At 40.6% G+C, this 72,089-nt stretch overlaps 1 protein-coding gene across 6 annotated transcripts; it reads left to right on the top strand.

Annotated features, from left to right (window-relative positions):
• Positions 1 to 24,274: 24,274 nt before the first annotated feature.
• On the top strand, positions 24,275 to 67,949 carry DOK5 (docking protein 5). 6 transcript variants are annotated; one of them, XM_074842981.1, is made up of 9 exons: positions 24,275 to 24,451; positions 44,981 to 45,088; positions 55,631 to 55,745; positions 55,846 to 55,965; positions 56,717 to 56,906; positions 58,246 to 58,381; positions 64,777 to 64,839; positions 65,051 to 65,171; positions 67,280 to 67,949. In XM_074842981.1, exons 1-9 carry the CDS (start codon positions 24,386 to 24,388, stop codon positions 67,345 to 67,347), a joined length of 987 nt encoding a protein of 328 aa, XP_074699082.1. In that variant the 5' UTR covers positions 24,275 to 24,385; the 3' UTR covers positions 67,348 to 67,949. The 6 variants fall into 6 exon arrangements, with proteins under 6 accessions (XP_074699082.1, XP_074699083.1, XP_074699080.1 ...); XM_074842982.1 differs by having other exon boundaries at positions 55,825 to 55,965; positions 67,332 to 67,949; XM_074842979.1 differs by having other exon boundaries at positions 55,825 to 55,965.
• Positions 67,950 to 72,089: the final 4,140 nt, after the last annotated feature.

Below are 72,089 nucleotides of genomic sequence, written 5' to 3'. Positions count from 1 at the left end.
AGTATTATCCATTGTCCCCCACCTACCTGCCTTTCCCATTTAATTCTGGATGCTTTTAAATAGATACTAAATAGTTAATTTTTCCAGAGCATTTGAAAACCCAATTCATTATTCTCAACACCTCAGGTTTTTCAAGCTAAAGATGGGATAAAACTGATTATTATTTGCTAAGCCAGTAATTGGAAAACTGATTTTCTGTTAGCAGCCCTAGTTTACTCTGTTCAAGAAGAAGAAAACATTGACCTTTCTACCTGTCACCATGAAGTGAGTCACGGGCTGACAAATGTTTGAAGCTGATGTGCACTATTTGCAAGATAAATCAGTATTGCAAATCACCCTGGTTTATTTTTGTCTTTGTACTTCAGACGGGCCTAGAAAAGTGCCTCAGGCTTCTCCTGTCTCATCCAATTACTCACTAGGCCTAGGCACGTTCTCTCAAAATAACTTACTAGACCATTTTTTGCTCTTGAGGCGTTCTGAGATCCCATGGCCATGACCCATGTGTTCTCCCAAGCACATGGGCTGAAGGTGCTAGCTGGGCACTGTGGAAATCTGCTGAGAGACAGCAGGAAAATCCCCCCCGGTCAGTGGTGGGGTGGGCACAGGTCCCATCTGTTGTCCCTGTAGCTCCCACTCAACCTTTGCTGCAGGTCGAAGTGGCAGCGGGTGAGGAAGCTGAAGGATGTCGTGGCTGCCTATGGCTGCCATTGTGGTCATCTCTTACTGGAGAACAGAAGCCCATTTTAAGAAGGGACAATCAAATTGCCTGGTTATTTCTGTCAGAATACAGCTGGATGAAAATTTGGGCAAAAATAGCAGAGAGAAAAATTCATGGTGCCAGCACATGCCTAGAGCAAGCCACAACATCCAAATGACAAAGTCATACTGTGCTGTATCTCTAACTGCTCTGAGCAGAGCATCCTGGTACATTTGGAGTTAGAACCTGGCTCTGAACATGTGAACTTACAACACATGAATGTTTTGGTGAACTCACTTTCCCTTTCCCCGCTCCCAAAATCTGTGGTGTAAGTGTGACTGGACAATGTGCTGAGGCTTAAAAACTATTCTAGCCAAGGGGAAAGGTTCTTTGCTTAATTTCTTCTAATTCAGCTTAATTGCAAAGTATTGGGTATGATATTAAGTTTGGCTTGAGACTGGTGGTATGGTAATGGTTTTAATTTTATCTCTCAGCTTGAAGACTGACTTGTAAACATTAGCTGACAGGCATATCTTTCATCTCACTGACAGTAAACCTATCTGTCAAAAATACCAATTAATATTCAGAGAAGGAAAAAAGTAATGCAATTCAAATTAGGTTAAATCACTTGAGTTAAGATTTAGAAGTTCTCCCTTTGAATATCTTAGATGTTTCTTTAAGGTATTATTCTGCATGTATGATGTCCAACTGCAGTGAAATGGTGACTGTTTGATCACCACCTTTGTGCCTCTAGACAGAAGTGGCCAATTCAGGTTTTTTGTTTTCAGTGTCCTGTTCATGCTCCTGTCTTGCCAGTCAACAGCTGTGCCTTAGGCTACAAAACTACTTGTTTCTTGGTGTATGTCATTCACTACTGCATTCGTTATTTGTGCATTTCCCTCAGTGAAAAGAAATATTTTCTTTCCACGCATTCCATTAGCTGTAGATACTTGAGAGTTTCTTATTTACATTTTAGAAGCCATGAAGTCCAACACCTAGCAGGTCAGCAAGCACTGTCTACTCACTTTGAAGAGTGTTTTCAGTGTTCACATGCTAGCTGGCCTTCACAAATGAATCTGTACAACCCCAAAAAGGCACATCTGAATAAAGACATTACAATACCATTTGAACGTGCAATCGTGACATGCACAACAAACCCAACACAGTTTCCCTATACAGATATAGTAAACATATTTGTATTGATCTTTCAGCTGTCATTTACATTCATGTCTTCACTTGATAGTTTTGGAAATCAATATTCAGGTCTCAATTTGACAGTTTTAGAAATCAGTAGGCAAAAGTCTTTGCCTTGAGTTCAGTTTCCCTTTGAGCCAGACATTGCTCACATTTATGTAGGAGATACTGCTGCGTGGTTTTGATGACCGTATGAGTCTGACCTGGCACACTTGTAGCTGGAAGTAGCTAGACTAGAAAAGAAGAAAACTCCTTGTCCTCCCACTTCTCAGTGCACTGAGAAAAGCAAAACTGTCCATGGTTTTTCTCAGCCCTAATTCAAGTTTTCTGATAAGTTGTTGCTTTGTAATAGTTCATCATGACTACAACTATATCTTTATCAGTGTCAAATGTGAAAGGCTGTTAGAAAAAGCCGGTATTATCCAGCTAATGATACGAGCCATGTGGCATTGAGTAAGAAATGACAAATGGATGCCCTTAAGTTTGAATGTCTGCTATCTGCACAAATGGGGCTTGCTTGAATGAAATCCCTGTAATGAAAGAAAATGAAATGAGCTGTTTACTCTTAAGTGGATTTTCTTGCTATAGGAAAAACTGCTGGGATGTGTTCATGTAGTCTAGGAAATAGTATTAAAACTTTTTGCTTGAGAGGTGGTGGTGTTAGGCTTAATTTAAAGAAAATCTTAACTCTTGTTTCTATAAAGTATAGACATAGTCATCCTGAGTCTTATATTAATATAGTGATAGAGGAGGGCAACATGCAAACCACCTTTACCTGTTTGACCTGCTTCAAAGTTCAGTGAGATCAAAGGAAGATGTCTCAGTGACTTCAGGCGAGGTTAAGCACTTAAAAACAAAGGCAGCCCTTGTGCAAGGTTTTAAATATTTCTAGCAGAAATTTCTAGGTAGGAATGTCAGAAGCTTAGCTTCATCTTTACCTTTTTTCTTATTCTTTTGTTTCCTATGATCACCAAAGCTCTGCAATCTCTTACACCCAGGTCAGATTCTGCATTGCATCTGCAAATATCACATCTGCTACTAAAAGATGCCAGCACTTCTAACCCACAGACAGACTGTCACAAAACTTTTCTGTGCCCTAGTATTGTGACATTCTCATTTGAGTATGATGTTCTAGCTTCTTTGCTGTTTGTCTGGGATCTAGTTAAGTTCCCTGGTTTTCATTTTGTGTTGTATTTTTCTGGGCAAGTTTTCCAGACTGTAGGTCTCACACGTCTTAATGAGCAATCTATTGCCACTTTGTTGAGATGAATTTTGTAACCTGTTAATGTCATTGGGCAAGGTACCAGTCAGCTCAGCCTGGAGTTTTTTTAGTACAAGACACATACAGTTCTTCCTCCCTGCGACATTTTATCTTAGTGCACCATCAGTCCAAGCATCGGTCCTTTCAGATGCAGAGATCATGTAAAAGTCTCTTGCTCTGTGGATCTTTATAATGATGACTCTGTGGATGCACTTTTTCTTACCTTCTTATTTGCATTTGATGCTGTAGCCCTGTTTTGGTGCTCTTAAGTGAACCTAAAGTTGTTACATAATAATTCTTTCTGCAAGTTCAGGGAAAAAAAATTATACCTGGTGAAGTAATGACAGAAGTAACAGATTGTCCTTCTTTAGAACTAAACAAATGTGATTATTTTCTTCATAACTGTATCTACTGTTGATGTAAGATGATTTTTTTTTTGAAAAGTGGAAAAAATACAAGCCCATTCTATACCAAGTTTTAAAACGTATCTGTCATCCATTGAATAAAAAAACGGAACAATAAACACCCGTATTTCTACGTTATACAGCTTCAGTAAGTTCATATAATGTATTACATAGAGCTTCTCTATGAATTGATCTCTGAAGTTGTACACTAGTACATAGGTAAGCTGGAAGATAAAGCAAAATCATGCTTCATTGAAAGAAATTTAATTTGCATGCAGATTTATTGAAAGATGGATTCAAGAGGGAAAAAAAAATCTAGATATGAGACAAAAAGAATTTATACCTGGTGTTAATAATGTACAGTGTCCCCTAATGTTAGAGCAGAGAACAGGTGCACTTCCTCTCTATACGGATGAACTATTTTAATAATAATAATGATTTCATACAAGTGAAAACTGTAATTGATCTAATTTACATTAGCAAGTAAATTATTCATTAGTGAACTCCATAGAATAAAATTAGACTAGCCAGCGAAAAGACTTATTATTTATCTCTGTGTGTTTCTGCCCTCAGTGTGTGATATTTGCTGTACAGCTGGCAAATTCTTAAATGATATATAATTTCAGCAAAGAACATCTATGCAGATGAAACACATGAAAACAACTATCCAAAATGTCATTAAATGTTGGTAGACACTTTTAAAATATACTTCATAGTTTAAAAAGAGATATAGCCAAAGTTTTTTGCTTTTAGTTTTCTTATACTTTATTTTTATTTCATGCTTTTTCTAATTCCTATACAGAAACTTGAATTTAATCCCTCTTTAAACCTATTACCCCTCATATGCCTTTCACTTAACAAACATTTAATTTTGCTCTTTTTCCAATGGAATGGCAGTGAGACTGGATTCATATTTAGGTATTAGTCATTTGTCCTCTCAGAAGAAGCCATGTTTGCCACACCATTTTTCTAACTTGTTCTCAGGAAGGGACATAGAGGCAGTCTGGGTACATGTATGAATAACACTCCATTTCTTATATTCCTTTATTTATTTCACTAATGATTCTGTCCCATGGGAAGATCGTCTGTTCAAATCAGTGTCAACTGAATGTCATTAGCAGCCCTTCAGTGATAGTTTGCATCCATTTGGATCAGCCCTTCTGCTCACCAGGGAAGGTGTATGGACTCCCAGGGCTGTATTTGTCCCCTGTGATCCTTTGGCAGAGATTTGGGGCAGTGAAAACCAGCAGGGTACCCCTGGGTCATAGCTCCTAAGGGATATTATCAAAAGAGACATTTTTAAAAATGATGTTTTCTCCAGAGACCTTCATACTGCATCCAACTTGCTGACATGTTAGAAAACAAACAATAACACAGTGCTTTTCTACTGAGTTTTTCTTCAGAAATCTCAAAGGGTTTTGCATAACATTCGTATGCACTAAAAGCCTACCGAGATAATTTCTTCTATCGCTAAGTACAGCTAACTGAGGAGTGGGCTGCAACAACTCTTTCATAGTGACAAGATTACCGAATGGCTTTGGGAAGAGAATGCAGAAGAATATCATATCCAACTGAAATTGTGAGGGTACTTACCCTGAATGTAATTATGTGTGATACAGTTTGCCCAGAGCACCAAGAGTAACTACAGATGCCTCCTAAAACCCATCATCACTACAAGAAGTGATGCTGTGAGGCTGCAGCTGCAGTGGGGTATGTTTTATGGAGGATTCAGTTCAATGACCAAACAAAAGCTTAACACACTGTCTGCGAGGAAAGCTATCAAAACAGGGATTAGAGAGACTAAGTGGGCCTTGTGCACAAGTCCGTGAATGTCAGAAGTGTTCTAAATTAATCGCATTAAATTTTTATAAATGGGCATTTTTTCCAGGAAAGCTAATGAAATTAAATAGATTTAGGTGGTGTCTCATGGGATTCAAGAGTGTCAGACTGTACTAATGAGAAAACATCTTGGTTTACACTTCTGATTTTTACAGAAGTGTGTCAGTAAACTTGATCAAGTTTTAACTGGAAAATCCCACTGGCTAAGCTTTCAACTTAAGTCTTAATGTGTCTTGGGAAGGGCATCCATAAACTAACAGGAAGGATATGTGGGTGTTGCTTTTTAGGTGATATTAACTAAAACTCTACAACGAGAGATAAAAAATCCAGCAGATAACACGTGGGGATGTGTGATGAAACAGAAAAGAGCTACTTGCAGTCAATGCTGAAAATAACCATCAAATTCAGTACAGTCATTTCAGCTACAGTTATAAATAATAGGATGGAATTTCCTTCCTCTTTATTCCAGAAATGACTTGTAGAGTGCGAAGTGAACTATTACGATTTTTCTAAATGCTGTTGTGCTTCCTTTCATTGAGGAAATCTTGGAAAGAAGAGTGGCTGCACATATGTTAAAGCCACACACTTTAGGGAGATTTACTGCGTGTGCAGTGTAAAGTACTTGTGAGCACCAGGCAGCCTGCTTGGAGTTACTGGAGCCTCCAAATCTCTATTGGGTAGAAAAAGGTTCTTGACAGAAGAGGAGGATCCAAGCAAACCTTTGTGTCAAATATCCCCAAAGACCGTTTGGCCTTCAGCTCTTTGAGCAAGTTCCCAGCCACCTCTGTCACCCATGGTTTCTTCAGAAGTTTGGAGCTGAACTTCTGCTTCAGTATGCTCTGCCAAGCGCCTTCAGTTTTGCTTGCTCAGAGTGTCCCTGGCCAGTTCAGCCAATAGCATTTTCTGATCAAAACCTTGAACTACTTCTGTGGTTTGGGATTTTTTTTTTTGCATTCAGGACAATTTACTACAGGTAGACTGAGCGACTGGGCTCAGTTTACTCTTAGCCTCTTCTCCAGTTGTTCCAAGCAGCGTAGAATGAAACATAAATTCAAATATAAAATTATTTCCATTCCGTTGCTACTTTGGTAAATTGTCTGTCATTTAAATTCAGAATTTGCAGTGGGCCAAATACCGTTGCAGTATTGCAGTGCAACTGCACCAAACAGTGCAACTGTTCCTACAATAACTTTTCTGGTCTTGTAAAGCAACCAAGAGTAGAGTTTGATCCAGTTTCCCTGTTGTTAATCACCATAATGGTAAACAAAACCTAATGTTATGAATGCATTAAAAGTAAATGAAAAACAGCATTGCAAAGTAAAGTGGTGGGTAGATGCATTTGCACATTATATACTAAATAACCCAAGTGGTTAACGCCTTGGCTGGCTAATTGCTTTGCTTTCTATTTTAGACCAGACAAAGTCATATTTGAATATAAATTGGGGTGCCATGTTTGTCATGTACCATTTTTTACGACTAATTAACTTTCTTTTGCATTTAAACCACTAAAGCAAATTGAACTTCAGACTCACAAGCACCATTCTCTCCATTTGGGAACACAGTTAAAATTCCAGCAAGGGATCGCGGACGATCTGAAATTCATCACTGGCTGTTACACCAATACTTCAGATCACTAGAAGAACGAAGTGCTACTGCAAAGATTATTTGTTGTGCAATCAGTTTCAGAGCTCTCTGAGATTTGCAGAGAAACCTAATGAAATATGGACATGTTTACGAATGATTGTTCATGAGAGATCATTTCAAGCACTCTAGCTAAATCTTTCTATTTGGTACATTAATTTCTCTTTTACAATAACAGTGGGGGTTGTAAAATAATAGTTTTGTTATTGAAGATTCATGTTCAGATTGGAGGGATTTTTTACTTTTTTTTTTTCCCCTGTAAATATCCATGAAGGTAAGTTGAATTACTGCAGATGGTTTAGCCTGGGGGAAAGTATGTATTTTTAACAAATTGTAATTGCAAAACACATTTCCATGACAGAGAGCTCTTGCACCGTTCATCTCTTGAACATACTTTCTTATTTAATATTTTGATAATTATCTTTTGCAGCTATAAATGCATAACGTTGAAAATACTTTCAAATATGATAATAGCAAATGCTCTCCCACACGTGATGCCTGAGTTTTGTCACTAGTGAGTTTTATTAACTGAATGGAGAATTTTTGCACAAGGAGGGTCTCCCTCTCCAGCAGCAGTGGTGTCTGTGGGTCAGCAGAGTCATCTGGGGGTCAGCAGCTGGTCTGGCACAGGTTCCTTTTATTATTGAGCAAATCAGTCTCTCTGCTCCAAGTCACTATCTGATAAATAATAAGGAAAGCTGAGGTGCCTTGTGTGTGCTCTGTGTTTGCACTTATTTAAAACCCAGAATATAGGCCAGTGTAGCGTTTTCTGAACTGGCCTGCCAGTTTTATTTTTTCTGGCTCTCCTTGGGAAATGGGGGACCTGGTGGGAAAAGCAAACTTCTTTTGTTCTGGCTAGTTCAGTCGTAGCTAAATTCCAAGATAATTCCTGCTAGATATTTCCAGAGAATCTGGATCCTCATGCAGGACTCACCAACCTGTCTTGGTGTGCAGATGTTATGGTGACTGCATGCCAACTTACTGAAATGTTTTCTTTCTCGGACTGGGTTTCTAAGACAACAGCTCCACTCGATTCTTCAAAGCAAATTCATTATTTGAATGAACATAACAAGTCCTTCTGCCACTCCTTGCATTTCTCCAGTCATTTTTAGCTCTCACATTGCCTCAGGGTAGTTGCAGGGTGCTGACTTGTTAATTATACAGTCTTTCTATTCTCTGAAACTCCTAAGAATATGATGGCAGATGCTGCTGTACTAGTTCTCATTTAGAACTGGTATAGGATGCTGGTGTAGGACAACTGCATGATGATCATCTTTGGCCCAAAAGGCAAGTGCTGGGTTTCTGGTACATATTCATGTACAAATTCATCAAAAGAATGTAGCAGCATATTGTGGTTTCAAACCATTGTGATTCAATTCATTGCAGCATGCCGATCCTTGTAACATGCACTGGACTGAGAATCAAACAATGGGATGAGAAGAAATAGATTTGTCTTGAGAAATATTTATTTGTGTCCTAAAAAAATATACATTAATGGTCCTTGAGTAATCTAGGAATGTAGATCAGATGCAGCATTACAGAAATTGAGCATTACTACAATGTTGTCAGTGGTCTGTGCGATGTATCAGAGGTGTGGCATGGATTGATTTAAAATTAGTACTTCAACACTTCTAAGACTGAGTAGTGAAATAATTTTGTTGTCTTTATTCCTTAATTTGAGGCACTTTTCCAAAAAAGTGCTGAACATTAACTTCCTAGAGATTTGACTATTGCTATAAATTTTGCATTGAGGGTGCTCCAGTATAATGAAGATGGTTGGTGGTAGAAAACCTGAAGACAGGGAGAGAGGTTAGATGAAGAAAACGTCCTAATCACATAAATCATTACTCCAGGGGAAAATGTAATGAGCATTTTTTAAAACATGAGCTGTCTTCACTGTGACATCCATTTAACATCGTACCATCATGCCACACCAATAATTTGTTAACTTTAATGAAATCCTCCTCCCCCTTCACATCAGCCATGCTTTTGATTAGTCTGAAGGTATCACAACAATGCTCAGTATTGATTTCCCTATAAGGATGGCTTCTTGGTCCCCATGGATAAATGTGGGAGCAAGTGACACTTGTGACCGTGTGGATTTCAAATTAATGGGCTACTCTAGTATGACTAAAAGAAATGATAGGTACCTTGAGGTATTAATCATTTTGTGACCGTCCGTCCTAATTGCACCATTTTTAAACCTCCATAGAAAATTCAGCTTTCAGGGTTAAATCATCTTATTGCATATCATCCATCCTCAGTGATGTCCATGTTTTCAGTACAAAATGTTGAATAAAATTGGTGCAGAAGAGCAGATGCTATGCTGAGGCATTTCCAGGGTTTGTATCACCTTTGACTTCTCAGCAGACATAAACAAGCTCCCATACAGAACGTGGTGATAGAAATGTCTTTGCAGTCACAGGTGAAAATCTGGAGCAAAACTAAAGAAACATTTTTATTCAGTAATGGCTTAATTTGAAAGAATGATTGCAAGAGAGGGATCCATCTGAGAGGCCATATTTATCCACTTGATGCATATGTGTGTTTACTTACATTTACATAGGAAAAAAAGTCTGACACGTTCAGCTTTTACTTCCCCATAGGGGAAATGCAAATAACCATTTAGCTAAATAAAATATGGCCATCTTTGTGATTGCTAACATCTTTTCCTCCTGCTCTCTCATTTATAATGCGCTCTTCAATACCAGGGATGTTGATCGCTGGAATCTTGTTAATTCCCCTGTGGGAAATGGGGCTTTTACTGACTTCCAGCCTTATCAGCAAGGAGACAAATGAAGCACTTTGTCTTATTGTTTTCTCTTTTATTCAACGAATTACAGGTTTGATGCAAATCCCATTAAACTCTCAGTGTGTGTTGGATCATTTTCCTATTGCAAAGCTGCTCTACTTTTTCCTTCTGTTAGCTGTTAGGAAGAGGTGAGAGCCTCCACCAGCTGCTGTCTGGGCTTGGTGTCACGCTCCTAATGCTCCTTGCCTGCTAGCCAACGACATTTGCAGAACTGTGATAATGCCAACATAGTGAAATTGTACTAAAAAAGTGACTTAACACTTTGCCTGCATTTCAGTTCCTGTAAATTGGGAAAAAACAACAAACAAAACCCACAAACCCCAAGCACCCCACAATCCAAAACTCCAGCAATGTACCTACATGGCAGAGGTATTATGGGGCTTCACAGAATGGTGCAAAGGATATGATAACTGCTGTGCAGAGACGTATGTACACATGTACACAGGCAGGCATTTCTCAGTACAAATGGTGCTTTTAACTGTCTTGTACTCTTTATCTGGCAATGATTCATGCAAGATGTTTCTTGTAATCAAACATGCTCTGAAGCATAAAATAGACATGTTTCCCTCATGAGACATTACCATCGGGACCTCACAGCGTGCTGGAGGAAGGAAGGGCACATTCTTTTTCCCCTGTGCAAACTCTGAATCACCAATAAGCTTGTTTGCACTGTGGCTATGTGGTGGCAGATCCCATATGTTACCTTTCTTTCTGGCTCTTGCTTTCAAACTAGGTGCTGCACTGAAACCAGAAGAGGCTTTTTTAGACCACAAAAGCGCAACATCATTTTTGCTGGAATTTGTACCAGTTTTAACATGGTGAGGCAGGACAAGAACCCAGATTCCACAGCTTAATGATAAAAAAAATAATGCTATTAGGGTGACTCTGTTTAAAGGAAAGATGGTGGGCTTTATCTATCAAGAAATGAAGTGGAGACAGAGACAGTTCAGCTCCTGAAAAACCTGTTAAGTTTTCTCTGGAATACTGGAGATGGTGGTGGGTCTTCTCACAGCTCTTCTAACCCCACACACACTTAGGAGGAGCTGGCAGTGTAGCTGTGGGACTGTGAGAATGCTGCTACCAGCCATAACCTCCTCAGCAGCTCAGATATTGCCTACAGGGGCAAAAGGGGCCTTCCTGGAATCAGGGTAAGAAGAATGGTTGGCATTCAAAACCAGCAAGTCCCTACACTGGCAGAGCAGGTGGGGGAAGTCTGGACACACGTCATGGATGGGGAGAGCAGTTGTGTGTCCCCATGCTCCCCACCACAAACTGGGTGACAGTGGTGGATGTGAATGGCAGAGCTGGGGGAGGGCGCTTGTGCTCGCTGCTACAGGGTGTCGATGGGAAACCAATAAAGCAAAGTGGCCTTACGTGATAGCTGCCGATTTGCTCCTGCCACAGACTGAGTCAGTCTCATTAGCATGCCACTTCATTAAGTTTTTTTTTTTTAATTGCTTCATTGGGTTAAGCTTCAGTAAGCATCTAAGAATATTTTTCCATTCAGCAATAGAGAAAGAAGATGTACAATATGTGAGGTTGTTTATGGGTTGTCACTGGCATAGAGATGGGAACATTTTTACTTTCGCACAGCAGATTCTGGTATTTTTCTTCCTATTTATAATTAAAAGAGCAAACATCGGTCGCAGGCGTGACAATGAATGAGAGTTACAGCGGATGAATGTGAAGCACAAATATGATTTTTTTACTTTTTTTAAATTCTTAATTTTACCAAAGGCCATGAAGAGTGATCAGATCCATAATGCCAGGGGATCTAACTGTTCCATTGAAACTGCAGTGGCTGTGGCTACATCTTCAAAAAATACTACTTTTGTCTAATATTTTTTAAAAAAATTAATTTCTGACTGATTTGAAAACTCTTGTAATTGAGAGACTTAGGAGATGTAAGCAGTAGTGTAATATTTTCTCTAATCTGCCTGTCATATACATTCTCATGTGCTTTGAGTTAATTTGTCACATATTTTGTAATTACCATTAACCATATGAAATCTCTAAATGAAATGCACTGCCGACATGGTCATTTGCAGTTATTCAGTTTCAATTAAGCAGATCTTTTTAATAAACCTGAAACACCCCTTTGATCTTATTAGTAGTTTCAGGAGCTGCCTTCTAGCTTCATCATACTAGATTTTGGGTTCTAGTTCATTAGTTTTGAGCAACCTTTCTGCCCAAATATCCTTAGAAATATTGCAAAGTTCACATGGGTCAATTTAATTTATATTTTTTGTATGTGTTAGATGACATTCTCAAACTATTACTTTTTCCCTCTCCTTTCCTATATTTATGAGTAAAAGTATTTCCCAACTCAATTCATTCTTTACACCAAGTTACAAGGAACTATTTAGTTTCCATATGTGCATGCACACACAAGGTATAGTATGACATTCTTGCATGGAAGTTGGTTGTGTTGGACGAAGAGCTTTTTATGTGTAGTGTGGCTGTTCACATGTAGATACCTTTGGGAAATGCAAGGCAGCAGGTTTTCCTGGCTTTATGGATTTCTTTTATCTGTACACAAGACTGTTGCAATGGCTTTTCACCATCCTAAGCAGGTAAAAATTACTGTCCTTGTAGCTGAGGTCTCAGACAGTATTGCCCCTGTCCTGCCCCTCTGTTCATATGACAGAGCAGGCAGAGAAGGGGATGGATGTCTGGACTGCTAGTCCCAGTGAGAGCTCTCAAAGCACCATTTCCTTCTTTCTGTCCTGGACCATGTCTCATTTCTGTTCATTGTCAAGTTAAGCTTGTTGCATTGACTGTTTGTGCTGGTGTCTGGTCTGTGAAGGCAAGTCTGGGTAGGGGGTACCTCCCAGGGCCTGCACTGGAGAGGAGCTGGATATTTGAGTCACATCAGCCTCAGGAATGGCTCTGTGTGCTCCTGGTTCTTTCAAAATGCTTTATTTCTGATAAACTTTCTCAGAGACAAATTATATTTTGTTTAATATTGATTTTTTTAATGCAGATGCAGTTTCCATGCAACTGTATGGTTTGTGCTTCCTTAAAGGTTGGACTGTATTTTACACCAGCTCAGTTATTAAAGGCTAAAAAAGTGCACACAGAGTTTAGTGCTGTGCCTTCCAATTATGAAGTACAATTGTTTATAGTTTGGAACATTTGGGAAATCTTTCACTGGCAGATAAGGTAACATCGAAGTCTTAATAGTTTATTTTACTAATAGTTTATAAATTTTTTTACTAATCATTTATATATTTTGGAGTCTTTCTAATCTTCTTACATGATTGCTTATCTTCTCCACTGCAACTTGTTGAATGAAAGGATAATCTTCCTTTTGGGTTAGTTTAGGAATTTTAGACCAGAAAGTCCACAGTGTTTTATATATGAGAGTATTTTATTGTTACTCATGGTGCTTCTGCTGAAGTTCAATGTTACTAAGTACACACTAGACCAGTTTTTCATTCTGCTTAGCTGGTAGCATTAACTGAGAGTCCTTTAAAAGAGTCAGTAAGTGAAATTAACATAAATATATATAATAAATTCTCTGCCTTTCTTATAGAAATCAATGTATGAGCAAAAAATGTCCAGAAATTACAGTGAGCCAGTTGCATAATGTTTTCTGGGATTACTGAGATTGTCTGGGCTGAGATATCCATTAAGAAATGTGCAGAACTGTGTGAAAACCTAAATCAAAACTCCAATTATACATATTCTGACTACAGTAACTAAAAGATGGTTCAAACCAAGCTGTTATTCAGGGTCATGTTATTACTCTGAAATTAAAATGTCTAGAAATGTAATTAAAAAAAACTGAAACCAAACCAAAAAACCAAACAACCCCCCCCAAACCTAGTAGTGATATTAAACAAGGGGCTGGGGCTTTAAAAACCTTAAAAATTTCACATTTGCAGTCCTGTCTTCAGAGGTGGCAACAATACCTGAACATATCTAAAATGGATTTGCAGATTCCACTAGGTATATATTTTATTCTACCAGTGTTTTCAAGGAACTGCTAACAATGCACTGTAGTCAAGTTCCTTAATTTAAGATGGATACATACAGAAAAAAAGCTCATGGGGAAAAGCCACTAAAGAATTCTATTCAACAAAATCACCAATTGCTTATACTTTTAAAGCTAGAAATCTCACAACTGGACCTTTAAAACTCATAATTGTAGGTATGTGTTTTGCTCATGAAAATAACCAATTGGCAAGTACATTCATAAAGACAATATGTGCAATTAGATTCGCAATTATACATTTTGTTTATTGGCAAACATTCCTTCTCCAGTTTGAAACAAAGAAGAAAATGTGATGAGTAGCTTTCAGATGACACTAAATATTACACATAAATGCTTTTTAGCAAATCTACCCCAAGCAAGTCTAATAGAAACCACTGATTTTCATAAAGGGAAATAACATTTGGTTAAAGTTTAATGTTAAGGAAATGAACTGTCACAAAGTATAAGGCTTGAACAGACTGAGAAGGGATGACAGCAACGCCTGTTTCAGACCCAAATGCTGCTAAAATGCCATGGTAACACTCATGCATTATTTATTTCCATGACTAAATATAAGCACTACTTTTGCTATCCCGAACTGAACCACAGCTGGGAATTAGTTTTCTTTCAATAAAGCTCATCAGTCTTACCAATCTATCAGTCTTACCAGGCAGGCTTTTCAATTAACAAAGTGGTTGTTCGATCCACTCACACCAGCACAGCCGCGCCAGGCCGCGTGATGTGGGATACAAACCGCCCCCAGGAGCTCGCACCAGCCACACACTGATCCACAGCTTACATGGGATAAATCGCCCATATTTTCATCAAGTGACAAAGGCACTATTGGCCTATGTGTAGTTGCAGGACGTTCAGAAAAGAGGGACCAAGCTGCCAGGAAAATATATTAGTTGGTGACGCATATCCAGATCTAAGGGATTGCTCGACAGGAAAGCTGGCAGAAAATATGTTGATGGCCACATGAATTGCCGTGTAATTATTGGTGCCCCCACCTTCTGTATTAAAATTTTAGACCTTATGTGAACTCCTGCAGTAAAAGATTAATTGTGGACAATTATTTGACATCTGCAGTTTGCAGAAGGTGTTGGGATTGGAGACCGCGAGGAATGCTCCCAAGGCAAAAGATAAAGACCGACGGGTCTGCTAGTGCAAACTGGCATCATTCAGCTGAAGGGAATGAAATTCTGCTAGTTTAGATTTACTGAGACTCCAACTAAAAGCTCATAATAAAGTTACAATGAGCAGACACCAGTTTCTCCAGAAAAAAACCCTCAAAACTGATGTTATTGATAGAGAGTGAAACAGAGGCCTCAGAATTACTCATCTGTCATTCAAGGAATGAGGCCCTGGAACAGCCATTGCCAGAGTACATCACAAACGTTATTACATGAGTAAGACCATTAATTTATAACGTCACTATGGAACTGCTTTAGATTAGGTTCACAGTTAAGGCTCTTGATGAGTCAGGGCTGTAGCATTTTAGTGCTCATGGTCAAAAATTACTGAGAAGAGATTTGCAGGAGAGAAATGAACCCTTCCCCACATCTAACCCAAGTGAAGGCCAAACTCCCCAGAGGGAGGCAGGGAAAAGGTGAGGGGACGGCGGCACCTACTTTAAGGACAATTAAGCTTCCTGGTAGGCATGTGCCTTCACTACTGCCAGGAGCCCCAGAGATGTACACATCTCTGGAGCAGGTTTGCTTCTTGCCCTGTTGATTGCACCTTATGGCCCTGCCTAAAACCTCCCAAGTCCAGAGTGGAATGGGAAAATTTTGAATGCTCCTCATGTACGTTGCAAAAGCCTCCTTCAAAATGCAATAAACAGGCTCTCAGAGGAACCTGACAGACGTAGGCATCCAAACCCCACTGAAAATTCATTAAGAGTTGGGCTTCCTTAAGCTCTTCTGAAAAGCCCAATGCACACAACTGATTTCTGAAGCATGAAAGTGGTGCCCAGAAGTTCTGCAGTAGGGCCAAGAGAAGGGCATACTGCCAGTTTTTCACTCCTGCTTCAAGCACTGGCAATCAAAAAGGGACAGGTAATATTGTTACAGCGAGATTAGTTACAATTTTAAAAATACTTTCCCCCCATTCTTTTGGCCATAGTTTGTTTTGAAAGAGAAGGCTCTTTGAGCTTGAGTGTATAAATTCATGAAGACTCACCCCAAGTGACCACAATTTGAATTTCAGTACTTCAAGACTTCAGTTTGTTCATAAATTGTACATGGAGTCCTTCTATCCAATTTCCTGTTGTTTGCTAAAATGCATGGGAAAAGATCAATGCAAAGCTGAGTAGATAATTATCAGGATGGCTGGTCACTGGCTGAGGCACAAAATAGCAGGGATCTGCATGCACCCAAACGACCCGTGCTGTATAGCAATTCACATTAGTTAATCTTTCAAAGAAAAAATCTGTATAACCTATTTAAAGGAAAATTGTGGTTTGGATTTGTACATATGTCAAAGAATGATCAAAACTAAAAAAGTAGCATGAAGTGCACAGACGACATACTCATATTCAGATACTTACTGTGCAAAGGAACTGGGCTGGATGCGCCTTGGGCTGCTGTTCCTCACCATCTCGCCACCAAAGGTTTCTGTTCTGGCACATGAGAGCTGGAGGGGTCGTGACACTGCGTGGTAGTGTGTTTTGAAGGGTCATCTGAGTTAGCTTAAGTAACACATAAGAGTCCCATATATAAAGATATTATAAAGTTTTAATACAACGATGGAAGTTTCAGCAAAAGGTTTGTTAGGGGCTATAGAGTACACGGGTTGTGCATTGTGTTAGTAATTCTTCAGCACTACGTTTTATAACTTATACCTTTTTAGCTTAGTGCTTTTTACCACCCAAATTCACATATTATTAATATTCATTTAACATTTTAAATGTGTTGTAAACTACGTATTGAAAGAATGTTAACATAAAGTGAGATAGATGTGTCTGGCCACAAATAATGACAAAGTTAAATTTGAATTAATCTAACATTTAAATATCAGTAAGGAAACAAAGGCACTGCTGACAAGACTTGTTAATGTTGGGCAGTGCATGTTTCTCAAGTTGTCTGTTGGTTTTGTTTATGAATGAGTGCTCTTTGTATATTTATGCTTGTGCTTTTCTCCCCCTCTCTGTTCCTGCTAATCAGTGTGTGTATCCACCATTTAGGACAACTGATGAGTCCCCAGAGCCAGCTGAGCCTTGGCAAGCAAAGTCACCTGTGTTAATGAATACTCATTTGAAATAATTTACATGAGAGATGCAATTTACAATATTTTCTGTGTAAATTGCATGAAAATCAAGGATAATTGGGCATTAAGTCATTCTTCTCAGTTCCTCAGGGAAGTAGCTGCATGAGAAAGGTCTGTAAATTCCACCCAATACAGCCAGATGTTCAGTTGTTAGAAAACTTGTCAAACTTTGGGCAATAGTAAACAAACATTTTTACTGATACATTCTGCGGTCAAAAAACCTGACTCTTTTGGCATTGCTTTTGAGGGACCTGACATGAAATTGAACTGGGCAAACTTTTCCTGCTTTAGACAATCTAGGCCTCTGCAGGAATCTGTATCTCAAAATATTGAACAACAGCAATATTTACAGCCCTTGGGAGGTGTAAACACGTGGAATGAATTCTCATGCTATTTCTGACCATGACTCTGGGAAATCTGAGAAATCATTTAGCCTTTGAGAGTCCTTTCCCATTGGTATACCAGACTTGCTGATTAGCAAGGGACTAGGAAGCACTGTGGCTGAACCCAAACAAGTCCCCTTAAATCTTCAGTAAGACTTCATTGTCAATGCAAATACAATTAATAAATGGTGTCTCACAAAGAAAGGTCACAAGTGACTCAATTTAAGGTACCTGCAGTTTCTGGGCAGTTAGCAGAAGTTTACAAAATTTATATTCTACAGAGCTTTTTGCTACATGTTGTTATGGCGTCATGCAACTAGTTCTGATCACTTCTTGAGCAGAGTGCTTACCACTCTGAAAGTGTTCCAAATATTTTTAGTTCAATGCTGAAATACAAATTCCAGATTTGTTTGCATGCCATAAAGAGAATGACTTGCTGTCCTGGTGTCTGCCTTATTTGAGTTAGTCTTTGTTTTATAATGGCTGTTTTGAATTTCCACCTTCAAAGTTAGCAAAGAACATCTGTAAATTTGGGCTGCCTTTTCAAAAAAGTGACATGCAGGTTTTCACACAGGAACCAAATGTTTCCAATTGCACGTGCAGGGGGGTGATTGATGCAGTCTTTTGTTTCAGCTCTAGTTAAGGAGAGTCAAAAAGTACATCTTTTCAGTTAGCTATCTTTTCTGAGAGTTTGGAGTGAACATACTATGATTCAGTCATCATTCTTTCCTAGTAATTTGTCTTGCTTCTAAAGGAAAATAACTTGCTTTAGCCTTTTAGTTGCATTACAAAGCACAACTCTTTGTGCACCACCTCCATGCAAAGGGATTGATATGTTGGGAGAGTGACATGGAGAGCAAAATCCACCCTTCGTGCCTTCCCTGTTCAATAGCTCCAGGGTGCAGGGAGTTGTGAGAGCTTCTGCTTTTCCTCTGCAAGTCATGCTGCTATGGGGAATGGTGTTCATTTTCATATTCATTCGTTTTATTCAGCTGCCCAGTTCTGGTAAATGCTCATGCAAATTTAACCTTGCAACTGCACAATGAAATGTTAAAATCCAGGCCCCAAATCTACTGATTATATAAGGCAGCACATAATACCAAACTCTGCATTGTAAACTGACACTATTTGATATCTTTTCCAAATGCCATTTGAAATACTATAATTAAAATACATACTTTTTTCTAACTCATTTAACAGCAACAAAAAGATCAAAAAACTTTCAGGCGTAAATTTTCAGTAGACATGCAGCAATAAATGCTTAAATATGCACTGAGTCAAGATAAGAATTTGCCTTGTAGACACATTGTTAACACAGACATCAAATTAGCCTGACAGTGCCTCAGTAATGAGTATTTAGGGCAAAACAGCAGAAAATAAATTTCACTGGAATCAATCAGTATTGGAATATTTATAAATATATGCATTGAAGTCTAATCTAGAAACAACTTCTTATGTTTTAAATTGTGATGTAATGTAAAGAAGCTTCTATCTGAATTTTCAAGTGAAACCCTTAATATTTGGGTTTCAACTGAAACTTAGCTGATGCTTTTTTGCAGCATAATAATAGTAAAATATTTATTTAAACACATTGTAATAGCAACCAGCATCCTGTTACAGCAGTGATGAGGCATAGTGCAGCCTGAATGCTAGTAGTAACCCCAAACCCTCTTCCTAGACAACGTTACCAGAGACAAAGTTTCTGTTCTTACAGAATGTCCTTCTTAAAAAATTCAGATACAATTAAATATAGGCCCTGGCTTAAATATTTCCCTGGGTATCATTAATATTTTCCCAGTCAAGTTCCTTTGTGAGCATACAATAGGCAAAACATCCATTTATGGTATGAGTCCTACAACTTTGTCTGCTAAATCTCACAGCTCGATGTTGACAATTCGAGTCTCCAGATACCCTTTAGCAGGCTTGTCTTCACTGCCTTGGAGAATGCTGCCTTATCCTGGAAGATACTGATTTTATCATCAGTGGTGGTAGGTCCTGGTTTGAAGGATATCTTGGAGGAATTATTCAGTGTGCTGGAGGGTTTAGCTGGGCCAGACCCAGTGACAACCACGTATGTCGTGCAGTGAAATCCACCTATGCAAGCAGCACAGTGAAGTCCAAGCATGCAGACAAATGTGAATGAGTCTCTCATATGCACACGGCGTAATCCAAATTCAACTGTTGCTGCGGTCTGAGTCTTTGGCACTGCTGCATTGCCTACTCACGGCTTGATAAAGACTACAGTCACATATTTTGGGACCTACTCTGGGATTAATGTTCTTGTGCTCTCTCAGACGGGAAATATCAAACAGGCTGTCAGGGAGGCTGCAATTGCACAGGCTATATCACTTCAGCTCTGCCATAGCCAAAGATCAGAGCGAGCTGCCGGTCTCAGAGCTGCACTTTGATACACTGCAGACTCTGATAAATTACCTATAGGAAAAGGGAGGATGGATGGTGACCTTGTGACCCACCACTCAGTCCTGCTTAATCCCTCCAGCCATGTTCTGCGGATGCAGAAAGGTCCCTTGATGTATGTCTTCAGGAGAGCGAGGATAAAAAAGTTGCTTAAATGCTTGTAACTGTCACAGAAACACAAAGCAAGCAAAACGAATGTTGAGTTTTTCAATAGCTAATGTTACCCTGGATTCACTTTGCTTGCAGATTCAGTCAGCATATATTTATTTCTATCTTAACATCCACTGTGTTGACAGTAATTTTGTTAGGGACAAAATATTACAATCAGAACCAGAGTTTCCAGTAAAAGGATGCATTTCATTTGCTCCTTCTCCCCCCTCCACTATCTTCTCTGCCTCTCACCACCTTTGTCTACATGGAGCAAAAGTATTTGAATGAATTGTGCAGTGGCAAGGTAATTTCAGTGCCTGATATTGCAATATTACTCTGCAAAACGACATGTTAGCCTGGTTAATAGATTATTTATTTTCATTAAATATTGATTACCAGTGGCTTATGCTGGCAGGCACTTTCCTGTTTACTGTGCAAGTAGCTATATGCCTACATTCTGTTATGGTAGGGGTTTTTTTTTAAGTTAACTGTTCAGTCTCATGAATTTTCATGTTTTGGCACTGACTGCCATCTGCATAGTAATTCTGCCAATAAGTTATGTGTGCATTTCACTAATGCAGCTTTATACCTAATGTATTCAAAAATCCCTGGAGCAAATGAGGATGTTTTAATCAAGGGTCCTGCCCCCACTTCACCAGGAAAGCTACCTCAAAAGGCCAGCCCAAATTTTATGAAGGTTTTCTAAATTCTGTGACCCAGCACACTACTCCTCTGCCTGAAGCTTGGCAGTGATAGCCATTGCACAGGCAGTCTTCCTGGCATATTAGAAACAAAGACACAGAAGAAGATTTAACAGCAGAGAAAAGTATCTGAGAAATCTTAATTTCTGCAGAATTCATTCGTTCAAAATCAGTTAGCACAATGATACATAAATGGTGAAGGAAGAGAATTTCTGAGTGGTTTTGTACTGTGGATCCAGTGTATGGTTTTGCATTAGCACCAGTGGTAGAACAAGTCACAATTATAAGGCAAAACTAGACAAATCTCTGCATTGTGAAAGAAGTAAGTTCAGAATAAACTACTTCTTTTTCCAAAATTAAATATGGCTGGCCTAATGATCCAAGGCAGCACTACAAGTCTGGCTTTGCAAAAAGGAGAATAAGGGATTTCAAGGTTTGTAACAGCATAGGAAAAAACACCGCTTTTTTTAGGAATGACACTCTTTTATTTGCTCATTATCTGTTGCATTTCCTTGCAGCTAGAGCTAGTCCAAATTCAGAATTTCTATTGCAAAAATCAGAATGAAATGTCAAAAATTTATCTCACACCAAAAGAAAATTAGGCGTAGGAATGCCAAAAAGCTTTTCATGGAGATACTGTGTTTGAAATATTGCATTCCAGTAACCTCAAAGTACTTGGTAAGGTCAGAACACTTCGTTGTGACATTAACATTTCCAAGCTACTCTGAAAAATCAAAACAGTAGTGGAAAAATGTTGGTATCTTGAACTTATGGAGACAAAATGTTATGGGAGCTTTTCATAAAAAAATATTGATGCATGTTATACATTTCCAGAAAATCATTTCAGGGTGATCAAATGAGAAACTTTTTTGTCAGGAAATGCTTGACTAGTACCAGCTCCATCTGTTCAAGGAAATAACTTCCACAGAAAATATTGCTTCCTTAAAATGGCCTCCACAGTGTTCTTATTCTTTAACTTGGTAAGTCTCAGAGATGTTTGTCAAATTTCACCTGTAATTTGTGATGAAATAATATCATGGACACAGCGGATGACATGCTGCAAATACAAGGTGAATGTAACTTCTCTTTAAAATGTCAGTATGGCATTTTAAAAAAACCTGATACCTTCATTTTCAGTTAAAATGCATAACAGTGATTTCTGTTTCCAGAGCCCTAAAAGCAAATGAGCTCATTGTAGGGCAATACAATGATAGTTATTATGAGATTAGAATATAACAATAATCCACTTAAATTATTAACAGCAGGCTAGTACTTCAAAGTGACCCTTGACTCTTATCTTCATAAGAAATAATAGCAATAACATTGTCATTAAAAGGAAAAGAATTTGAGTTTCAATGAAAGCTTATTAAAAAGGTTTCGTACAGTTTTGAATATAGATAAACATGTGCAGCATTTCCTTATAGGAGTGCAAATGGTCAATAGACCCCTAGGGAAAGGAAAGAAGGACTCCTGTCAAAACAACGAGAGCACACATTTGCATCAGTATTGAGCACCTGGTAAACAAGTTTTTTTCTAGTGATAGTATTGGGCTGAAAACCTGAACAATGAGATTTTCTGGCACATTCTTGGAACATATTGCACACATGGGAATTAAAATGCATTTTCTCTTTGAACCATAGCAAGTGTAAGGGATTTATGTTGTTCAAAGTCAAAATGTAAGTGGACGCTAATATCCTAATTCATCAAAGAATAAGCACAGGCTTAAATCCACCTTTACTTAGCAAAGCTCTTAGGAATGTGTTTACCTGCAAGAATATGCTGGTGGGTAATGAAATCAGCAGTATGTGTTTACAGATACTGGAAGGGATTAGAAGAAACGTCTAAACTTGTTGAAAAGACATCTAAAGTGGCTCTGTAATTTGTTTCCTGCTACAAATGTCTTTGAAACCAAAATAAGCGCGCTCTGGTTTTTTTCTGGGTTTAGAATATACTTGATGCTTCCAGCATTAGTATTTTTATGGTGCTTGAGATTGTGAAATATGTTTCTGTGCTGAATGCACACTTCTATACAAGATGAAGCAGGCTGGGTGTCTTAACTTTTCTAGATTTCGACCAGCAATGAAATCTAACAAATGGTACTATGGAACTGGTATTAACAGTGTTGTCGGGCCTCTACAATATATTTAACAAAAACACCTTACTTGGCAATTTTGCAGAGGAACCAATGCTTTGTAATATGCACCTTCTGTGTTGATTTAGGGTCATATTATCCCAGTGGATGGACTTGTCTCAGAATATTTGTCTTATTTCTGGGGTATTCTGGTGCATGAGTGTGGAAGATTTTGTTGTTTCTAGCTGAAGCTGTTCTATTTTATGTATTCTGTAAAATAGCTCATTGAAAAGGAGAGGGAAGTGTAAAATAATAAAGTAGAATCTGAGGCAAGGGCTGCAGACTTGTCTCCTTCATCCTAAGTGAATTAGCCCTTCAGCTAGAGAGTCTTACACTCTATCTCTGTAATCCACTCCATCAATTAATATTTTGTAAAGCCTTGCAAAGCATAATCACCTCTTCAAGCACGAACTGAAAGCACCACGCTGTTACCACAGCAGAGAAACCAGCATCATTTCTGGCTGCTCCTAAAATGATGGAGCTACATATTTAAACCAGAAAGGGGTCAGTTTTTGTCATAGGTGAGCTTCTGCAGTCATTGAATAACTAAATAAAGATGGGCATCACTTCCACATCGCCCTGCGCTCGGCACAGCTGCCAGGCGCTCTCCCTTTCATGCTCCTTGGTGATTCGCTGTTCTGCCTTCCTCCTTGCTACCCCGTTTGTAATTTCCATGGCGTGATAATTCTCAAAGTCAAAGTCATCTATCTGGCTGACCTCCTCAGACTGCCTGTATTTCTAATGCTATTAAAAGATGTTATGAAGAGATGAACAGTCCCCCTTTCCAGGACACGGTATTTATAGCGTCCCACTCACAGGTAACCCGTGTAGAGCAAGCGGAGTGGCTGGAGCCCCTCTCCTGGGCTCGCTGGCGTGCTTGGCACCGCTTGCACGCTCTTGGAAAGGGAGAACTCAGGGGATGCAGAAGGCAACCCCGGGGCCCAGCGCCAGGCAAAGTCTTTCCTTGCTGCAACCGTACATTGCCTAGAAAATGCAGCATATGCTCGTGTGACATTTCCACGACACGAAGTGCACCGGAGGACAACAGCTCAGGTTACCAGCCTTTAGAAGGAGGTGCTGGAGCTGCGCCACTTGGCAGGCGTTCAGGCATCTGAAAGACTTTCTGGGAAACCCACTTTCCTGGGGAAAACCACAGGTCTGAGCCACGTCGCCTCAGCACGAGGGCGCAGAGCTGATTATTTATTCCCTGCCGACCCACCTGCGGCTGGGGCAGGCGGGGCGCAGCGCGGGGTGCGCAGCCGTGCCTGGGGGGGGGCTGGGGGCACCTCGCAGCGTTTGACGCCTCACAACTGACTTTGGGGAGCGAGGGCCGCAACCGCCCGGGGGGTGCGAGGGGGCGGGCGCTGCCGCAGCCCTTCCCCCGGCCCGGCCCGCCGCGGGGCCCGGGCGCTGCGCGGGGCGGTGCGGAGCGGGGCGCGGCTGCCGAGGCTGCTGCGCGCCATGCGGGCGGGCTGAGCGGCGCCGGCCGCCGCCAACTTTGCCGGGGAAGGATGGCCTCCAATTTCAACGACATCGTGAAGCAGGGCTACGTGCGCATCCGGAGCAGGCGGCTGGGGGTGAGTGCTGGGCCCCTCCCGGGCTCCCCGAGGGGCACCTGCCTCTGGGCTTTTTATGGTTTTATTTATTTTTTTTTTTTCCTTCCACTCCTTTGTCTTCCTCTTTTTGCAAACTGAGCTCAGTGGGTGTCTCCGCTGGGGAGACACGAAACAAAAAAATTGGGAGGAGGGGGAGAAGAAGAATAAAGGCACCCAAATGCGCATATATCTATTCATTACATATATACATATATATATAGAAACCTCTTTTCTCTCTCCGGGGGGGAGATGGGGATGCTGCCTGCCCGGAAGGCTGCGCTGCCTCCCCCTCCGGCTCTGCCCTTCCTGCTGAGCTCCGGGAGCGCCCGGGGCCGGGCAGCCGCCGCCAACTTTGGGCCGGAGCTACCGCGGAAGGGAGCGCGGGGGGCGCTGGCTACCGGCGAGGAGGACGGGGGCTGGGGGTGCCTGTGCCCCCGGGACTGAGGGTCGGGGGGTGCGGGGGAGCTCCGGGCAGCGGGGAGGGCTGAGAGCGGTCGGCAGCTGCTGAAGACCTGGGGTTCCTGGGAGGGGGCTGCTTCAAATCAGGGCTTTAAGGTCTTGTGTGGGACAGGTGAAGACCTTGTGATATCTTTAGGGCTTTTAAGTTCATGGAGTTGCACAAAATGACAATCCAAGAAGCCCCCTTTAGCTCCTTACTTAATTTTAAACTTATTTTAAGGCTGTTCTTTTACTACCATGGCGTGTGCCTAGTTTCGGTTGTAGGTACTAGATAGGCAGTGGTGGCAGGCCAGTTCCCCACTGTACCTGGTTTGGCATATTCTCCCTTAAATCATGGTCTGTTCCTGCGGTTCAGGGGTTGCTGGTGCTGCTCCCCTGAGCAAGCTACAGAGCCGCTCCAGGGATGGGACCCGTGTGCTCCACAGCTCCTGCCTCCCTTGGGCAGCCAGCGTGGCTTAAGGGGGATGCAAACTGGAGGGAGGCTTCGGGTATATAAAATGTTTTAATTGATACATCTGCCTCTCAGGACAGGAAAGGAACTCATTTCTGGTGTTTACTGAAAACTGATGGGTTGGCAATTCTGAATTGTTCATAGCGTGAGTTTTGCATCAAGATTTATTATGGGGGTGTATGTGCAGTCATCTGAAAGCTTTTGCTGTCTCATTACAATTACAGTTTCATTCTCTTGCTGTATCCATGTTCAATGGCTTCTCTACAGTTTTGGTGACTCGCATCTCCCTGAGTTGTTTGGAACCTGGAAAGCATTTTAAACTATTCCAGCAGGCTATTTTTCTTGTACCTGGACTTGCAGGCATAGTTCATTCTTGAAGAACCGCATGATTCTGTGACAGATGGAGATAACGTCATTATGAGAGAACTTGTAGTAAATTTGGCAGAATTAGTGTATCATAATTATCCTTTCATTACTGGATGTGTATTAGTATTCAGTTTGCTCCAGCATAAATGAAGAGTAGGATTAAACTTTGACACATCTTTTCATACTGTAACAGTGAAACCCAATGGGCACGTTAATAAAGGCGCATCTAACTCTGAGATAGATGTAAATTCTGTTAATGCCTCTGCCTTGCCTTTATTAAGGCTTTCCAAAACACTTTGAGGGTGGTGGTGGGGAGGAAGTGTTCAGTGCCCTCTCAGTAGAAGTGCCTTTGACAGCTTCATGCAGAAACAGAGGGAGAAATGGAGAACGACACTGAGTCCATGGAAATGGAACAAATGTTATTTGATCTCATTCTTTCTAATTCCAAAGATTTGTATCCTTATCAACAGCTGAAAGTGTGAAAGGGGTGATGGACAGTGCTTTTCTGAATAAGTCCAAGCAAAGTCCCAGAGGGTTCCCATGGCGATAGATTTGTTAAAATGAAGAGCCCCAAGTTTGTTGCCCTAAGCTGCCCTTGGCTCTGGGCGTGCTGTCCCGACGGCTTTCCCGTGCTGCGGAGGACGTTAGGAGGGAAGGTAGTAGCTGCTGTGATCTGGCTGTCACTGGTCTAGGTCTGGTGGCGGAGGCCTGTGCTATGAGGGAGAGGCGACCTATTCAAATCTTGATGCTCCATTCGTTTGGAAATAAGTAGTTTCATCAGCAGTAATGCTTTTCTCTCCTTCTAGTTTTCAGTTTAGAGTATTGGCCCACGACTTAAAAACAGACGGTTGAAACATGGCTGCAGATTTCTTCCCGTAACTGGCATTTTCTATAAGCTGCTTAAAAGCCCAGTGCCCGGATTCACAACACCCAAGTAGAAATGGATAATTATGATTAACCCGGGTTCTTTAAATGCAGGACAAGCTTGTGTGGCTTGCGATAGCAGGGCAACTGTCAGCACCCACTTCTCAGCATGCAGCCCTTGCTGAAACATGTCCTTTCTCCTTTGTGCATTTTCCTCCTTGCTGCAGGTGTGTAAGTGCACGGCTGGTACTGAAGCTGGCTGAGCACCTGGGGCTGCTGCCTGGCTTTAACAAGAGCTTGAATCCAGTCTTACTCGGTGGCTAATATGAGCTTGGCTTCTTCAGAGGGGAAGGAATGATGCAAACAGGTAGCTGTGTTGGAGAGGGCTGTTGGACACCCAGGAGCTGGAGGTGGGAAGGGAAAAAAATACTTTAGACCTTAAAATAACTAACTTTCAAAGAACTTTCTCATACTGTGAAAACATTAGGAAGGACAAGCCTACTCCAGCCCCATGTAGGACTCCTGTTTAATTGAGAAGGATTTCAGTACTCTGTGTGTGCTGAGATGTTAGTGGGAGTTATTAAAATACATTCCAATATTATGGTGGCACAGCTGTAATCAGTGCATTGTCTTTTTAGACTGAATTCAGCTCCTGGGTTTTTCTCTGTACTGCTATGGTAATTCCATCACCAAGGGAACTAGGAGCAGAGCTTGTATCTACAAATTATCTCAAGGAATTACTTTTCTGAATAACTGGGGTGCAGGTGCTACATTTGGAAAGAAAGGGGTGCAGAGAAGCACCTTGCTCAAAACCAACCTCTTTTTTTTAAAAAAAGACAATTCTGGTAGGCCCTAGTTTGTAATTTCAAGATTGAATTTAGGCTAATTAGTTTTGTACCTGGACTGTTTTTGCGCACTTTAAGTATGTAAATTTAATTTAATATTATTTAATAGAATAGTTTCCATAGCAACATTTGTATCACATGTGTCTTCCGCAGAGCCAAATATATTCAGAAGAAAGCGTACTCTTCCCGATTCTTTCCATCCTTATAGGGAGAAAAATAATTCCCTCAGCCAATGGTCTCCCTCTGTTATGTCATTAGCAGTGACACGGAGGAGGTTGTGTGTAGAAAACTGCTGACAGTGTAAAAGCACAACCTCCCAGAGTGCCTTAAAACAAAAAAAATCAGCTTTGCTCTGTGAGCAATGCTTCCATCAGTGACCACTAGTGACCACTGGACCTGTGTTTTGGGAAAGAAGATACTCTGTTGCACTGAGTGCTTTCACTTGCAGTCACCTTTCATCTGTTTGTTTTATATCTATGTATGAAACTGGGGAGTTGTTTTATGGCCTCTGTACCTAAAAAGGGGACTTTGTGCTTATGATTTTCAAGTGATGTCTTGTTCTGTGATGCAGTTGTGGCCTTTCTGAGTGGGAATGTATTAGGGAGATGTTTCCTCTCCTTAATGAAAAGGCTGGTTCTTGAGTTTTTATTTTAAGGATGGGTGGATGTGCACTGCTTGTGAACATGCTTGAGCTTTCATTTTAGGTTGGACTGGTTCAACTGAGTGTTCAAATAACAAAAATCAAAACAGGAACAAATCTTTGAAATAGAGTAGAGGGCCTCTGTTATGCTGTGGTGAGCCTGAAGAGCTTTAAAAGGAAAGGGACACTTGATAGTCTTCTTTAAGGTGCAGCCAGCCCACCTCTCCTTGTGGAGTGGGACGCTCCCAGCAGTATGTGTTGGTTGCAGACTAACACTTTTATTGAACTCCCTGCTGTGATGGCTTAGCTTACCCTTCCTGTGTTCACACCTAACCTCAGGTTTGCTGGAAGCCACGTTTCAATTTGAGCAAGGATTATGGAGCACAGAAGCTGCTCTAAGGATACCCTCTACTGCCATTGTCTAGGTGGAGGCACAAGTAAGTGCTGGAGGCTCAAGGTGAAGGCAGGTGATGTTCCTGTACCCCCAGGGGTACAGGCAGCTGTGTTGGGAGTGTTCCTGTACACCCAGGGGTACAGGCAGCAGTCTTGGGAGCGCTGATGGTGTGGCACCGGGAGGGTGCTGGCTGCCCTCCTGCGCGCAGGGCTTTGGGGGTGATGCTGTTGCCCTCGGAATACCCTCAGAATACCCTGTAGAGTTTGCAGGCATCTGGTCTGTCCCTGCCTCTTGATGTATGGGAGACTGCTGGAGCAAGATGCCATGGGGTTAGCTGTCAGCCCCTAGTTTCTGGTATGCCAGTAACACGTTTGGAGTGTCTTGTTGCATTAAGTGATGAAGTACTGTTAGTGTCAGAGGGAAACAATCTCTTCGATGAACAGCAACTGCCTTGAGCTGTCTGCAGCTAAAAGCGAAATAGTGCTGATCAAACAGAAGTGCCTCAAAGGACCAGCTGAGATGTGCTGGTGGTGAGCAGAGATGTCTCTGTTAAGGAGTTGTACATATTCATAGCTATGCAAAGCCTCGTAGAGTCTGGTTTGGCTCTGCGCAATACTTGATTGACTAGAAAATACTGGCTTCCAAAAACATTCTCTCTGGCTTGGTTGGAAACGAGGTGTCTTCTTGCTGATAAGAGGGTTTGGCTGGGGTGGCTCACATGTTACTGCTTCCCAGGAGGGGTCGAATACTTTTCTGAGCATACTTTGAGATGATACAAATACGACTGTACTCTTTCTCCCAAGCTTTGTCTACTGTGAACACAGAATCACAGAATCATCTGGGTTGGAAAAGACCTTGAAGATCATCTAGTCCAACCATTAAAAACTTCTGGCTTGTGTGCAGGTATTTCCATTGTATCCCCATTTCTCAGATAGGATTGCTTTTAAACTCATTAATTGATATCACAGGTCTATCAAAATGTGAGCTTCCTTCTGTGTACTGTGATGCTTGACCTGCTGTGGTACAAGGTGGATCAAAGCTCTGCCTACGCAATGTGAGGAGACTGTGTTACTGAACAATCTTCCAGGAAAAATCCAACAGCAAGGATGGACAGCATCTTTTAAATTTTTAAGGCTTAAAAATAGATGTGGAGCCATCTACAGTAGTTTGTGCTCTCATGTGCTCTTCCCTCTTCTCGCCAGCTTTCCAGTACTGAAGCAGTCTTTATCTAGCTTGCTAATAAAACTCTTAAAGTGCCTTTATTCTGAAGACTTTTATTATGAGGTCTATGCCATAGTCCAATATAAATAAATATGGAATTAATTATGGCTAAAAAATTGAATGTACAGTTGTTCGCATAGTTTTGTCTTTCATTATGAAGCAAAAAAAAGTGTTAAAAAAAAAGGATTCTGGAAAACACTAAAGATCAGATATATCTAAAAGCAGAATCGGAAGTGCTGAAATAATTTGTATATGAAAATTAAGGTGACCTGTATTCTAGAAGAGGATGAAGTTTTTTCTTTTATAAAAGGCAGGGTTATTAAAATCAGAAAAGTGTGGGACAGCATATGCTGCTGAATTAATATACACAGATCACTGCTTCTGCATGACAGAAGTACTTAAAACAAATAGTCCTGGCAGTTTGTTGTTTGTTAGAAAAGCCTTACAAAGTATTTATTTTTCTAGAGCGTATACTATTGCTAACTAGATACAGTGGATGTTTACAACCCAGAAAAACAATCTGAACACTAAAAACAATGTGCAGAACTCTCAAAATTGGACATTATTAACAGGCAGCCTGATTTATTTTATTATTGCCATGATTTTATGAAGGTATTTCCTGCATGTGGAGGTCTGGGACTCTGCTCCACAAGTTTGTATTACTATCAAATTATTACAGGCTATTAAAAACACTCATTTGGGAGGATCCATTGACTTTAATGGAGCTGTGCTAACAGCTAAGTGTCTGTTCCTAAAAATGCAGGTCTCTTCAGAGAGTTCTATATCTGTTTGCCAGATAATAAACCTCACGGAGAGGAGGAGAGGGGTAAAGTGGAATTTTTTTACCTAGCAATCTGTTTCTTGTACCTCTGTCTGGCAAAGGAAATGCTGCTAACAGATTTTTGCAGAATCCTGTCTCATGAGGTATCTTCCACTTTGCACTTATGAGGCGAGGCACAGAACCGTTCTTGCAGTCGTATCTGTTTAACAACACTTCTAATTAAATCCGCAGTCTGCACAGCCTGCTCTTGGGGTTGTCTGTAACCCCATCTGTTGGAGGCACCTCCTTGTTATGCAAGGAATGATCAGCCTCATCTGTCTATTAGAGTGGGTCCTCCACGGAAATTTGGGCTGCATCCAAGGAAAAGATTTGAGCACCCAACGTGAGGGCTAGTGGGGTTTTAGCAGCTGAAGCCCAAAAGTGCAATTCTTATACCACTTGTGTCTGCCCATGGGAGTTTCCTAAGGACACAGAGATCAGCAGTTGTCCTCCAGGGTTTCAGACATGGCCAAGCACTGGGTTGTCCAGCATCTGGCATGTCCCTGCCGTCCTGCCTGGGGGGTTTCTGTTCTTATCTTCTGATGGGGCCAGATCTTCTGGGATCAAATATGTAGAATGGAGTTTTACATTATGGCTTTCACCACCTGTCTTAAAGATGGAGAAACATCTGCCCATACGTCTAGTAACCAGGTTATTCAAAGAGCTACAGATGAACTAAGCTTAGCCCAGACCTCTTCCTTCCAACTCCAACTGCTCCTTTTGCAGGGCATTTTCCTGGCTGTGCTGGGGGCAGTGTGGGTTGGGATTCAACCTTTTCTCCTCTGTGTCCTTGCCCTCACTGATGAGGCAGTATAATTTGGTTTTTTTTTTTGCAGATTCCCAAATCAACTTGGGCATGATTGAGTAATTTCTCATTACAAGGGTGGCCTTATGCAAGTGCTGAATGTTACTGGAACATAGGGCCTGACTTCTTGGAGTGGAGGGAAGGAGAAAAATCAGAAGTTGTACTTCTGAAAGCCGCTGCATTGATGCCATCAATCTCACTGGCATACAGTAGAAGAGGTTTGTGTGGGTGCTGCTGTTCTGAACACTGTTTAACACTGATTTGAACCAGGTTAACCAAATTTGGTGAAGTCCTGATCACAGTGAAGTTGGGGAAGTAAAAATTAGTAGGTAACAGTAACTGGGTCTCTTCTGAAAGATGTGACTGCTGAAACTACAACAGTAGACTTGTTGTTCCCTCTTTAGTATTAACCTTGTTGAGGACAGAAATTAGATCTGTGCGTGTCAATTTGCTTTGCTTGATGGGTCTGACTAGCCCAGAAACTCTTAAACACATCAGTGTGAAAGAATGTGGTGTAAGTGGTGTCCTCCAGCGCAGAACTAGGGCTCTCCTGGCCAACCTTTTAGTAGGAATTTGTAATAGTTTAGTCTTCAGTTTGTGGGAGAGGAGGGAGCTGACTTCTTCACAGCTTTGTAACTGGTTGCATGTTTCTAGGAAATGCTTGCTTAAGTGGAGTAATGTGAACAGTACTCAAATATTTCTGGATTTAAAAACTCAATGAAAAAATCATTCTTAGGTTTCTGGAGTGCCTGCTTCTTACTTTGATTAATGCTTTACCATAATATTAAACATTCACCTAAAATTAGGAGGATGTTAATCTCTTGTGTATTTGAGTATTGCCTGAGAATTTACATGTTGGACAGTGGCCATCTGCTAGGTTTAAGTGGGAAAATACAACAGTTTTGTTCTATAGCCTGTTCCTCAGTATGGCATTAACACTGCATACACTTGTTTTAAGACTGGATGGGAAAACTTCTGATTCATGCTTAGAAGTTTGGAAAAACTTTGTATAAAGTTTTGGACTTGTCTACTTCAGCTTTTTTTTTTTTTTTTTTAAACCTTGGGAAATTTTTGATTGTCAAAAGCTGAAAAGAAATGAACCTTTCAGGGTTTTCTGTTCTTGATTTTAATTAAACTGACTCCTGTAGAAACTTCATTGAGAAGATTGGTGTTGAACATTTCAAATGACATGTACTTTTACAAGTTTTGCATAGCACTGTTTCTGTGAAACCCTGTGGGAGGAGAGGTAAAATGGGGGAGAGACAATCTGCAGGACTAGAACCATATGGTTAAAGAGATTGGTGCTTGAATAAGCGTGCCAGAAAGTTAATATGGGGATTTTAGAGTATGAGCTGTGAAAACTGGAAACAAGAATGATGTAATGGTGGGGGGGAGGGAGAGGAGAAGGAAAAGTTGTCTGCTTATATCTAAATTTGAAGCAGCTTTATTAATAAAACTCTTGTGTTCACCTATACAGCTCCTTTCAGTCTGGAAGCATTGAGACAGAAAAACTGAACAGATTTCTTATGTACCAACTTCAACCTGCAAGATAATAAGTCCATTGGATATTCATATTTTTAGAAAACTGTTAGATAACATGTTGGAACATATTCACAGATATTAAGATTTCTTACTGCTTGGAACTTGTCAGTGGCAGCAGGGATAGGATCCAGGACATTGCTTAGAAAGTTTGAGCTTCTATCCTGGAGCTGATAAGGGGAGGAATACCAGCACATGTTGTTCAAGACCTAACACGGCTCCATCTGGCTGCTGGCGTTGGGTCTATCGGCCCAGGAGCAAGTCCCCTTTGGATTTCCTCTGGCACAAAGTTAATGGGATTTGAGGCCAAGTCAGCAGGTGTCTTGATGGGGTTACCTCTGGAATTGAAGCAAAGATCCTCGAAGCAAAGGAGTTGGAGGGAAGTGAGCAGTGCTTGTCACTCTGGAGCTGCTCACTTCTAGTGGTCTATGTGTTAGAGCACCAGGGTGCTTAGCACTTTATTCAAGAGTTAAAAGGAGGTTTTGCAACTCACATGGTGGAATTACATTTTGTTTCTTCTCTTAAGGTATCTTAATTTTTGTCTTCTGAAAACAGGATGGAGGAGCAAAGGTCTGATATCTTTCCTTTGTTCCCCCAGTTTTCATCACACTGGTTTTCCTATCTGAGTTTCGTTTTGTGGCAGCATCTCAGTTTGTTTTGGGTATCACTCATAGCCCAAACTATGATTCTAAACTGAGCTGGGAAATCTGGAGGTTTGTGTATCTTAAAAATAAGCAAACCACACCTTTAGGATTGTGTGCAGAGAAACAAAAGAGAGCCTAATTTGGTTCCAAAAAACCCCACCAAAATCCCCCAAAACAAACCTAAGAACTGTTTCAGTTTTTATTCAAGAGATAGAAGATGGGAGATTATGCAGATTGTGATTTGGAGTATGAAATTCCTGTTTTGATGGTGGCCCTTTTTATGAGCAGGAACAGCTTTTCTTGTGCTTTCCAGCATATGTTTTCTGGTAAATTACCTTCCACGTTCTTTGGAAGATGGGCTTAGTTTGTGAAGCAAAACAATGAGATTCCAAATTTGCCTTTTTTCATAAACTGAGTTAACTAGTAAACAAGTGGTTCTTACCCATTTGATATCTTGTTCTGAAAATTGAGTTTTCATTTTAACAAGTAGAATGCAAACCTGACCAGAACACCCTTTTTCTTCTGCTTTTATCTCAGACACTTCCCTCATCTTCTGCCAGTTGTGGTCCCAGTTCTGCATTTTCACTATTAGCTCTTCCACTGTTAGACAAAGGTCTGTGTGGTTTCTGGAGGCGCCTTCACTAGCTGCTCTGCATATGAAAGGGTATGCCAGAAATGATTGTAAAGGCAGTGAAAGGAAAAGAAAACCCAATTATGAACAGGTGAAATTTAGTCTTTTGTGATTTTGATGCCTTTTCATCATCAGTTCGTTACACAGTGTGAAGGTAATTCTCCTGCTGGTGTATATGGGCATTGCCCTGCAGTTAGATCAGTGATAAATTAACATTTTTCAGTGTTTGTGGAAACACTTGAAAGAAAATAACAGATGTAAAGTCTGCACCTGAGACTGACATCTTAATTTGATGTTTGTGTAGTTTTAGGTATACCATGGAAGTTGATGGACTGTTCCTATTATCTTCTTGTCTGACTTCATCAAGTGCTGTCGGAAATACCAGTGAAAGTTCAAGCTATTGGAATGAATAGTGGCTTGTTTTTTTCTCCTTTGCTGAAAATAACGTAACTTGTTTCAATTCAGAATATCAATACAGTAAAACCAGTGGTATTTCTCCCCAGTAACGTTAATGTAGGAGATTAAATTGTCCCTTTACTAAGTAATGTTTATCTGGGGAACTATCAATGCCCTATGGTCAGCAAAGGAAAAATTCCTCTTAATGCTCTCACTAACGTCTCCGTACCGGTGAGGATGGATGTAAGCTGATTGTACTGAATTAACTGCATACTATTGAGTGGCATTCTCTTGGCACAGTGCTTATGGTAAAATACAAGTGGCTATTCTCTGTTAAATGAAGTGGTGCAAATTAAGACAGTATTCAGCTAAGATTTCAGAGACATTTTTTATGCAGCAGTCATACTTTCTTGAGGATGGAGTCTACCTAAATGTGAATGAACTCTTGAACTATTTCTTTAATTAGTACTACACAGCTGGGACATGAGAAATTAACAGAAGCTGAGTTTGTCCATTTGAACTAACATGTACATTAGCCCGAGCAAATGCAAGAGGACTGCAGCAGTGGAAAGCTGAAGTCTACTAGGAAAATATTGGCTTTGAAATCCTCATTTTAATCTGTGTTTCTTTAAGTCAGTATTAGTCCATCCCCCCCAACCCAAAACAAAAGAAAAAAAAACCACCAATAAACAAACAAAACCTTCCCCCCAGCCTCAGTTACACCTTTACTAAAAAAATAACCAAATGAATTTTGTTTTTAAAATATTGGACAAACTGGTGACATGTTTCATCTGTTCGGTAGCTTTAAAAATTCTGGCAGAGCAACGGAGCTCTTGCGTGCAGGAAGATCAGTTTATACCGAGGATGGAGCCCATCTACTGATCACAGGCCCCATGGGCTCTCTGCTCTGACTTGGATGCTTTTGTGCACATGCCTTCGGTAATTCAGGATACACGGCGGGTTATCGCTCTGAAGCCAGTGCACCAAAGTGCTTGGGAAGGGAAATGCATTTTGACTGCTGTGGACTTCTCCCTGCAGCAGCTTTGAACAGAGCATCAGTCCATCTAGCAATCTAGGCAAATGACTTCAGTTATTTGCTGCAATCCTGTAAGGCCATGCTGAAGTGCTTGTTACTATGATTTAATGGGCTGTAATTCTGTCACTCTTAACTAAGCACTGTATTTTGGTGAAGTCCAGCTCGCAGTGACTCACTTGGTAGCATTATTTGTTCTTTCATGCAGATTCACTTTGATTTTAAAACTGATCCAAGCCCCAGACAGACTAGGAGAATGACTTACAACTGCATAACTTTGATGTCAGGATTGAAAGAAAAATGTGGAAGGAATAAGAAAAGTTTACCTTGTGTTGGGACAGTATAATGAACTAAGAGACTTACTTGAGGTGTCTGTAGGGTATCTGTAGGGATGGGAGATAATGTACTTGTTACAGGAAACCTGTGATGCTTTCTGAAGCTTGTGGTTAAATTAATTGGTGAATGTCAAAGAATGACAGCAGGCCAGAAATGGGCAGTTATACCCATCTGCTAGTTATGGGCTTGCAGGGCATTTGTCATCCTTGGCTCTCCAAGCAGCACATAACAAGCATCATTAACTGAATTTAACAGGTGGGCAAGTGACTACAGGTACCGCTGAATTGTTCAAGTCATAGACTGAAGACTGAGAAAGCCCTTCTCCCATGTCTGGCTTTAGATGCTGGCAGCTTACTGCTGAAGAATTTCCTGAGATAAAGGCCTAATTCATGTGCACTTTCTGCCCTTTTTTTTTGTCTCATTATATGTAGTCTTAAAATTACAAGTTCAACTCTGAAATACAACCATTTCTAAGAGTTGTATGTTTGGCGGGGCTGAAACAAAGCCTGTTGCTGGAAGTTTGTGAGCAAGTACAGTTCATCTCCAAACGTGGAGCAAGTCCCATCTGTGCCTTCTGACGGCTGAGTTCAGAAGAGCATTGCCATGCTTTAGCAGGTGAGCTTGTGTTCTTGTTGGAGCCGGGAGCGACTGTTTCCCAGGGTTAGTTCATGTGTGCTCTGCAGTCTCTTTGCATCTGATGTACTAATTAGTGAGCTCTGTGAACTGTTAATGAGCTGTATCAATGCCGTTTTCCCCCTATAGCCCATGTAATTAAAGTAACCAAATCAGATACTTAGTGACAAAAAAGAATAATTTCAAATCATAATTCATCACAGTCATTTTAAATTATTCAGCAGTTATGTGAATCTAACACAGTACTAAATTGTGTTAATTCAGTGGACCGCACTAATGGCCTGACCCAGCAGGACAGCACATCCAACCGCACTCTGTAGAGCTCAGCCAGCATGAGCTGGCTGCACAGAGTCAGTTTTTAGTGGGCATTGAAGCCTTTACTATTTTTTCTTTCAGTAGTTAGAGTCCTAGGCTGATTTTCTCCTATCCAGTTTCATGCCTAGAATTAACTGTGCCCATATATAAAGCTTAGCAGATGTTCAAAGAACCAAATCAGATACTTAGCTCCAGTCTGATTTTTTTTTTTTTTTTAAACTGTCACTAGCAAGGGAGGGTTTCTGCTCTAAATGCTTCTTGGCACTTGGAGGCACTCTCCTCTAATGGCCTTACGCAGCCCAGAATTATAAACTTATCTGTGTGTGATTTTAAGAAACGCCAACAAACCAGCAACCCTATGCTTTGAAGGATGTGAGTCCATAAAGAAGAGCCTGAAAGTGGGAGGCTGTTTCTGGTAATGCTCTCTTTCTAATGATACTGCATCCAACTTGTCATTTTTGTAGGGAGAGTAGACTGGAGGTTGAAGTCTTGTTTTTAATGTCTTTTAGGTCCTGAAATTCTAAACAGTCATTAGAGAAACTAAAAAATGGAGTCAAGTTCTGTATTGCCCTCTATTCCATCAAACAGCATGACTGCTTATCCCTTACATCTCCTGTGTAGTTTATTACACAACGTAACTTATTTACACATTAGTTCATCCAACAAGTCTCCTGTGAGTTGCATGTAAGGAGCACCTGCCAACGCAAATTCAAGGCACCATGCACTGACTAGGGAAGGGGCAGGAATGACTCCTTTGCAGAACACTTATGGTACTCATGTGGGATAAGCAAGTCCTAAATCCCAGCCTGGTCTTCTTAATGAGATTTGGCATTAAGAGCTGTCACTGTTCTGTTCCAGGTGCCAACCTCCTGGGTGTCCTGCCTTCCTGGAGCCCTTTCCCTCCCCCTTGAGGTCCAGAATTCAGTTTTAGGTGTCACCCCAAGTCTGGTGGCTTCTCTGCCCTATCTGGACTGAACCATAGTGTCCTTCCAAAGCCATCAAAATATTGTTTGTCAGAGAGATTTCACTGGTAATGTGCTTCATCATATGGCCAGGAACTGTAATTAAGATACCTCTGAACTTTAGACTTCCAGCTGCTGAGTGCATCAAGAATTTGAAGGGGTACATTGCTTCTAAACTACTTTATTGATGGTTGCAGTGATTTACTGTAAAGGGCTCTGATAAGCTCCTGGATGTCCCTTTAAAAAAAAAAAAAAAAAAAAATCTACCAGGTTGGAATGTATCAACAAATCCCTTTTTGTCTTTCAATGAGCCCATTCCATCCTGAAATCTGCCAGAGGTGACCTGTGCCAGCAGCATTTTTGTTGAACATTTTTATTTCTTTGCCTGAACCAATGACTAATGTATACCAGTTACAAGCAAAACCTGTAAAATGCTGTGTTTCCCTGTCAATGTCCATTGTCACAGAGCATAGTATAGACATGAAATAAAACAAAGGCTCCATTACTAAATTGTTAGGTAATCTTGGGTGAGCCATTTTACTGTCTGTGCTTAGACTATTTTCCTCACCACCCTTCCATGATCAGACAGTGTGCCCTAGGTCACAGCAAGCAGACTTTCAGTTGCTGAGGATGTTTGGGCAGTAAGTAAATCTTGTCTGTGGAATGAATCCTATGTAATCATGAAGGACCAAACGAAAATATAATATTTAGAACAAAGTTGCCTTTTACCTAGTGTGCCAAGTAGAAATGCATCTGTAGGCTCCAGCTGTTTGGTGTTTTAAACTAAGGATGGAGGAATGGCTTTGAGTTCTGAGCCTGAAGCATTAACAAAAATCCCACTTCTGGTTGATGCAATTCCAGTTGGGAGGGAAGGGGTAGAAAGAAAAGAGTTTTTGAAGAGGAAAGACTAATTAAAATGCCTCGTATTTTAGAGCAGTAGGCATCTGTTGTGACTTGCATTGGTAAGTGTAAGAGTAAAAGAAGGTGTATAGATTCGTAAGGATCTGCTGAGCATCTTTTTGTGCACTGGTCTTATAGCAAGTTGTGGCCAGTGCCAAAGCTGGATTTTGTAACTTGATGAAAAAACTTTGCAATACTGAGCAATATTGTGCATTCTGAACAGACACAGAGACAAGATTACAGATTCATTCCCTATTAGCAGCTGTGGATGACTTCTTAGTGTAAAATATTGTTTCTGAAGATGTATACGGAATGAGAGGAAGGAGCGAGGTTTATCTCTCCACAAATGTGTTTCTCAGGGGAAGGAGAAATCTAGATTATTTTCTTTAGTCCCCCAGAGAAGAAGATCGCTTGATGTAAACCAACTTTGATTTATGTAGTCATTATAACCTCATCACAATGAATAATGCAATATCGCTTACTCATAACACACTCACATTAAATGGGTATTCTGGGAAAGTGAAATTGTCTTGTTGCCAAGTGCAGCGATATCTGTACAGACAATGTGTGGACAACTTTGCTGCTTATTTTACAAAGCCAGTGAACCAGTCTACATTTCTATGCACCATTTAAGTCATGCTCAACACATTTCAGTGCAAGTTAGATATATTTACAGCTATGTTGTTCTTTCTAGTAATCCATCTATTTGTAATTGTTTTATACTTAGATTGTGTTTTTTCAGAATGAAATAAGAGCTGAACACAGTTGCCAGTATGAGGGTGAAGGGACAAGGGGCAAAGCTGGGCTGGAAAAGTAGAGGCAAGTCATAACCTTATGAAAGAAATATGTTCAAACTAAGTACCTCCATTTTGTGGAGTCACAGAACGATTGTGGGGTCTTCACTAGAGTCACACAGTTCCATTCAACATGATACATAAGGCATCATCATACCTGCTGATACCCAGACCTCTTTACTAGAAAGCAGTTCTCCAGTTTTTCATGAAGAAACAGCTACAGAATGGAGATCTACTGCTTCAGACATGTCTGAGAAGTGAATATAATTAAATGAATGGGCTGCAGTCTGCCTTTGGCAATATTTCATTTTTCTAGATGCAAAGCAAAATTCTAGATCAGTCTCCTCACAAATTCCCTTCAAGCTAAGAATTCCATTTCAGGGGTCTTAACCACCTTTTGAATCAGAAGTGACTTATTAAGGCATTTTTTAAAACAGAAGCATTAAGATACAAACACTGAGCACTAGATGGTTAATTCCCTGTGTGAACAACTCCCCGTTGGAAGGGACCCTGTACCGGGAACTCCAGTCCACTGGAGACTCCCTGGAAAAGTTCAGCAAAAACGCTGAAATAATTTTCCATATGCAACTGAGGTGCTTCAGCGAGTGGGCTATCTACCAGCCTTGGATAAAGTGGCAGCATTTTATTCCTACCAAAAAAAAGTTCAGAACATACTGTGAAAAATTTCTTGTGGTATTGTGCTGCGCCTTTACTAGATTATCTGGTTCTAGAGGCTATCACAGTCACAAAGGGCAAGTTCCCAGAAACAGCTCAGGCTTTCTGGTAATCATCCCAAGCTGCATGATAGTACTTTCAGCTACTGCTTTTAAAAAAGCAAAGTTTGTGTTTATTTGACAGCGAGTTCAGTGTCCCTGTAAATACAGCTCATTGGAATCTTTGTTTTAGGGCAGAGAGCAGAAAAACACAACACAGGAATAAAATAGGATGGCTTTCCCTGAAGGTGCACTTGTTCACAAAGGAGAAATTTGCCAGATGAGACTTTGTGCTACTGTCTCTGACCTCTATATCCCTCTTAAATAACAAACAAATAAGGGGTGGGGTTGTTGGGTCCTGAAGTATAATAGGCTTTCTTTGCCATAGCGTAGTGGAAGCCACATATCTTAGTTTTAGAAAATAGCCAGTTTTAAACCTCCTGCCCCAAGAAATGAAAAATAGCCTTCCCCCTCCAATTTCTAAATATGTCTATTTCTGGATGGTTTTTTAGATCAGTTGCTGAACAAAAGTATTGAGGGGTGGGGTAAACTTGCTTTGGACTGAAATGCAAATTTTAGTTTCTAAATTCAAATGTTTGTTTCTTGTGTGGCATAGTTTGTGCTTTGTGTATAAAGAATGACATTTTAGGCACTCGGAAATCTAGCTCTTAGTTATCTTGCTTTTCTGATCAGTTGGGAGGTGGTGAAGACTGACAGGTCTCCCTCCCCACACCCCTTTCCAGGACAGTCCATGGGTTTGGGTCATCACGTAGGACAGCAAGCCTCTGGTTTCAGTTTCCCTCTCTGCATGAGAGTATTCTAAACCACAACTGAACCATGAAACTCAGGAAAGTCAAAAGAAATTTTTCCACTTTACTCAGGCAGATGCTGTCCAGTTCCAGCTGAGGTTAATAGCTCCTTTGCCTCAGAGTGTATTTCCATCATCAGAAGGAGCATGGGGATGGCTGAGCAATCCTGCCAGGTTCCTAAAACACAGCACTGGGAGCAGGAATCCCAAATACTCAGATTGCATCATTCCTTTGAAGTCGCTCCTTCTTTGACTTCAGTTGTGGTAATGATTTATATCAGCTGATCTTTAGAGCCAAAAATAGAACTGTTTTGACGTGACCTTGGATGTGCATATTGAATCACCTGTCTGGGTTTCGGATGATCCACATCATAAACAGTCACATTATTTCCCTTGAGTTTTTCGTTGTTACCTGCTGGATGGGCTGTTAGAAGCTGAAATCTTCAGGAGAGACCATAGGAAGTAGATGCTAATGTTTGATACTCAAATTTTGAGTTAGGCTTTCTCGGAAGATCTCAGAGAGAGAGCTTTGTAAGTTTTAGGTGTTATGCAAATGACAGCTATTACTGTTCTCTCAGCACATCAGATCCTGATTTGCTGTTTGGATTATCTAATCACTGTCAGCCCAAGTGTTTGGAGTGGAAGTAATTACAGCAGTACTTTCAACTAATTCCTATTCATGGAGTAGTAGTGAAAATGTTGATCTGAGGGATAAGTGAGCTAAGTATTCATGATGGAATAGGCACCTAAGAGCATCTGGGGCTGGTTCTTGTTGCTGCTGCCAAAACAGCTGTAACAGTGTAAACAGTTCACGTGCCATCTTCAACTTGAAGAAATACTGACAAGTCTCAGACACATACTAGATCATACTTTGATGACATCAAAGACCTGATTACTTGCACTGGATTGTAGCTCACAACAGGGTCTATGATTAATTAGCTCTCTGTCTTGGGCACATCATCTCTTCTGTTCATTGGCTGCACTAAAGGTCTTTCAGTGCTCCTAGACAGATGCTGCCAGATTGGTTGTTCATAGAATGATTTGGGTTGGAAGGGATCTTTAAAGGCCATCTAGTCCAACCCCTTTTTTTTTTTTTTATTGCTTTGTTACTAGAGGTTTAGGGTATCATGTAGTTTATGCTCTGTTAATGTGGGGCTGGATGTTCACCTGGGAGATATGTGTGTCATGGGACCATAGAAATGGGACTGTACCTATTCTTGATGGCTCCATTATCTCATTGTTGAAGGCGCTAAGCAGGTTTCAAGTGAGGGGATGTATCTTCTTTTTGAGTTTTTTCATATAAACTCAGCAGAGAGGAGTTAACCATCAGATCACTAACATTAATGGGATTCTGATCTGTATATTCAGGCAAAAAATTGTTCATTGTCTCTAATCACAACAAAATACTTTATTCTACTTTAAACTACTATTGCAGGAGAATCGCTCTGTCTAGAGATTCCATAAGAGGAGAGAGCTGACTAGCTCATACAGAAGGAGGAAGTTCGGGGGAGGGACCTTAATGAACTAACTTTCCTTCAGTTTGCTCAAGTTAGCATCATGAATGCCGTTTATTCTTTATAGGTGTATATTGGGTCATAATGATGTTGTCCTGAGGCACTGGCATAATGTATTCCAACTCTGGGACTATTTTGTTAAAGATTTGTAGTGTGGGAGTGGAACCAAAACTCAGAGATCAGTATTTATATTGTAGGTTGGTTTGACTTTGTCATCCTTGGAGGTACTTAGATATAACAGGGTTTTTTGTTTTGCTTTGTTTGTTTTGGTTTTTGGTTTGGGGTTTTTTGTTGTTTTGGTTTTTTTTTAATCCCCTAGCTGTGCCCTGATTCGGATCTAAATCCAAGAATTAGTCTTGGATTAGTCATTGTTGATGACTAATAAATTCCAGTAGCACCAACTTATAGCCATCTACCATGCTTGACTGGAGTTGACTGTTAATAGTACTTACGCTCCTAGTAGCATTTGGAAGGGCAATAACTGTCCTGGATCTGTGCCTTGCTGGAGGTAGAACAAAACTATTTCCTTATTTGTATTGAAATGGTTATTCTCCTGTTCTGTCCCTAATTCTGCATGCTGCTGAGCTCACTATGGCAGCTACAGCTTTGAGAGGCTTGCTGACCCAGAGGGGTGCTTCTGAGTGCAGATGGTCTGAGTAGGACATCATCATGTTGTAGTTGTCCTCGTATGTGTTGTACAATGGCAAATGCATTACTAAAGGATTCTGGTCTCTTCTATGGGCTTCTAATTGCTAAGTTAAAACTATAGGCTTTTGAAAAACAAAAGGACTAAATACTCAAACTTTTGACAATCTCTTTTAGGTGGGATTTTGAAGAGTTTTTCTTGTCAGGTGTGATGAGGTTATCTGGGCCCAGCAAACAAGATTCTCAGAAGGGAAATGTAGGGTCTCTTCCAGTATAAGTGGGTGCATATCTGTATTGCTTTTTTGGTGGTAAGCTCTCATTTTGGTCAGTGTCTGGTAATTCTTGAACAATTCAATTCAAGCCCTTGCATTAAACAGAACAGGTTGAGTGGCCAATAAGCTGGAAAATTGGAAGAAAATCTTGATGGGTTCAGCTGGTACCTGGCATCAGAGCAGCCTGTCCATATGCTAAATGCTTCTGCAGCCAAGTGAACCAGGAGTATGAGTGCCCACATGTGAGGCAGAATAATAAAGCTGGGAGGGGGGGGAATAAAATGGTTCCCTGAACATCTTTATAGAAACAGCTGAAGCTGGTGAAAGAAGCACAGCTAGTCAGCTAACAATCATTTTTGGGCGCAGAAATAAAGTTATAGCTGCTTTCCGTGGACATGATTGTTTTGTGCTGAATATATTTAGAAACCCTTCAAGGGTTCAAAGGATGGAGTTACCTTGTCAGCTGGTTACCTGTTGGGTGCTGTCTTAGCTGGAGGCAGTGAGATGTTTTGATGGGTATCATCAGTGATCACTACAGTGAATTTGTGCTGCACAGGAGCTCTGCCAGAGCTGTGAACTACTTGATAATGGCTGATCAGATTTTTTTTCTTTGAAATCACACTAATTTTAGTGGAGGTTTTGTTTTATTCCTAATTTACCAGGTGTTACTTTGGAATTACTGATTAAATGTTGTGAACAGTTGGCAAGGCTTATAATTCTTTCATTCTATATGGCCAGTATGTTATCTAAGCCGAGAGCTATGGTTTTGAATGTAAGAGGACGGTAGAAAGTGCACCACAGTTTAAAAAATAGGTGGGAAGATTGCAAGAAATGGGTGCAGAAGTTTGAGAGATGAAGTGGCTTAATGCTGCAGATGGAAGGGTGTTCTTTCAACCCCTCTGCACAGACAGAGTCTGCTTTGAGTGACTTGAATTTAAATTCAACTGGACCTTGAAAGCAAAACACCAGTTGTCAGAGTGGTCCTGGGTTCTACAGTTAAATGATGTCTTTTCCATCACCCAGTAATTCAGTTCCTTCTCCCTTATGTATCCTCATTTACCTTTACACACAGAATATACACTTGCAGTTTTAGCTCTTACTTGTGTGATAGAATTTCCATTTCTACCTGTCTGCTCAAGGTTTCTTCATGTCTGTCTTAAGCATGCAAGACTGGAACCAGTAACAAATCCACATGGAAAAGCATGTCACTTTATTTTTAAAAAACGTGTTTCCCAGAAAGCCCTACATTTGCAAGCATAATGACAGCTCGCTCTTCCTAGCACCTTTCATGCAAGCATGCACTGTCTTCATAAGAGTTTCTGATTGCATCGTAATTCAAAAGAAATAGGATGTAACTACCCATTAACTTGATTTTTATTTTTTGTCTAAGCTACTGAGAGCCATTACTTGTAGCTCCAGAGCAACAGCTGATTTATGAGTTTAACTTCTATGTAAATATTAGTGATATTCAGGTCATTGGAGATGCCAAATTTATTCTCTTGTGTTTCCAGATTTACCAGAGATGCTGGTTAGTATTCAAAAAAGCTTCAAGCAAAGGGCCAAAGAGGCTGGAGAAATTCTCAGATGAACGAGCTGCTTACTTTAGATGCTATCACAAGGTAAGACTTGGTAATATGGTTGTTTCTCAAACTTGTTCCTACATAGAGTCAAGAATAAAATCTGAAGTTGTCATGTATTAATTGGCCTGAAAATTGGAACTTTTTTTACTATTGAGGTCCTAAACCCACTTGTATGTTCCTTCATTCGGTAGAGACAGAGCAAGTGTTCTATTTTCTGCTTTGTAGCAAACATTTTGCTAAGCTAATAGAAAATTACTTTATTTTTAGAGAAGATACCCTTTTCTTTCCTTAGCCCTTTAAAATCAGAGCTGAAATACTTTGCAGTGACTACTACTTTGTAATTACAGTAGCAAATATCCGAGGTAATGTGTGAATTCAAAAATCTGTGTACTTGGAGGTTCCCATTTCACTAGGATTTTGCATTTGTGGAGGACAGTAGACAGCTACAGATATGAAGGGCAACATGCAAATTTTTTGTGCAATGGTGATGTGGAAACATCTGCTAAATTCACCAGTATAAAAGAATGAAGTTTTTCCCTCTAATCCCTTCTCTGGAGTTATGTGCACATTTCATACTTGTCTGAGATTTTACATGTGTAATTCTCCTGGGCATGGAGATGAAAATAAGAAACCCTTTAATTTATAATCATTGTTGGCAAAATCTTAATATATTAGAAGATTAGGAATTATGTGCATAAATTCCTAGGAGTGGGCGAGCACAGCTCAGCTTGAGGCTGATCTGCACTTACTCACTTTGACGTACATTTGGGAGGAAATCTTGAGGGAATACTGAATCTGAATTCAGACTTGTCTGTCTACATGCTGTGTAATTTGTAATTCACTGGTCATAAAACCTGTGGCTATTTGTAATAAGTCATGCCCAGAAATAGTTCTTTCAAATTGATATTAAGCAACTTTCAAAAGTAATGAGAAGTGGATTTTTTGTTTCATTTGATGTGTGTGAGGGTTGCGCGGTGTGTACAAGACAATTTCCAGCTTTGTGTGAAATGTTACATTTATATTAGTATGGCTCTGTCAATTATTCATGCAAATCTGTATTTCTTCCATTGTGTTATTATGTTATATCAGCAACACATGCTGACTTGAAGTTCAGATTAGGTAACGGATATGAAATCCATTATGAGGCTGGATTTTTTTTCTCTCTTTTTCAAGAAAATCTGTAGGTTAACACTTACTTATATGTAACCTAACAGCAGTTTCCTACAGGAAACACCCTACAGGATCTGCAGACTAAAGCACCATAGAAAGTCCCACTAGCTTTGAGGGATTTTTAGGTTTAAGTCAAGCTTAGTCTATAGTCAACAGTTACTTAAAGTTATAGAAGAAGCAATAGTTTAACATTAGTATCTGGATTTCTCAGGTAGCTAATTTGACAAGAATAAACAATGGTCAAACTCCACAATCGGTCACTTTTGGAGGAGTAAAACAGACTGGAATGCAGGACACTTGGATGTAGTGTGCACTCCTGAAAGTGCTGATTCTGGCTGGAGTGAGCTGACAGATTACATCCTAAGTCTCCTTTCCAGGAACTGGAGGGTGGTGTCTTGGGGTCTGAGTCTTACACTGAGTGTACTTGAGACGATCGGTCTGAGCTTCTGTGGGTTTTGGGGTTTTCTTGGTGTCTTGGACCTGCTGAGCTAGACTGCCAGCTCCAGTGCTCTGAGCCTAAACGTCTGTATGCTTCAGGTCCCAGATATGTAGACCCAAATTATGGGATGTAGTGCTGAGCTTTCTGCCAGAAAGCCTGTAGTCCTGTATAAAATGGAGAGAGATCTCTTCCCAGCACTGTGCCAGCCTGGACACTGTGGACAAGCTTTCTACAGTGGGGTGCAGACAGGCTGGACGACTGGGCAGTGATCTCCCTGCCATTTGTGGGAGCAACTCTGGGAAAATTGCCATCAGCATTTGTTCTCCATGTTTATCACTCCTCTTTGCCTCTGTAAATGAAGCTGTGCTAACCAAGTAGAGCAGTTTAAATGTGATTGCCCAGGACAGTGGCTTGGCACTTACACAGTGTTGCTATTTGGCAGTAGGGCTCTGCAGTGTCCCCATTTTTTCACTGTGATGGTAAATGAGGCTGTCTTCTAGTTCTAGAACATATACGTCAGCTATACTAGCTGATGGGCCCTGTTTATTTTTAACGAACCTTTCTGAAAGGAAACTAATGAATATTAAATAGCATTTTCTGGCTAAAATGTGTTAACTTACAAAGAGCACAGGTGGATAAAAATGAGTTTCTTTTTTAAATAAGCTTTGAAATGTGAGAAATTCTAAGGTGGTGAATGATGCAGCTTCTAACAGTATTAAATATGAGGTGTTGAAAAAGGAGAACATGTCACTGCTGCTCTATACCACTCTATAGTTGAACTGATTCTTATAAAAAGCATAGCTAGTTATTGATAAAAAAACCCAAACCCAAACAATATGGCAGAGTCTTCACTAACACTCCTTATCGCCTGGTTTTGGCATATAATATTAATGGGACTTTGGTACTCCAGACATCATCCAGAGGTCTAGGATAGTCATTGCTGTTGTCTTGATACACATTTGGTCAGCGAGAGCAGCTGTTGTAATAACAGTTTGATGGTGTGTAGAGGCTTTTCTGTGACTACTCTAATTCTGTCCTGGGCAGAAGGCTGCTTCTCGCTGTCTCTGACAATAAAGCTAATCCTACAAATGAGAAACCGAGCCAGTCCTGCTAACATGTCAAGTGTCACTGTGTCATAAGCTTGTGGTAATGAATCTAAGGACAAATGCAGTTCAGTCTGATAGATAGATGATACTGTAAGAGGAAAAAACCTCACTTACAGATTACCAGCATTTCAGAAATATGGTCGTTAACTTCCTACCTGGGTTCTGAAGTGATTCTCAAATGCTGCTGAAAGCAGCATCAGATCTAGAAAACTGAGGAGCCCCCGCTCACCCCATCAATCTCAGGAAAGGTTTAATTCATCATAAAACTGTAAAGGGTAGAAAAAGAAAAATGATGAATGGAGCTAATTTTTCAATAGCACCTGCCTCTTTCACTGAAGTGTTAAATTGTTGCATTTTGCTACTTTTTTTTTTTTTTTTTCCTGTGATGAATTAAAGTGCAAATGTTACTTCAATTTATTAGTGGAAAGAGGTTGTCCAGAGCATTTGTTCTGTTGGCACCATGTGGTACCAGTCACCGGAGCTGAGTTGCTGTGGTCTGAGACCATAAATACCTCCTTGGTGCCTTTATCCAGTCAAGGTCTCTCCTTTATCCATCTGAAGTCTGGGTCACAGCAGTGTTTCTGAGGTGTCTCAGTGGTGTTTCTGTTATAATGGGGGGGTCCAATTTATTCATGTTTGAATGCATCATGTATGTGTCTTCTGCAGCCCTGCACCAGGGGCTGAATTTTGACATTCTTGCCACTGGAAGTTTAAAACAACAACAAAAAAAAAGTACTTTTTTTGTATAATATTGACCTTTAAATACTTTCTAATCTTGTTCTATTTTTTTATGAGTGGAAAAGTTAAAGTGTCCTAAAGTACAGGTCATCTGTAGCTTATGAAGTGAACTGGAAATTTGCATACACAAAGCAAATTGCCCACTTAATTCATTTGGTCCCACAAGGGAGAGAAAATAATTAGGATCCAGGCTACACAATCTACACAGAGTTGCCTTTCAGGTAGCTGTCTAGTTTTCACTTGCTAAATGTAAATAATCAACCACAAATTACCATATACTTTAACAAAATAGTATTGGAGGAAGGAAGAAATTCTTATTTCTCCAAGTGACTTTTGACTTTGGAGTGTGCCAGAAGAATTCTTAATATTCCAGTGCAAAACCAGCTAATTGCATATTGCTGACAGGAATATACTGTTTCCTTGAGGGGATCTAAGTTTTAATCCGATTGTATTAATCTCGCCTTGAAACAGCAGAAGTAATTTAAACAGTCTTTCAATCTAGTTATGGAATAATCCATTTGGAAAATTGAATTGTGTAATTTGTAATTGTTTTCCAGGGTTGCTAATGCAAAACTGTATCGGTAGCAAATTAAATGTTTAAAGTATGACCACTCTGCTAATAACTGGCTGTTAAACATTTATTTTAATGAATACTATCACTTACTATGAATGAAATGTCTGGTTTGCAGCTTTAAAAGAATTAAAGTAACTTGTCAGGATATTTTGGTATCTTCACTATAATGCCCTACAGCGAGGCTCATTGCAAGTCTGTGAGGCAGGTACATGTCCTTCCGTATGAAAGGACATACCTTGTGCATGGGTCCACCGATGCTGTGAGTGAAGGAGCAGCCTCTGAGAGTGATGGTAAAAACTGAATCTCTAAATCTCATTGTTTTTCCTGGCTTTATTTTCTTTGAATAAACCAGTGTTGGACTACAGCGGGGCTATGGATGGCCAGTGCGTGCAATTCTGTATGTGAGCAAGTGAAAACCAGCAGCTGCTGATTTTTCCCACTGAAGAAAGGGAGATAAAGGCATGGCTGTAGAATTTATTTGTCTATATGTTTTAAAAACTATATAAAATTTAATACGTTTTGTATACTTAGTAAGTTAGATATGTACAGGCAATCTTATAAGCAGGACTAGGCTGGAATTGCAGCAGTGGCAGCAGCATTTTCCATTAAGCGTTCCCCTGTCATATCCTGGGAAGTGTTCTACCTGTATTCATCATGGGGGGAGTTTTCAGGAAGCCAGGACAGAACCATGAAGTCCTTAATTAAGATTAAAACACAAGATAGTTGAAAACCATTGAATGTAGCAGTTGTGTAGGCAATAAATATACTCTCCTGTGTTGTGCTCTGAAAGGCTACCCATATTTGAGAATTATGTACTAATTCAAACAATAGTTTGAATGCTAAAGACCATTTTTAATAAACTGTGTGTTTGACATGTTTTTGAAGGGAGTGGGAGAAATGGAAAAATTTTTGCCTGAGTGATCTGGACAGGGTGAAGCTCTGCTTGTACTGTTGGTTGAGAAATGAATGATTAATCCCTGTTCTTGGTTCAGAACTCTCTTACCACACAGCTCTGCAAGTATTTTAGATTTTAATCTAAAGAAAGGTGTTTCAGTTATATAGGTTGGCATCTTAGCATAAAGGAGGCTTGAAACTAAAGGGGAGGGAGAAGTGTGCAAAGGGAGGTCTTTAACCCCTAACAGAATATTCTTCTTGTGATTTCTCTGTTAATACTGTATTAGGTCTGAGATCTGTGGTTTATCCACCTTTTTAGAATTAAGTTTATACATGTACTTTACTTACTAATCTTGGGTAAATAAAACACATGAATTAAACTAACCATGAAAACACTGTTTTTCAAGAGCCTGGCAGAAGGAGAGTTATTTAAAAAATGCAAAAAAAGAAAACTTCAGCCTCAAATATGTGCAGGTGTTTGGTGTCTGCTCCTGACTCCTTTCCAAAAGCGCGGTAGAGGGGATGTTAGCAGCCTGCCACTTCTTGAGTGTGAATTTGGTGCATATGTGCCAGACAATTTGAACCATCTGTTGCACAAGGGTGAGCAACAGGAAGGCTATTTAGACACCTGGGATAATGATGGCATTTTGAAGCACCTTGCTGGGTGACACAGCAGGTCAAATACCAAGTGATCTTCACACGATTTCTTCCTCAGGAGTGCAGGTACACTGTTGAGCCTTGGCAGCAGGAATAGCTTCCTGGCTGAAGCTGGATCTTGCCCAAAGGGGCAATTACCGTATTGAAATACCTCTGAACCTCTGAAAGGTGAAAGTTCAGCCCCAAAAGGAAGAGAGGGCAGCTGCTTGTTGAGTACATTTTTGCCAGACATAAAAATCAAGTGCGGCAAGGTTTTGTCCAGGACAAAAGTCATGCATGAGCTGAAAGACTGAATTCAGGCGACTCTTCTGCATGCGATCGCTTGTGCCACTGACTTCAGAGAGTCCCAGAGTGCCAGATTTTGTCCGTCTGTTAATCTCCCTGTGTCTGATAGGTCTGGTACTGAAGAAAAACTTAGTCTGAAACTGTCTGGGAAGAGGCTAGAGTGTGTGCATATTACTGTAGACATTTGGACCTGGGTCAGAGGTCAGAATTGGGGGCTACCTGTCTGTCACACTTCAAAGTGAGATGCTTTGGCGTCAGCTTGTGCAGCTCAAAAGAAGCAAATGCCATCAGGAAATCTTCAGATGCATGTGAGGACTTTCAGACCGTGCTCTGTGAAATACCATTATACGAGAGCTCTCAAGCAGTCAGTACAGCACAAAATAATCCAGGAGCTGCCAAATGTTATAGCTAGCATTTCTCTGAATACAAATACCCTTTTTTTTTTCCCCAGTTTAGAGCAAAAACGTGAGTTACAAAGGATTTGATGATCAGTGAAATTAATGACACAATACTGTTGATTTCAGTATTTTTTCAAGCTATCACCCAAGAAATGATATCACCTGCAGTTCTGTTTGACCATGCTGTAAGCCAGGTCTCTTGGAGTGTGTTTTTGGTACATGACTGCTGCGCTTTGCAGTGCAGTGAGTCTGCAATCAGTCGAGGTGCAAGGCGTTTCCTAGAAGCACCTGACTTAATGCACACTGCTACAGGGTGTAGACTTACGCTGGGTCCGTGTTCTGTCCCTTCTCCCAGGATACAGCACTCAGAGGTAGGGTGAGGTGATGAGGAAGGGACTTAGCCTAGGCCTTTATAAGCACATTAAAAAAAATAATCCTCCTTTTAATTAAGTTGTTTGTGTTCACCTCATTTCTGTAACCCTTTTTCCGTCCTCCCTTCTGTACACCCACCCTGCAGACCCAGGGAAAAGCCCTTCCGTCTGAGTTGCCCTTGCATTAACACTCAGGTCAGTGGCATACTCGTGTGCTCTCTATCTTCATCCTCTGCTCTTATGTTGACTTAGGGAGAGTTTTCACTTAGAAAGATGAGTTAAGGGCCGGTTGATACCCCAGCAAAGCAGAATAGACCACTGTGAGTACTGCGAAGGCAATAGATAAGAGAATAAATAATGGCTTGGTTAACCTGCATTGTCTTCTTCATAACACTGTATGCTTAGAGGGAGTACAGTAATAAAAAGCAAATGGAGATGAAGGCATATTCAAATGAAAACAAATTTTTCTGTTCAGAAGGATGAACTTTGGGATTTCAAGCATGAGTTGTTTCTTGCTAAATGTCTATTGGAATATATAACCCTGCATTTGAGATTACAAAGAAGTACTTTACTGCAGTAACTAACTGGCTTTTGAGAGGAATTTATGATAAGAAGGAAAAAATTATTGCTATTCTCAGCTCCAAAACAATGATGCCATTATTTTCATGCTTTTTTTTGTATTTAGTTGTTTCAAAAGGGAAATGCAGGAGTTGCAAGTTATGCTGTCATGAGGTCAAGTCACCCAGCCACCATACTTCTGGACACCTTGAGTTTTGCACAACTCCCTAATGGTCCACTGAAGTGACTGTAGCAAAAGTGGCTGCCCTCACTCGGGAGGAGAAGTGAGATTGCTACGCTGGGCCACAGGATGGAGGAAGAGCTGCTGTGGTGTAACTTTTGGTGGAACTTCTCTTGTTGGTGGAACTTCTCTTGACTGGGAGACCTAAAGAAGGAAAATTCTTGGTTGCAAGGCATGTCTGTGGCTTCCATCATACTCTTGTGTGCTGGGTAGATCTTGTTCGAATGACCAGTTGCTTTTGGTGTGAAGCCCTAGACTGGAGGGAGACCACAGGTATCCGAGATATTGGCAGGAGTAAATCTCACCCCCCATGACTGGGTTCAGAGGTGATGGCAGTCCTAGAGTCTGCTTCAATGTGGATATGACACGTAAGCAACAGTGCAAGGCTGGAAGCATTTGGGTGGGTAGGGGTGAGCTGGAGATTGGAGTGTGGAGACTGGAAAGTACAGGATGGCTCTAGTAGTACAGAAATTAGAGGAAATGGGTGATGGATACTCTGTGCCAGGGATGTGGAGACTCCAGGAGCTCATGTAGGGAGATTGGCCAGTAGTTGCAGTTTGCAGCCCTAATGCGGATAAAACATGGCAACCTGGGGGGTAAAGCGTGGATGCTGGGAGTGGTGAAGGTAAGATGTACAAGGTTTGAGTCATAGTAAAAGAAACAGCAATCAGAAATGTCTCTCCTTTACCGTAGGCAAAGAAAATGTTTTAATCTTGTCCTTCTCACGTTCCCAACAGTGTTATGAACATCTGCTCCCATCTGGCCTGGAGGTGCATGACTTGGTCTGAACGCAGGGTCATTAGTGAAACTGTTTAGGTTGGTTGGTTGTTTTTTCTTTCCCAGCCCTGTGCTGTAGTTAGCAGCCTCCCTCTTGGTCAAGTGTCCTTGGCCTCCCTCGCTGGGATGTAGGGTGTCTTCCTGCCCAGGGCTGAGGCAGCATGTGCTACAGTCACCAGGGGCTGGCAGGGGGCATGGCCAGCAGCCAACCAGTGGGTACTTCTGAGCCTCCTAACTGCTGAAAGGGCTTGTGGCTCCTGAGTCAGCAAGGAGAGGCGGTGTGCTGTTCCCTGACTAGTATAAACCTTTCATGATCTCACTAAGCCCTGTCACAGCATCCTCAGGATTCATCACGCTAGAGACAATGACTGGGATATCCAGCAGTAGGAGTGTGACACGCCTGATTTTAAGAAATTAGCTTTCCATTAGGACAAATCCTAGATAGCTAAATGATTCGTTACCAAAATGTATGGCTGTGTTCTGCTTCTGCTAACTTTTGTACTCATAGGTACAAAACTTCATTAGTACATTCACTTGCAGAAAATGTAAATGTGCTCAGTATAAATGTCAAGGTAGTTGCTGTCCTGAATGAAAAAGTCTAGCTCTTTTTTTCTTGCATTTGAGTTTTTTCTTGGCGTATGAGAAAAATATATGAGAGTTGAACTTGGCATCTGGTAATTTGTGCTTGACCTGTCATGTTCTGGGCACGATGGGAATAGGTTATGACAGATTTGTCATATTTAACAATGAGTTTGTCAGTGCCTTGTTAGCACTGGGGGATGTGCTTCCATCACAGGATTTCCTGGAAGAGTAAAAAATGCTCATGCAAAATTAAGCACAATTAGGAAGTCTCAGTTTTGACACTTCTCAAAATCTCGAACCTGGAGGCTATAAAACCCTGAGTTCTAAATTTGACAGCTGTGCAGAAGGTTGGGTGTGTTCCCCATGAGATGTTCCTTCCATTATTTCCTTCTGCTACTGCCCATAAAATGAGTTTCCAGATGTTGTATCTGTTATTTATTTTTATTTTGGGGAGACGTTGCCCACGAACTGCTCTTTGTTCCTTGAATTCACAGTAAGATTACTTTTTCGGGGGTCTTGCTTGAAAATTTGATTTTTGGCTGTGTGTTCTCCCATGTTGGAAGAGAATGGGCAATAAATTGACTCCAAGAAGAAAGTGATTTAGGATGAAAGGCCAGAGATGCAGCGGGTGTGCTGGTGAACCCAAGATGCTGTAGAGGAGCAGTTTCTGTTGCTGGACCCTACAACACTGATACTTTTATACACTTTATACTTCCTGAGTCTTGTCTATAAGACAATTGCTGCATTTCTTTGTTTAGAGTTGACACAGTTTGATATGAGACTATTCCACAGAACTAATGACACCAAAGTAGTGAAGTTGTTAGGTTGTACAGCTTTGGGAACATTTCTGTTAAATTCCCTCTCTTTCTCTCTCCCTTCAAGCCCTACCATGTAAAAAAAATCAGTGAAATGTTTTCTGATAATGAATATTTAAATATAACTTCTTGATTTCCTGCCTGGGTGTTAGCTTTTATATTACAAGGAATTTAAATAACGAAAAGTTCCTCCTCAGTCAAATTTAGGAGTGTTACTTATCATTGTGAGGGTGAAAAGTGGATGTTAGAAATATGAAGCAACTGTGGTCTGTATTTACTAAATCTGTATACAAGGTAACAGATACATATTTATTTTTTTGGTGTGAAAGCTGTTTTTCCAATCAATTTTTGGCAACCAAGTAACAGAAATCTGTGTTTACAAGTCTGTGAAGCTTTAAAAAGCTTTCTAATAACTAAAACTGTAGTTTTATTTTTTTTTTTTAAGTGGACCATTCTAACAAATCCTCAACTTTCCAACAAAAAATAGTTTACAGAGCAGCTTTTCACCAGTCTTAGAGTTTTGTCCTCCATGATGAAAGCTGTACTGGAACTGGACTTGCTCCTCCAAATGGGTGAATGCTTTAGCTTTTTATCTTCACCTCTCTTTGCTTCTGCTACATCAGGTTGATCTTTCTCATGTCCTTCATGTAAATATTTGTCAAAATGGAGTGAGTTTTGATTCTACCTGCCTCTTGGCTAAAATGCTATTCAGATGATGTTGCACTGAAGCTCACCTGCACACAAGAGAGAACTGAAGGTCGTGGCTGCTTCATCATCCAGGGTCTTCAAGTTGCTTGTCTAAGGTGATTCGTGTCAAGGCTCCATTTCTTTAAGAGCAATCATAGGCATGTTCATGCTCTCTCCACTTTTCTCCGTCTTTTTCAAGATGATATAATTCTTTTATCTCCTTCTCAGTCAATAATGGATATATAGTTTTTCAAGCTCATAATTAAAACCACAAATTGTGCTTTTTCAGGTCACAGAGCTCAATAATGTGAAGAATATATTACGAATGCCAAAAAGCACAAAGAAGCATGCAGTTGGGATTTATTTTAATGATGACACATCAAAAACCTTTGCTTGTGAGTCAGGTGGGTAAAATGGCAACGCACATTAGAAAACACAAGAGCATAAATTGTAAAATTATAAATGTATTATACCTACACACAGACTTTCTGGGCATTTATACAGAACTTGAGGCCGATGAGTGGTGCAAGGTGCTGCAGATGGAGTGTCTTGGAACACGAATTAATGACATTAGCCTTGGAGAGCCTGACTTGTTGGCATCTGGAGTAGAGAGGGAGCAGAGTGGTAGGTACATAAATACTGACCTTTTAAATCTCTAATTGCATTATTTTGAAGTCTTTTGGACTGTGCATTTGAACATCGGAAATAAGTTGGAGCAAAATTGTTTTTCCAAGCTCTCCTTCCTGTTTTGTGGGGATTGTTTTTGTTTGTTTGGGATTTTTTTGGCTTTTGGGTTTTTTAATTGCTACCAAAGATAGTAAGTCAGGTAACTAGAATTATTTTGGAGTAGCACTTTTCTTTCTCAGACAAGTTAGTTGCTCTTGGAGGTGGGGACTATCTTTTGTTGTGTGTTTCCTTGTATGATGTCGGTACAACAGTTTCAGTTTGTGACTGAGGCTGTTTGGCAGCATTGTAAAGCAAATAATAAATAATAGTAATTGCATGCAGAACCTGAGCCCATGGCTACTTCACTTTCCTATGCAAATTAACTAATTACATGCACAAATGCAATTGCAATGTATTTATTCATGAACACAACTTTGTTAATTGTTTGCAAATATCAGGATTATGATGGTGCAGTTCTCTTCAGTCTGTGAATGCACACACAAATATTTGATGCCCTTTGAGTGCAGCATTCTGACTGCCCCAAACATGGAGTTTATTGAGTTACTGGAAGGAATAGTCTCTGTTTTTGAATTAATTGTCCTAAGTGGAAATAAGATCTTAAATTAGAGATGGAAAATAGGAAATTCCTTTAATGACTTGCACATTTAATGGGCAGGGATTTTAGACTAACCTTTTGTTTTTCTCCCAGAGAGATTCAATGTGTATTTGATGCCATCCCCTAATTTAGATGTGCATGGGGAATGTACCTTGCAGATAACATTTGAGAATATCTGTCTTTGGGACATCCAGAATCCCAGAGTAAAACTCATCTCTTGGCCATTAAGCGCCCTCCGACGCTACGGGCGGGACCCATCTTGGTTCACATTTGAAGCAGGGAGGTAGGTGTGTGTTTGCTATATTGTGTTGCTTTCCTTGGTGGTGCTGGGTGGTGCTCTGGGCCACTTCCAAAGGTTGTTGAAGGACACGAGAGCTTATCTACAGAGGGTCTGTAGCCTCTCATAAAAGAAAATATTCTTAAAAATATTGAAACAAATACAAAACCAAATAAAAAACCCTCCTAATCCCAGGTTGCAGCTTGAATGGAAGCAGTTATCAAAAGTGCCTGAGGATGGGGGTGGGAGACCTGAAGTATCCCAGGGTATTGCAGGGTGGAGGCTGACAACATTGTATATTACTGTATAGGGTTGTTCTTAAATAAAGCTATATATGAGCCACAGAATTGGATGGACAGATCTGGGGAGAAAGGGTGAACATCATTCCAGAATCTGTACAATGTGGGCCTTTGGGGTTCTGTACTAGGAGAAGTGAATTTTGAAGTTGAGAGCAGCAAGTGCCAAGATGTTTCCCAAAAGCAAACTAAAGTAATGGAGAAGGGACTCCTGTTTTCCAGTGATTATATTCCTGTTTTCCATCTTTTTGACAAATGGATTTATAAGAAATTTGAATGCAATTCCTTACTTTAGAGATGTTGTTCTGTATTGCTTCCTGCAGCTCAGTCTTAATGAGCTGAGTCTTTGGCTGAAGTTGGAACACTTGTTTACTGAACTAAACTATCAAATCCTTTCTAAGGGATATGGATGCATTATTTTAGATAAGCATATTAAAGAATTACAATAGTAAAAGAGAAACAGATCATACAATTACCTTATCTGGAAAGGAAAGAGGCGTTTAAATGTCCGTCCTCCACATTGCTGCAGAATTTGGTCCTCTTTGGGGCGGGAAGGATACATTTTTATTTAGCTGATCATGTGTAAGCCATGATAGGATCATGCAATTGGGATGCTGAGGATATGTATTTATTGTTTCAAGTGGAAGACAAAACTCTGCAAAACTCATTACAGGCAGTGTTAAAAGTCTGAAAGGGGAAGACAAATTAATCCTACCTGGCACAGATTCTAGATAGGGTCTAAATATTTAAAATCTGGTTCTTGTGCATGAACTCTCTAGAGCTCAAGCATTTGTGATAGATCAGTGGTACTTAGCTGAGTCCCTGTTCGGCAAGAGCAATGCAAACGTCAGCTAAAATAGTAAGATTGGACCAGGCCTGCTAAGACCTATATGCGAAGACTTTTACATAACTTCATTCCAACCTTTTTTTTTTTTTGTTACTGCTTGCACAATAGCACTTCTAGAGCTGCATGGTAAAGTTTTGCTTGTTCATGGTGACCTGTAAACTTAAATCTCACACGTGGATCTCATCTGTCCTTGCTTTGGCAGGATGTGTGACACAGGAGAAGGACTATTCATCTTTCAGACCAGAGATGGGGAAGCAATCTATCAGAAGGTTCACTCGGCTGCTTTGGCCATAGCAGAACAACACGAGCGTTTGTTGCAGAGTGTGAAAAATTCAATGGTACGGCTGCTTGTTATGCTTGTTATTTTGCCCAGGGCACCAGTGAACAATATGTTTCTTCAATGTGATTTTAAGTTTTGATTCACAGATAGTAAGCAGTCTGATTATTGCTCTTATTAAGTTCTGCTTGATTATAATATTTAGGGTAATACACATGACTGGGGATGCTTTTCAAGAATCAAAACAACAGGGAAACTTATAGTCCTTGATTTTTGCATTTGCAAAGCTATCAATAAGTGTGAATTAATACAAAGATGACAACCTCGTGTCAGTGTGCATTCAGATTAGGTTCCTTTGATTAATCAGCATCATGAGTTTGTCTGGAAGCATTTCTCTTCAATCTATTTGCAAAATATTGTGGCTCATGCTCAGTTTTTCATTTGCTAATTGATGTCTACACTCCCAAGGATGATTTGGAAAGAGTCATATGGTTCAGATTAGACTATGGGGGAGGACTAGATGTTTGTCTGATCTCTCAGTGGATGTCTGTTTTCCACAAGTGCTTTTTGTATCTAAAAGTTGTTTTATGACACACGTGACTGGTAGGTAACATACAGATTGAGAAAAGGTAGCGTGGGATCTTCAAAAGCATTATGTCTGAGGAAGGCAGTTTTATGTCACTTGCATCTAATGTGTTTCAGGATCTTATTAACTTCTAATTTTATTTTTGGTCATGAAGCCTGTAGAGTGAAAAGGAATGTTCTGTTTATCCCATATCACAGTTGATCTCTACGCTCCAGGACTCACAGGGTGACCCTGGCTGCAAAGTTAGTATCCTGAAGATAACAGGCTTTCTGGAATATATAAAATACCTGGAGTGGACAACTGTGGAAGAACTTGGCTATAAACAACATCTCTATTCCAGGCAGTAGTAATTGGTTTATGTAATCTGCAACAAGACTTACATCCTTCTCTTATTGTAAACATAAGTGCTGCTGTTATCCACATCCATGTCTAATCCTTTCAGTAATTCTACTAACATCTTGTTTTCAGGGATAAGTTGTAGTGATGAATTATCCCAGTATTAACTGGATGACCCAGCTGGGATGAAACAGAAAATGCCATTACTACTCATGGAAAGTTAAGAAAAGATGAGAGTGGATGTTGAGGGAATGGGGAAGGGAACAAATTGCCTTAAGTACTTGTATTTCTTTTTGTTCTTCCACTTTCTTGGACTTGAGACAGAATGCAAACCAAATGCATGATAGGAAAGTTATTTTTCTTAGTAACAGTCCAATGAGGAGGAGCAAATGAGGAGAGGAGGAGCAACAGGAAACTTCCCAAGTGTCCTGACCAATGTTGTGGCCTGGATAACTGATTGCTTCAGCTGAGCACACAGGCAAATGGGTAACTCTGTTGTTTGTAGAGCAAGTGGGATAACTGAAATGGGAAGGTGAGGAAAATTCAGGTCTGTTTTTATGTGGGTCATGCAATGTCTTTACTTTGAACAGGAAAGGGACTAGTTAGTGTTTTACATACATATATATATATGTATATATTTCACACTATAAATAGTGTGATATACCAGTGTTCAGTTGATGCTACTCTGTTAACTTCTGGCTGGTGTCATTACAATGTGGTCACTTCTGTAAAGCCCGTATCTGTGAGGATGAAGTACTAACTCAGAGCCTTTCTTGTGACAGCCTTTGCCCTGGGTCCATTTAGAACATGCTTTTCCCAGCACTTCCAGGTTCACTAGGAAGAGCTTGACACTTTACTTGCTTGCTTTCAAAAACTTTAGAACTAGCAAGTGAACTCTGCAGCCAGCAGCACTAGTATTTTTCCCTTTCCCAGCAAAGGGAATCATCTAACACCATCTTCGCTGGTTTTGACTTTTGTTTAAAACCAAGAGCCTTTTAGTTAATTAAGGGAGTTCTTGTTCAAAGATATCCAAAATTATCTAAGATGAGACAGATGGGTAGATGATACAAGTACTCAACAGTAACTAAATTAAGCAGATTAAAATTAATCTAGGCTAACTCAGCATAACTAGCTAACATTTGTAGCCCACCAGGATCAAAAGTGATTGAGTAACCCGAGTTCTGTAACCACAGTGAATAAGCTTACAGGCAATTTCGTATTTGTTGGTTTTACATTTATGGAAGAACATCTTTAATAGATGATGTCTGATGCTGTACTGTAAAATTTCCGTCTTACAAGTGCCATTAGCAACAGATGCACAGTTGCTATAGATTTCAATAGAGAGCAGCTGCACAACCTCTAAAAGTTTTTTCATGAACACTGTGTCCAACCACAACCCCTAAATCTAATTTTATAGACCCTAGAGTGCTAAGTGGGGGATAAGAACATATTCCTGGTGAACTGAAAGTCCTGTAATTTAGTAGCAGAATATAATTATTTCAGATGATTCCATATGCCTCTGAATATGACTTTCCCAAGTCTGTCATAGAAACGTTGTCTGGTTCTGAAATACACGGTGAGACTCTGGGGTTCAAGGATAGTCCGATTTAGAAGTTTAGGCAGAGGATCGTTATATCAGTGTAGAACTTGGGTGGCTTATTTTGCTGATTACAGAATATTTGTAAAGGACATATTTGTTCAGATTGATTGATTTACCCTGGATTTTTCTTCTGCTTTTGAACGCCTCAACAAGGAGTTCACTTTAGATGCTTGCACTTCATGCTTGGCTGTCTATATTGTTTCTATCTCCAAGAATTATTTATCCTGGGTGAGTTTTTGTATTAGTGAAGCTTGAGCTATTATCTACATGAAGGGTATTTAAAAGAAGGCATTAGGAGATATGGTTGGTGAGAAATGAAGTCCTGACCACTGCTACATCAGTGACGTGATTATCCAAGACTGACGTGAAGATGGTATTAAGCTACCTGAGGGCTCCTGGAGCCTGCATAAAAAAAAAAAAGGAGTTGAATGTCCCATGCTGATAGAGCGAAATAAAGCTGCCAAGTACTGTTGAGAATGTGGGCTATAATGTGTCTGTCACCTCCCTAGCAGTCGCTCTCTTTATATTACAGTATGTTGGTTCAGTTCGTGACTATAACTGGCTCTGGCTCCTGAAATGCCTGTGGAAAATTGATGCGATAGTGGTTCCTCAGCTGGGAACCTCACCCTGACACTTTCTGTTAATGTGCAGTTGCTTTCCTCTGAGGTCTGAGCATGTGTTGACCAGAGTCTGTGACACTTTCACAAGTGGGTTTCATTTATTTTCCTTTTCAGTGAATTCAAAGATCCCTTCCTTTTCTATTTTAAAGGGAAGAAAGAGCTGGCTTTGCTAGTGATGCATGAAGGCTTTCTGGTCGTTTGGTAACTCTTCTCATCCAGCTGTCTCTTTCCTTTCGCTTTTGCATTGTCAGACAATAGAAAGAAAATATCTATTCAAGTTATATTTTCATGAGTATTTGGTTGCCATGAAAACTGACAGGAGCAGTGCTGTGACTTGACTACCGTCACTTACGCCTGGTCTCAGTTCACACTGCTTTAAAAAAGACATTACAACTTGACATCTCACTAAGAACTAATAACAGTGAACTTCCCACTTTTGGCAGCTAAAGCTCAGTACTTCATACAAAGATATTATCAGCCAGTTTACCAACAGCCTTCCCTGACTCTTCAGGTGTGCACTTTGCACTTGATCCATCTGACCTGCCTCCTCCCAGGCTGGAGCCTGCTATGAAGTCTGTGCATTTCCATGGAGATTCATAATTAAGAGTGGAAATGGTTCTCACTAACTTTTGAAATAAGAGGAGAATATTGAGTATTAGTGTGAGATGAATAGTAGTCAAAATGGCAGAAATAAGATAGTGCACTTTAATTTCTGAAGTTGTTTCTATTAGTTTACCATTCTATAGTTTTGCTGTAATGAATTTAGCAAATGTTTCTTAAACAATTATCCTTCTAATTGATTTTGATTGATTATATGAATTTGCTTCACTGGGAAGAAAATCCCCTCAAAAACACAGTGAGTGCAATCTTCTCCAGCTGGGGATCTCAAGAAGGTTTACCTTGTGCAAGTTGTTCTGCAAAATCTTTGAAAATTGGATTGTCCAGCCTGAGGAAACCAACGAAACCTAACAAATCTTAAATCATCTTCCTTTTTGAGCCATGTTCACAGCTAATTTGAGAAGAATGTTGGAGTGTGTGTGTGGCTTCTATGTTTTTTGGGGGGGAGTGTGGAAGGTTTTTTTTCTGCTTGCTTGTTTATTTTTGTTAGTGTTTTGTGGGTTTTTTTTAGCACTACTTTTAAATGTCTTTAATTTATAATGCAATTTGGCCAACTTGTTAAGGTGGGGTCCAAGAAAGAAAATACTTAATCTTTCTTCCCTGAGCCCTCAGGACTTCTGGGAACCAGCTGCACCCTGTGTTTGACCCAGAGCTGTGCGTTAGCCCAGCAAACTGCCTTCATATAGCTCTGCACATCTCTCATCCGGGTGACAAGAAGTGACAAGAGGTGGCACAGCGGCTCCCCAGCTGCTCTCGGCACTGGCTGCCGATGGCTGCGAGCACTGCTTCTCCGTCCCCTTCCTCTGCGGACCTCTCATAGCCACCGAGGCTGCAGGGTGGCTTTGTGTTGTCCCTCACCACTTCTCACATCTTTGTTGCTTCTTTGGTTGAAGCCTGATGTACATAATTTGATTCCTGCCACGTGTGCGGGGAGCTGCGTTTGAACTGCTCTGGGGATCCTGATCTCCTGTCAGGTTGGAGCATTCTCTTTCTCCCCTGGGCAGAAGAGGGTGAGAGGCTATGGATTAGGTGCCCTCCAGTTAACAAATTATTTGTTGTATTAATGATATGTGGAGTCGCACGTCCCACCTGGCGCTCTGCTCGCAGCCTTTGCTCATGCGTGTTCCAGCATAGCAATTCTGACTGTTTTCAACTTGCTACGGTGCCGGGTGCTTCTGCGGCATAAAGCCAGGTCATTATCAAGTTATTCCTACTCTTTCTGTTGCCACAGAGATATACAGTAGGTTAATTGTGAGAATGAAATCAATCATCATTAAAGCTGCCTTTGCTCGCAGTCCAAGGTGTTTTGATGAAACACTGCGTATTCAGGACATAACATGCTAATTCCTATCTCCAGCTGTGGGTGTTTTAATTTTTTCCCCTGCTGATTGAGTTCAGGAGGGGCCCCTTCTGGCCCTTTTCTGTGTCTTTAGCTAATCTTTCTCTAGCTGTGTCTCTATTTTTTTCTCCCAAGATAGCCTGTTGGTTTTTTTGCACTCATCCGGACAAATGAACTGTTGCTCAAACTGCTTTAGCTTGCTGCCCAACTCACCAATAAATGGGACCACCAAAAAAGGTATCTACAGCCCAGAAATGCCATCCACACAATACTCTGCTGATTTTTATTCCCAGTAAAAGATTCATTGTTGTTTGTTTCCATGGTGCTGAGGTGTGTGTGTGGTGACACTGCAAACGGTGTCTGGGCTTTAGTGAAGGAGCTGTAATAAATGTGCTGTACGATGTAGGTGAAACCTTGTATGGTGCAGTGATTCACATCCAGCTGACGTGGAGGTGGGTGTTTTAAGAGCAGGAGTTGATCTGGGTTTTGTTTTGTTTTACCTTCATATCACAGCCACAGTGTTCACTGTACTGAGAAGAGCTTGAAGGTAGATGCACCTCTAAATAACTTGGAAATGGGTCTCTTCAGATACAGCCAGCCTTCACCTCTTTTCTGTGCTTGCTTCATTTGTTTGTTTTTGCTCAAAAATATACTGATCTTCTTGTAAAAGGTTCTTTCACCTCGGGTTTCGTGAAACGAAAACTTACTCTTTTGTAAAAAGCTAACTTTATAAATTAGAAAAGCCAAGTGCAGTCTTGGTATGTTTGAACTGGTGTTTTCCTGGACTTTGGGAGGATAATTTTAGCTGTATTGTGAAACTTATGATAAAATCTAAATATTTTTATCCGCTTGCACATACAACTTACTGAATTCATGGAAAAAAAATGCCTTAAAGTAGTCAGTTCTCACAGTTTTTTGTGTTAAATATAGTATAAATAACAAGGGGCTGTGATTATGTGAGAAAATGTAGCTGAAAGCCCTGTATGGAGGGGGAAGCATGAGATGGCGCTTCCAGTAATGCACTGCAGCCCACGTGTGCTCCTCTCAGCATACCCAGACCTGCTGTTCATTCAAGGAATCCAGCTGAAGGATGCAGTTATCTCCTGTTGAACTCCTGTGCTATCCAGCTGGCGTGTGCCTCAGCTGTAGGAGAGGGGAGATGGATAGAAAATGCTACAAAACTAACAACAACTTGTCCTCACCCGTGTGAAACATCTCCAGTCAGGTTCTCGATATGCTGAGGTTGTATTGGGGTGTTACTTGTGTAGCTGGGAAGACCCTCTGATGGCTTTGCTGCTAAAGGGGGGAGCATACCAGCCCTCTCCTATCTTCTGCTGATCCCCCATTTCTGTTTCAGCTGCTTGAATTAAAACTCCCCTCAGGGGAAGCAGTGCTAGCCCAGGACCAGGGGAGCACCAAGGTGAGCTTTGGTGTGCAACAGCAGCGTGGCCTCCTAACCCGAGTGGCGTGTGCCTGCAGAGACTAACCCCCGAGTTAGTCATTGCTGCTTGGGTAGGGTGGGCTTGTGGAGGGAGGGAGAGGCTGTGCTGGCTCTTTCATTAGGAGGTCTTGCAGCCAGTGGTCGTGCTGTTCTCAGACTGTCTCCTTCACATCAGTTTTCTGCTTTGCAGCTTCAGATGAAAATGAGCGAGCGAGCCGTGTCCCTCAGCACCATGGTGCCCTTGCCCCGCAGTGCCTACTGGCAGCACATCACACGGCAGCACAGCACTGGCCAGCTCTACGGTCTGCAAGGTGAGGGGCTGGGGTGGAAAGAGTCAATGCACAAATTGGATCACGGCATTGCTGAATCATTTCAGTATCTGTCCATCTCACTGAAAGCTGGTGTTCAGTCTAAGCCAGTTGCCACTGCTGCCTGGCTGATGGAGAGAAGGGCACATCCTGCCTTAAGAGGGACAACTTGGCAGAGGGGTTGTCATCAGGAGGTGCTTTTCTTACTTCCCCTCTTACTTAAAGAGGGATCTTTCATTTCACAAGTTTTCCGAATGTTTTTACAGGATGGCCAGTTACCAAGGTTGCCCAATTTTTTCTGCTGACAGAATGGCACCTGATTTTTTTGCCAGCCTTACAACCATTTGGCTCCCCTCTCATTGGGATGGCTGCCTCATACTAAGAATGATGGAGTCTTCATTATTTATTTTGTGTACTTGCTAACATTCAACCAAAACAACTGCATCCTCGAAAACGGCCAAATTGGGGAAAGTAAAAGGAAATGGCCTTGATAAGTAGTTCTAGAAAACTGTTGCTTGAACAGTGGCAATGCTGCCACCGTGCATTGCAGTGTGGCCTGAAGATGGGCAGATGTCGTCTTCAAATCCCTCCCTTGCTGTCAGCCCAAGGGGCAGCACAGGTCAATCCCCTCATGCCTGAAAACCTCCCCAGGCTGCAGAGAGGGAGGAATCGATCCCAGGGAGGTCTCTGCACCCGGTTGTCCCTCCGTAGTCACCAAGGGACATCTAGTGGTTAGTGAGCGCTGGAGGGGGGTGCGGGGGGGCCGTGGAAGGGTGGATCTACCATTTACCAACACCAGGCATTCAAAAATCACTAGACAGATGTTTTAAAACATCCTGGTTTGGAAAACGTTTAGAATATCTTCGTTTTGTTTCTTTTTTTTCCTCCTCTCTGATAGACTAGGAGTTTCTCAAGGAATAATGAATGATAGATATTTATTTTACTTTTTAAAATAAAGCCGGAGATTGTTAAGGTTAGCACCTCCAGAAAATGTAATATCACAAGGTGTAATTAAAAATTACATGTGCTGGCAGCCCTGACATAATTCCATTCTGGTCCTCTGATTTTCAGCAAATCATAAAAGCTACTATTTTTCCCTTTTCCTTTTTTCAACACTAGAGGGGGCAGGCAGCACATAAAAAGCCCCAGCTAAAGCCGGCAAATGTTCCAGAGGAGGGATGAGTGATAAAAGCAGTGCTTATATGCCTGTTCAAATTTGTTCAATAAATTAGGGCATGGGAAGATGACCTGCTGGTGGCAGCCTGTGGCACACAAGAACAAGGCTGCTTGCAGCACTCTGACACAATCAGTGGATTGGTCTTACTGTGCCTTACTATAGTCCTTTATTAAAACAATAATTCACCATTGAGTTGACACAAGATAAATAGACTGTAGGGGTACAAACCAATTCTTTTATATTTAGAAAAATAGCTTGCCTGTTAAACTGAAAAAAAAGGATCCTAGGAGATTGTCATCATGAGAATGGGGTAAAAGTCTTTGTAAAACAAGCAAGCCGTGCAGCCAGCGTTGTAATTAGGAAAGACACTGAAGTCCTTGTCTTGATCAGCAGTCAGGGCTACTACTTCTGTGGTACCCCGAGCACCTCTAATTAGATTAGGTTGCCAAAATCTTGAAATGCTTCCATTATTACTGGAAAAAGAAATATGAAATAATTGTTATACCGAGTTATATAATTCCATATGTATGAAGCAGCACTTCTTTCACTCAGTGGTAGAGGCACCTGAAGCTTTGTATGCAAAAACTTTCTTCCATCAAAGTTGGAATTTATGATTTCTGAATTGGGTCTTGTTCTCTTTTCTAGTGTACAGAAAAGAACTGATGCTAATATTGTGAGCTAAAGTGCATTTTTCATTTAAACTGCAAAATCAGAACTTTAAAAAAATTAATTTGCTTCATACAGCTTTCTGTTCTTAAGGAACTGGAAAAGAAAATCTGCGTGGAGATGTTTCTGAGATGGAGCAGCAGATTAAGCAGCGATAGGTTTAATTAAAAAGCTGTAATGTGTAGTTCACATAGTCCTTTATAAAATGCTGAATAAGGTGCCTGTGTCTTACTGAGTGTTTTGGTTTTTTGCATCTGTCTTGGTGAAGGTGCTTCTAGCCCAGTGAAGCTTCATCGCACGGACACTTTTCCAACCTACAGGTCAGACCATCGATAAAAGACTGTAAAGAACTTTACAAACTCTTTGTCTTCTGACAAACTGCCCCAGTGGATGACAGTGATGATGATAAGCAAGGATGGAAACATGGAAAAGTTCAGGTTGGATGAAAAATTCTTGCAATACAAAGGTTTTTTTAAACTTTGCCAAAAGCTAAAACTATTCTGTAGATATTGGGGAAGGGAAGAAAACCAACAGACCCTCCAGTGTATCTTTTATATCTTACAGCTGAATAGAGAAGAAATCACTCCTTAAATATTTCCAAATGTTTTTGTATGATAGGTATGTTGTAAATATATGAGACTTTCCTGTGTAGTGTGGTTCCATTTTTGTCTATTACAGCTGTGTGTTCACTGATGTCAGCTGTGTCATCCTTGTTTGTTGTAATGCTTATCTTTAGTTATTTACATAATTGTTCAGCCTAATCCTTGACCTTTGAAATGGTGGCCAGTTTTAAGCAGCTATTGGATACAATTTTTCCTGTTTGAAGCCTGATGAAGACTCTATTGATTTCTTTTAAAAGCACCCTCTCTATCTTCTATTGCCTGTATTTATTTCCATCTCTGTAAATGTTTAAAATAAAAAAAAAATGTCCCACTTAATTGGTGGTACAGTGCTTTTTGTCATCACTGCCAGCATCATGAGCAGAGCTATTGCGGAGCCATTAGGGCACTAGAAGGGAGGATGGAGGGGATAGTGGTTTGCTGCATGTCCCCCCTCCACACCTAAAGCCACACAACCACTTGTCGGGTGTCCTAGTGAAACAGAGTAGTAGATTCAACGGGAATCTCTCAATGCTACAAACCATTTTGTGTCAGAAAGCTGATTTTTCTGGTTTGTGACAGTATCCATGTTAGGCACTACTGTCATAAATTGGCACCGGCATCTTATTTTAACAGCAAACAGACTTTTCAAAACCAGCATGGTTGACTACTGTGTGCTATGCCAAATGGTCAGTACGTAAAACAGCTGTAGATAGAAAGCTGTGATTACCCTGAATGCCAGTGAAGCACTGCGCTTAGCTGGGTGTAGTTAAATCATACTGTTAACAAACTCTGAGTAAGAATGCCGCGTCAGGTTACAAGTCAGACTGATCATCTCTAACCATCTCATTCCTGCTTGCCTTACAAGCTTAAGGACTAGATCTTATTTTGATTGCACCAGTGGGGAATATGGTCTCTCCATATTTTTAATTGAAAAAAATATGGGATGCGAATCTAATGATAATTGCATTTATCTAAGCATGTATAATGTTAGCAGCTAATTTTTCAACAGATACCCTGGAAGAAAAGTAAAAGAATGCAATGGCCAGAGTAGGTGTGTAGAGAATGAGCCTCACTTGTTCATGTTTGTGGAGAATGAGTTAGCACAGGCTAATTTTCTCATATGACAGAGGTAATGGTCTTACGATTTGAGTAAAAATAGCAAATATCTTGGCTTTTAATTCTGAATATGAAGTTTCAAAGCAGACTGGGAGGACGTGATGTTGATCATGACCCACATGATGACTAAAAGTAGATTTCAAAGCTACACTCATCGTTACAGTGAGCAGCACTCAGAGATGCTGTCAGTGTTCAGCGCTGGAGAAGGATCTCCAGAGTGGCGTGTGGTTCTGGGTCTGCTTCCAGTCCTGGTTAATCACTTGGACAGACCAGTAGGGACTGTGCTTATTGAAAATGCAGATCTATAAGATGTGAAGGAAGGACACAGGAATACAAGATTAGAATACAAAATGATCTGGACAGATTGGAGAAATTCAATAGGGACAAGTGCATCTAAGCAAGGCTAATTGACTACACAAATACATAATGGGGAGAGAAGCAAGGCAGCAGCCCTTCAGAAAGGGATGTAAGGTTTATAGGAGATTGCAAGTGAAACATGAGGCAACAAGACCATGTTGCTGCAAAACAACTAAATGTCATAAGGGAATGTAAAAGCATTTAGCTTTCAAGATAGCTGAAGTAATTCTTCTGCTGTGCTTAAGGCTGGCAGGGTCTCAGCTGGAGTCCCGTGCGGTGGCCCATCCCAGGCTGACGTGCTCAGCTACTACACCTACCTGTGTCCTGTTACAGTGCTGACACGCTGGGATGGTTCAGCTCTTGAATTGCACTGTGTGCTGTATAATGTCTTTACCTTCCTTTATTAAACAGACTTTCTCTCCAGGAATAAGGAAGGAGCAGATATTTCAAAGTCATTTCACCCTTACTGTTTGGTACAGTGCCCTGAAGTAACCAGTCACTCCAGTAAGATCTTTTTTAACTGGTTTGGCCTTAGGGTCTGTATATCAGTTCAATAAACATATTCTGAATTGTGCAGTAAAACATTGGGAAAATGCAAGATGTTGGGTTTCTACATCCAGAAAGGTTATAGTAACAGAACTGGAGGGGAGAGAGGCATTCAGAGAAGCAAACCAATGAGTGGGGAAGGTAAATGTGTTTCTGAAGGCAAAAAATCAATATGCCATCATTGTTTAAGATACACCATAGCCCAAAGATAAGCTTAATTTATTGTAAATAAGGATTATGTTCACTTTATTTCAAAGCTGAACTGCTAACATAAATAAGCAATTGAAAGGCATGTTATGACTAATAGGTCTTTATCTTTCAGGTTTACTTCTGCTAATGTATTCCCTTCAGAGCTGACAGCATCTGTTGTTTTATCATGGATATGACAGTTCAGTAAATGCTTTTATTCACCTTTCAGTCATGCAATGACTGATATAGTAAGACTATCTGTGGTTGAACAGTCCAATTACAAAGAAGACAAAAAAAGCACTCTAACCTTGGCCTTTAAATGAAGGGTCATTAAATCAACTGGCTCTGATATGATTCTTTCTAGTGAAACTGTCTGCAAAGGATGGAAAAAAGGCCTAGAAGTAACTTTGCTTTGAATTACTGTGTGTGTATGACACAATATGGAGAAGTTGCTTTGTTTTAATTTGTGATACCAACAGATTAAGTCACTTAATCTTTGCATCATTGCTGACTTGCTTAGTTAGCAAGGTCATTAGCTGAAGGAAGTGAGAGGGTTTGCTTCTCCTATAGTTACTGGTTTTATGGTGAAGGAAAGGTCTTCACTGTGTTTGGAGCTGGGGTGTTTAGACTGTACAGCAGACTGCATGTGTGCAACACCGATATGATGATGCCATCGTGTGTCAGCTGGGTGTCCATGGTACCTGATACGTCGGTGAAGGCAGATGCGGAATTGGAGTGGAAATCCTTCAGGTACCTGAGCTACAGTCTCTCTGAAAAGATGTACTTCAGAAAATGTGCTGCAAATCCATTTGTAGAGCTATGGGGCTCAGGGTTACCATGGCATTCAAGGATCAGTGTGTGACAAATCCTTGAGAACTACTTTTCTCCAGTCTCTGCCCTTCACACAGGCCCTCCACATTAACAGGACTTCACAAGGCTGGTTTTGAGCTTGTCCTGTATGTAAAAAGGAGGATAACAATTTTATGGACCAGTTTCAATTGCTCCGCCAAATTCCAGCACGGTCTTTTATATCCTTCAACCTTCTTCTTTCTCGAATGTCCACAGATCTTCCTATGTAACCTTTTCAAAGGCACAAAAGTGTTCTGAAAAGTCATCCAGATGAGCAGATCTTTGGCTCTGTGTAACCTCTTCCATTCACAGGGCTCTAAGGAACGCTGTGCGATTTCTCAGGCAGCTGCTCCTCAAAGACCGGACAGAAACGCCGTACCCCCTGGTCCCTTTCATCCCACAAAAGAACAGTGGCCAACCTGCAAGTCATGATTGTGGAGATGGAAGAATATGCTTTAGGGGCTAAAGAAGAAGGGATCGGAAGAGAAAGCGTAGAGCTGCTTACCTCACTTTTCAAATCCGTGCTAAGAAAAGTTACTCTATCTTTTGAGCAGGAATGAACCAGCATACTGGTAATAGCACAGTGGGGATGGAGACGGTCCAAACTGCAGCAGAACTCGGCAGGTAATGATCTTAAAAGGCTAATCTTGGAATCAAGTACATTAGGGGAAAAAAAATAATATCAAGACTTCAAATTACATTTCTTTTTCTTAGATGTTCTTATTACAGGTAACAGAATGCAAATGCCATTATCTAAAATAACATAGAGGGTAACGTAACTGCCATAAATCATTGTGCTGCTGAGAGAAATGGGATGGCTGACGTCTCTCCATTTCCATTTTATAGAGGGAGATGGAGTCAAACAAGGACTTGCCAGAAGTTGCTCAAGACCTCAAAGTATTTCCATCATGCTTCAAAACTTTTCTTTTTTTTTTAAATAAAGGAGATCTTACACTTTTTACTTGACCAAGATTTAACAAACCAATTTTTGCTTCCGTGAGGTAGGGAGGGTAGTGGTTTAAGTGGTTTCAGCATTTGTCTGAGTGAAACAGCTTTATTTTTCATGCTTGTACTGTTGTTAATATTTATTCTTAAAATTGTTAGCAGTTAGTTTTGTTTTCCCTTCTTACACCTTACAGCAGAAAAGCATCATTAATATTTAAGCAGATGAACATCTCTTGAAGTTTGTGACTTGCAGCCAGAATGTCATTAATTTAAATAATCACACAGATAAAATTAATGCAATAAGAGTTGTATCTGAGTCCTGTTGCTGAGCAATTCTGGCGAGCGCATAATAATACTGCTGCCTCAGGCATTGAGATCAGGGGTCATGATGTGATATTTCTGTGTATTCATTAACTTTCACAAGGGCAGATTGATCTTCTGTTTCCATGAACACTAATGAACCATTTTCTTATT

This window comes from Strix aluco, chromosome 17, assembly GCF_031877795.1.
Source record: "Strix aluco isolate bStrAlu1 chromosome 17, bStrAlu1.hap1, whole genome shotgun sequence".
In the NCBI taxonomy this organism is placed as follows: Eukaryota; Metazoa; Chordata; class Aves; order Strigiformes; family Strigidae; genus Strix; species Strix aluco.
The sequence above is the reverse complement of the archived record's forward strand: the minus strand, read 5'-3'. Positions and strand labels throughout refer to the sequence as shown.

Bases quoted from the DNA above. Each gene is read 5' to 3' on its own strand.
- DOK5 (XM_074842979.1), top strand. From the start codon at position 24,386: ATGGCCTCCAATTTCAACGACATCGTGAAGCAGGGCTACGTGCGCATC. The intron at 55,966-56,716 runs GTAGGTACATAA...TTTTTCTCCCAG, and splicing joins AGTAGAGAGGGAGCAGAGTG to AGAGATTCAATGTGTATTTG. The intron at 64,840-65,050 runs GTGAGCTTTGGT...TCTGCTTTGCAG, and splicing joins AGGACCAGGGGAGCACCAAG to CTTCAGATGAAAATGAGCGA.